Here is a 54,027-nt window from a genome sequence, read left to right on the forward strand (position 1 = left end):
GTTGAATTAGCATATTGAAAACTCCAGGAAGTTCTGTAATAAAGACACCTCCAGAACTTGGCTTTCATTTAGCAATTGGCAGACTCACTGGACCATGGAACACTTTTCCTGAGAAACAATGACCATCTGAAAAACCAGACCTGTCTGTATCACAGACACACTTTAGAAAATGCTGTGCCGGGCTATCCACAGACTGCCAAAAAACAAAAGCACAAACAAAAAACAGTGCTGGTGCAGCCTGTGCCCCTGTCCCAGAGAGAGCAGCACATGGCTTCTGTATTAGAGATGGAAACACGTTTGAACTACAGTCCCAGTGGACATCCAAGAAAATAAAGTGCACGGCCACCCCTTAGTCTGTGCTCTCAGATCAGATACATCTGCTGAATCTAGGACTCTTTAAAATCTGAAGAGCCATCATCGGGTTACTACAGCAATGAAGAGAGGGGTCTTAAGTGCCTCTTGATCTGCAGCTCTTCCAAAGAGGGTGGAATTTTCCTGCAGCAGGAAATTAGTGTTGACCTTGAGTTCTTCAAGGCCATGGCAGGGCCTGACTCTCAATCATCGTGGAGTAAAAGGCAGATATTTTAAATGATAACGACTGCTTAGGAAACCAAGTGTCCACGAAGGGACAATATCAGGAGCGCCAGACCCTGCCCAGGAAGGCTCACTCACGCACAGGAGCTGGACTGGAGCAGAGGGAGCAGGGCTCAGTGCTGGGCAAGGCCGAAGCCAGGTGGAGGGAGAAGAACTAGAACAAACAAGCACCTCCTGGTGTCTCCTCAGAGATCAGAACCCACTGATGGGCTGTAGGATGCCAGGGAAGCCCAGCTGTGTCCTGGCCGCAGGTGGCTTGTGTCTCTGTCCAATGACTTCACCTGCAGCGATGGCTGGAGAAAAAGTGGACCCTGCAGAAACTGAAAGGACCACAACACAGATAGGAGGAAACTCCTAAAAGGTCAGGTGTCCAAGGAGGAGTGGTAAGTAGACAAGGGTTCACACCCAGCCCAGGGAAAAGCGGTTGGAAAAGGATCTGTAAACAAAGCCCTGTAAATAAAGATGCCATCCATGACCTTTGGAGAAAGAAGCCTTGCTGCTGCCGAGCAGTGGCGATGGGAGGGACACGGAGAGGCACAGTCAGGACAGGGCAGAGAGGAGACAGACGTGGCTGACGTCAGCCACTCCATCCATGGAGGGAAAAGAAGAAGAGTGTGGGAGCCAGAGGGCAGCAGGTTCAAGTTCCAATTGTTTTCATGTTAGGGCTCTCCAGCTAAATAATTAGGCTCCTACCAGGTTTCTTGCAGGCCCTGCTGTCCTATTCAAATGCAGGGTGGGGTGTCTTAAACAGTGACCTTACAGTTTATTATGAATAATAACTAACAACAGTAATAATATTTAAGTAATTTAAATTTGTAGTTGCCTGAATGCATTCTATGAAGAAGAAAATTAATGCAAGGAATTAATAATGCAGATTGGCCCAGAGCATACCTGGGTATTCCATTCAGTTGATTCAACAAATACTTCTTGTTGAAATATTTGCCAGGAACTATTCTAAGGCACCCAGGATACATCAGTGAACAAAAATAGACAGAGTTACCTCCATGGAGCTTACATTCTAGTGGGTTCCAAGAGGAAAGAGCTGTCCCATGTCCTGTAAGGATGATAAAGGATTGTCTGCAGAGGTGTGGGGGAGGGTGACCATGAGAAGAGGTACAGTGGAAACCACTGCCTCAGGCCAGAAGGGACAGGGGGGACTGCATATGGACCCCAGGAAGAGGCTCAGAGCAGCAGCAGCCTCTGGTTGAGGGGTCCAATATGCAGGAGGGGGACAGCCAGAGCACTGAGGCCTCTGACCTCACTCTCCTTGCCCCTGCCTGGAAGCCAGGGGCAAGAGAGCCTGTTGGTCAGTTCATACAGGTCAACCTCCTGTGGCAGAGAGGACAGTGGAGAAGGGCAGAGAAGGGCACACAGAAGCCATCCGGCACGTGGTTCAATCCATCTTCTGTGCAGCTTAAACTCTGGGGCCTTCAAAGTCTAGGAAGCATGGGGAGGAGAGAAGAGGCCGGCTGTGTGTGGAAGGGAGAGAGAAGCTGGAGGGATGTTCCCACAAACCAGCTCTGCTCTCTGCCACAAACACGATCTTGCAGAAACCCTCCTACACTAGTTGAAGGGTTCTCTCCTGTTCCTTCTCCTCGAAAGTACCCTGATCTAGAGGTCACAGCATATGGGTTTTAGTGAGTTTTTTCAGCTTAGTAGCTGGATTCCATAGCTGGGGCTGCCATAACAAATTCCTACAAAGTGGGTGGCTTAAAATAACAGAAATTTATGGTCTCACACTTCTGGAGGCCAGAAGTTTAGCATCAGTTTCAACGGGCTGAAATCAGTGTGTCTGCAGGGCCAAGCTCCCTCCAAAGGCTATAGAGGGGGACCCTTCCTGCTTCTTCCAGCTTCTCGCAGGTCATGGCATTCCTTGGCTTGTGGCAGTAAAACTGCCTCTATCTTCCTGTGGTCTTCTTCCCTGTATTTTTCTCTGTGTATCTCAAATCTCCCTCTCCTTTCTCTTATAAGGACATCAGTCATTAGATTTAGAGCCCGCCCCAAATACAGGATGGTCTCATCCTCAAAATCCGTAATTTAATTATATCTGCAAAGACCCTATTTCCAAATAAGGCCACATTCATGGGTACTAGGAGTTAGAACTTTGACTTATTTTGGGGGGGTTCACAATTCAACCCAGTACACTTGCCCTGGGCCATTGCCTAATTCTTCTGAGCCTCAACTTTCTCACCTGTAAAATGTGAAACCTACTTGAAGGGCTGCTGTGGAGGTCTAAACGCTACAACATGGATGAACCTTGAGGACGTTATGCAGAGTAAAAGAAGCCAGTCACAAAAGGACAAAAACTGTGTGATTCCACTTACAGGAGGCTGGCAGGTTAGCTCAGCTGGTTAGAGCACCACCTTATAACACCAACGCCAGGGGTTCGGATCCCCATACTGGCCAACCGCAAAAAAAATAAAATCACTGTGTCACTTATATGAGGTATCCAAAGTAGTCAAATTCATAGAAATAGAAAGTAGTTTGTCCTGAGCAAGGGGAAGCATGTGCTGTGGTTACTACCCCCTGCTCTCCTACAGTGGCCCACCACCTTCTTGCCCACTTTGGCAACACACAGGACACAGTTGCTCCTGGGCATTTTTCTCACTTTGCATGAAAGCATCTGGCATCAAATCACTATACACATCGACTTATGCTTTCTTTCATCAGAAAAAGGCCCCTTCAAATCCTTGCTGTATTTGTTGTCTTTGAGAAACATCTGTTAATTCGGGCACCCCCAGGCACCAACTGCTTTAGTATTCTCCCTATGTTGTACCCCCTGAGAAGTCTCTTGAGGTAAAGGTGTCTGTGCTTCCAGAGCTTGAGGTACAAAGAGCAAGACAGTCACTGCACCTGTATGAAATGACAAGGAGCAGAGATGGAATTTGCATGAAGCCAAAGCCGGGAGTGAATTTGTTTGAACTCTTACCCCTTGGAGTGTAAAAACCTGGGGAGTCACGGCAACCCAGACCAAAGGACACCCACACATTCACACACACCAGCACCCACACCATGCTGCAGATGCCAGCCACGCCCGAGGGAAAGGAAGCCCAGCCAGCCAGGAGGGACAACCTGGAATAAGGCTCAGGCACCCCTTGCCTGTCCTTCACCTTCTGGACCTCCCTCGCCCTCATCTGGAACTTTTGTAAAAGTCCCAGAATACATTACATGTCTGCTATTGCATGTGGTGGACAAAGAATGTATGGACATCTTTGAAAGACTTGAAGATCTTGGAAAAAGTCCCTTCTGGGTTTTGAGGGGGGCAGTTTAGCAGGGAGGGGCTTTGGGAGGTAAATAGGCTGACACAGTGTGGACACAACAGCCACCTCTGTGCCAGCACCTGAACAGCGTGGTGCAGACCTTTTCCTCTGACATGACAGCCTGTGCAATCTGGGATGCCTCCTCGGGAATCTCAAACTCAGGGCCTGCTAAGGCCAGCCTCAGCACAACACTGAGCTCCAGTCCACAAGCAGGAAATGTCAACTGAAGGATAAAAGCCAGGCAGAAACCTGGGCTCCCTTCCTGGTCCCCCATGCTTTAAAATTCACCCAAAATCAAAGGGGCGATTACTTTGCACCACAAACATGTCCTAGACTAAGAAGGACCGCTGAGGATGGGCGGAGTGGAGGCCACATTTGGCCCCGAATAAATAGCTGTCCTTTCATGAATAGAGCTGGCATGGTAGGACGTGAGAGGGTGATGGTCCAGCTGGCACTGGGGAATGGAGAGGGACGTCTGTACCACCCAGCAAGCCGTCTGCGGGCGTCTGGCCGGACAGAGGGGCTGTCTTTGTGTCAGGCCTCCCCGCCGGGCCCCAGTCCCCTGTCCGTGTCAGGACAGGCTGACCAAGAGCCAGAGACCAGTGGGAGCCCAAAGGAAAAGACTATTCACGACCTTGACCCACCCAAACTCACAGTGGAAACGCACTCTCTGCATTTCAACACAAAGGATGAATCAAGTCTGCCTGCATCTGAGAGGGAGAGAAATAAAGGGGCAGGAAAGAAAGGGCAAAAAAGAGAAAATATATTTAAAATAGCTTTTTTTTTTTCCCCTTTCCAACTGGTTTAGAAGGGGAGTGGTCGAAACCAACAACTGGTGACTGGAGAGAAAACTGATGCTAATGGATGTAGCCCAGATTAAGAAAGGAGAATCACTGGCCAGTTAGTTCAATTGGTTGGAGCACGGTGTTATAACACCAAGGGCAAGGGTTCGGATTCCTGTACCAGCCAGCTGCCAAAAAAAAAAAAAAAGAAAGAAAAGAAAGAAAGAGGAATTGCTGACACCTGAGCCAGAAAAGGACCCGGCTGGGAGCCAGAAGGAGCATCTGGTGCAGAAGAAACAATCTGGAGGTCCCATCAGGGTGCAGCAAGGCCAGGGGAAGCCTGGTAGAGGCGCGGGGCACAGCTGAGCTGACCCGGGGGCCCAGCGGGGTTTGGGGTGGGAAGCAGCCAGCCGAGAACAAGGACAGGCAGGGTCCACCCACAGAACCCAGGCTGCCTGCACCCCACCCCGCAGAGACAGAGCAAATTGCCCAGTGGAGGTGGGCAAGATACAGGAGGAAGGAGCCCACTGCAGGAGGGCTGGGCTGTCACTGAGAAGCCTGTGACAGATACCAGATTGGCAGATTCTCCCTCTGTTTAAGGAAAACCACCCCATGGCACCTGGCGTTCACAGTATAAAGCTAAGATGCGTCTCCTCATCTCCTTGTTTGGGGATGTTGCTTGCTGAGAAGGGGACTTTTCAGTTTGGTGACCTAAAAGGTGCAGACACTGCAGGGAGGACCCCGAGGATCTGAGTCTTTCAGAGGAATGCCTCTTTTCCCTGCCTGGGATTGGAGGGCATTTTGCAGAAACTGAGGCTTGTTCTCTTGGTGAGGAATGTGTGTGTGTGTTGGGGAAGTGGGATGTCAGCTGTTGTTGCTTTGTTTTGCAAGTTGTTTATTCTTACTAAGAGAAGGATCCTCAGCTCCTGCTACAGGAAGAGGCCGTGAAAGCCACCAGGCTCACCATGCCTGCTAAGCAGGTGCCACCATGTTATGCACAAGTGAAAGACTTACAATGGACCAGTTTGGACCACTGAATCCTGCTGGAGGCCCTGGCAGGACTGCTGGACATGAGTAAAAGGTAGACATTCCCACCTCCTATCATCCTGGAAGAGATCCACTCTGGGATTTGGAAATAAGGACAGAGAGGGGGAATGGGAGAGAGGAGACAGCTTCCTCCCTCTGGTCCCTGTAGGTGAGAAAGTTGGGCCTGGTCTTGGAAGTCTGACCAGTTCAAGGGGAAGTTGGTCCCACTCCCTAATGGGCAGGGAGTCATTCGGTGTAGGCCTGTGAGCACCAGTGTAGTTCATTTACTTAACAAATATTTACGCAGCACTGCCCTGTGCTAGTCACTCACTATCCTGGTGTTATTCTCTGTGTCATGCTTTCTTAAAGTCTTGCTGAAAGTTACGACCTGACCTGAGCTGTCGCTTTGGCTGGGTGCGGGGGGGTTGGGTGTTGGGTGGGAGGGGAGCAGGGAAGAGGCTGTGCCCACACTTGGAGAAAGCCCTGGAATTTCTTGTTCCAGAAACTGCAGGAGGCACTCCCACGGGGAGGGGAGGGAGCTGTGGTTGGGTGGCCAGGGCACACCTCTGAGTTCTGGAGCAAAGCCCAGCATCAGGGAGAGCAACAGCCAGGGATGGAGAGTGGGGTGGGGGGATTTGGCATCCTTGGAGTCCCAGAAATGCTCAGGAGGAGACCCGAGGAAAGCATTTCTTAGAGTAAAACAAGAGAAACACAGCAGTGTAAGTCACCAGTTGGTGATGTTTGGGGCATACCCGTTGCAGTAACGAGAGGTCTCGTCATTCTAGAAGGACCAAGAGAGGGCGTGAGCAGTACCTTCACACATAATTTAACAAAAACAACTTGTTACGCTCTGACAAAAGTTCAAAAAATCTCATTCTATCAGGATCAATCCCAAATACATCTACAACTCTTGAGCTCTGTAAGATGGGCAGGCCTCTGTACGGGCAGGTGGCCCACAGCATCATCTGCACTGGGCCCCTCTTTACCAGGCAGCCCCTGTGAGCATGCTGGTGTGATGAAAAGGCAATGTGGATCCTTGTAAAGTAGCAGATGGCTGAGCTGCCACCGGCTTGTAAGGACACCTGAGCACCGGGGGCACATCCAGCAGGGGCTCTATTTTCTTCTGGAGTATGAGTTTTATGGTCACAAACCTCAAGTGTGCAGATGCATGTTTTCTATATGTTCCTATGACACCATCGTTTCCATCTTGATAGCAGAAATTAATCTTGTCACTTCCAGGCAACCTGAGTCACGTCAGTGACTTCCCAGTTGATCTGTCAGTCAGATCAGGGTTTGCCTGCCCCTGCTTCTCTTCCAGAGGGGAGGATCTTCACTGGGGGAGCTGGCGGGGGGCACCTTCTGTCCCCCCGGCTCTGCAGAGATTCTGCTTGTTCTGGCAGAGATGACTTCTCCAAGGCTTGCTGTCTCCTTGGACTTTTCCCAGAAACCAAGAACAAATCCCTTCTGTCTCAGATCCTCCCAAACCTATTTTAAATGTCTTTTTATCATGTTCAACATCTTGGATTTTTTTAAATTGTGGTAAAATACACATAACATAAAATGTACCACCTTAACTATTTTTAATACAGTTCAGTGGCATTCAACACATTCACACTGTTGTGCGACCACTGCCACCGTCCATCCACAGAACTCTTTGTGTCTTGCAAAACTGAAACTCTGTCCCCATTCAAAAACAGCTCCTTGTTCCTCCCTCCCCCAGCCCCTGGCCACCACCTTTCTACTTTCTGTTTCTATGAATTTGACTCCTCTAGGTGCAGCAATAAGAATGAAAATCGATAAGTGGAATCATACAGTATCTGTCCCTTTGTGCCTGGCTTATTTCACTTGGCACAGTGTCCTCATGGCTCACCCGTGTTGTAGCACATGGCACAATTTCCTTCCTTGTTAAGGCCGAATGATATTGCCCTGTATGGAGAGACCACACTTTGTTTATCCATTCTTTGTCCATGGACACTTGGGTTGCTTCCACCTTTTGGCTATTGTGAATAATGCTGCTATGAACATTGGGGTACCAGTATCTCTTTGAGTCCCTGCTTTCGATTCTCTGGGGTATATAACCAGAAGTAGAATTGCTGGATCACACAGTAATTGTATGTTTAATTTTTTGAGCTCACTGTCTTCTGCAGCAGCTGCACCATTTTACATTCCCACCAAAAGTGCACGAGCGTTTCCATTTCTCTACATCCTCACCAACACGTGTAATTTTGGGGGTTTTTGACGGTAGCCATCCCAGTGGGTGGTTTCTCATTGTGGTCCTATCTTGAATGTTTAAAAATGTACTCCTGGTCTCCTCACAACTGTACCAGAGAAAAAGCCCTTTGTAGGGTAAGCACGGTAGAAACTCTATTCTCTGCTATCTAGATGTTATTTTTATCTCTTTTCTATGGAACACATAATTCTCACATCATTGATTCTTCCAAAGCTGTTGTTTATTTAATAGTGCTTCCTGATGTCGGGCAGCAACAAGATCAGCTGGGATGAGATGGTGGTCCTTTTAGCCCTTTGGTGGCCAAGAAGGGCCTGAGGGGACAGTCACCCTGGGTTGGTGACCAATGGTATTACTCCACGTGTTTTTTGCTGTTGTTGTTTTTTGGCAGCTGGCCAGTAAGGGGATCTAAACCCTTGACCTTGGTGTTATCAACACTACACTCTAACCATCTGAGACAACCGGCCAGCCCCATGTGTTCTGCAAATATGATGTTATGTTCTACACGTGCCACGAAATAGAAAAGGCTGGGAAGCTCAGCCTTGTGGTCTAAACTTTGCTGGTTGATTTCTTTAGCCTTTGTCTCTTAGCACTCAAAGTTTGACTTTTCAACTCTAAAATCCTTTCCCTTTCAAAAAGCTCAACTGTTGGAAATGAGATGGGCCTGGGCTCTTAAGTCATGGACTCTGCTATAAGTTTAAATGTTATTTTGAAACTCAACTGATGGCTTTGATCTCTCTGGGTTATTCTGTGATGTCCCTTTGCTGTAGCAGATGAATGTCCCCAAGGCAGCGAAGGACAAAAGAGTCAACAAGGCGGGGAGTGAGGCAACAGTGCGACTCTCAATGGCCACCTCCTCATCTTCTCCAGCCACACAGGAAAGGTGGCCTCGCCCTCCCATGTGTGCTGAGAAGGTGTGTCTTCTGACACTCTCAGGCCCCACCTTTCCAAGCCCAGATGCTGCCTTGTTGGGTGCAGTAGCTGAAAGATGAGGGACTGGTTTCCCAAGAGAAGAAAATAAAATGAAAGAGAAGCCTTCCGTGTACCACCAGGAGATCAGAAAAGAGAACTAAGTCTCTCTGTGGCAGGGCAGTGCATAGCAGGAAGGGAACTGATCTTAGGAAGCTCTAATCCTGATTCACTCCCAGACAGACAGTGTGTGCCATTTGAAGTCAGTGGCTCACCCTTTCTGTGTCCTGGTTTCCTCTTCTGCAGAACAGGCTCTGACCGTACTAGAGCAGGTGTTGCAGAAATGCATGAATAACCAGGGCCTCCCACAGAGCACAGATGCCCTAGAAGGAAAAGTCAGGAGCAGTGGTGAGCACTTATCACTGGCAAGTGGGAGAGACGTGTGCCAACACCAGGTTCCAGCTGGTGTGCACACGTGCTTCAAGAAGGGTTGTCCTTGTAGGATAGCATCTGACAAAAGGAAGAGGCGGGCAGAGTGTAGTAAGTTTCTGTCATTCATAAAAAGTCTCCCTCCGCCTACTGCAAAATTCCCTGGGATTCTGTTAGGAAGAAAATGAATCCCTCTGCTTTCTTTAGGCTGACTCAGAATTCTAAAATGTAGTATCTGGAAAGGCCCTCACACATTTTCTGTTTTAATGGTCTTCAAAGTTGGTTTGCATTAAATCAGTAGAACCCTTTCTTCAAACAAATTTTGGATAGAACCAAATATATATAAAACAGACAGGAGTGGAACTGTTGAGGTTGACATTGAAGTTGGGGACTGTGCACTTGGGCCCCTCAGCACAACCTCTCTGCAAATCACAGTCCTAAGCCTTCTCTGCAGGAGCCCTAGGGTTTCCCATCACACTGTTTGAAAATGTCCCAATTAGCTTAACTCTCTCATTTGATAGGTCAGTAGGCAAGTCTGGACAGGTTAGATTACTAAACTGGATGTCTTCATTCCAGGCTCAGTTCATTCTCCTTTAAGCCATGCCTAGAATGTCGGAAGCCATTGATGATGGTGTTGATGGTGGCAGTGATTGGGGGAGTCATAGCCACAGGCAGGGAGAAGACAGACAGAATGCAAAAGATGGATATGAGCAACATTTTTGAAAAAAAAAAAGTCAAGCATATCTGACTGAAGAAGGTGGTTTCTTCATGTACAAAAGAGTGCAAATGAGAGGAAAGAGACCTCTTTCCTACGAGTCGGGAGAGAAAAGATGATGCTGTGTTCTGTTTTGGGCCCTTGGGCAAGAAGACCACATCTCTTATGTTACAAAGGGACTTAAATTACTGAGATCACCCAATACTGAAATAGACATTTCGTAAAATGCTGTCTTTTAAATCAATGGTAATCTAACCTCAACATTGTAATGTTTGCATCTTTTTCTGGAGTTTTTGCTAATCAATCTGTGAAATGCCTGGAATAGTTAATCAAAATAACAAAGTTGTAGTGATTCTGAGATTTCCCTGTTCCTCCCTCTGCCATATCCTTCTCTGCCACGGTGATGGTTAATTTTACAAGTCAACTTGACTGGGCCATTGGGTGCCCAGATTAAACATTATTTCTAGGTATGTCTGAGAGTATTTCTGGAAGAAACGAGGATTTGAATCAGTGGGATGAACAAAGTGGATCACCCTCTCCAATGTGGCTGGGCATCGTCCAATCCCTTGAGGGGCTGAATAGAACAAAAGGTGGACGAAGGAAGAATTCATTCCTTTTTCCTGCTTCAAGGCTTGAGCTGGGACACCTCACCTCATCTTCTCCTGCACTTGGACTGGGATTTAGACCACTGGCTCCCCTGGTTCTCAAACCTTCACACTCAAACTGAATGACACCACCAGTTGTCCTGGGTCTCCAGCTTGCAAACAACAGTTCATGGACTTGTCAGCTCCCAAACCGCATGAACCAATTCATGATAACTCAACTTATATTTTTTAAAATATATTTTTATACATAAATATCCTATTGGTTCTGTTTCTCTGGAGAACCCTGAGTAATACAGCTACATTTCCTTTAGTAGTTGTTGGGAATGCTGAAGAATTCTTTAAAATATCTGAAAAATGATTCATCCTGCAAGGCTGTATGTACATGTACAGTGTAAGGCATCCGGCAGGTAATTTTAATCTTGGTGGAGCAAGTTCATCCACATTAGTAGGTGATTCCTAAGCCTGATCCAAGGTCACACCCTTTATCTTAAAAACACCTGAGAACAGGAGGGACAATGTTTCTGGAGACAATTTAGCAACAAGTACCAAAGCCATCAAATATGTTCTTATCCTTCGACCTAACAACTCCATTTCCAGGAACCCCTCCCTGAGAAATATCAGAGTGTGCAGAGAGATTTATGCAAAAGGTTGTGACATTCATTATGGTATGATTTATAATATTAAAAATTAGGAACAACTTAGATGTCTTTCAAGAGAGATTGGTTAAATAAATTATGTTAAAGCAATATTGTAAGATAACATGATGCTATTGAGGTCATTTATTGGAAAATATTTACTGTTATGTAAGTGCTTATAATTCATTAGGGGGGAAATCAGGTTACAAAACATCACACTATATTATTCCAAGTTTATATTACATGTTATAAAATGTATACATTTAGAAAATATGTGTAACAGAGATAAACTATTTCTCAAGATCTAGTTATAATTGGTTTGATCCCTCCTCACCAGTTCCATGGGTTGTGGAAGTTCAAGGCTCTTCCTGAGATTACTATGATTGCCACGTGTGAGGACGAAGGAAAAGGTTTGTTATCATGACTGCACCATGTTGAGCAAGCTGTGAAACTCCATCCCATCTTTAATTTATACAAATATATAGACACATTTATACAAATGTATAGACACAGTAAGAGAGAGAGCGAGGGAGGGAGACCCACTGGCACAAAGCATTTGTGGGTGGAGGGTGGAGAAAGGGAAGGAGTTTACATTTCAGCCTGTAAACCACCTTAAATTGTGCCTTAGACGTTGGTTCACTACATGCCTTTCAGTTCTGCCAATTTCTTCAGCTTATTCAAGTTCGGTTCATTCAACATGCAATTCACTTCATTCAAATAAGTAAACATGTAAATTTAAAAATCCAAAGTTCTTACAGCAGCACGGGAAAGCAAAGAGGTATCAGGGAAGTGATGGTCTGACACACGTAAATCCAGGCATGTCAAAGTGCCCCAGGTAGCAGTGTATGTGGCTATTGTTGTACAGTCATCCCTGTGTTCATTGCATTTAGTGCTTTGTACTTTTAGACCAATAGTAAGGAAAAAAAAGTCAATTTAGCTCAAGTGAAAGAGCTGTCACATCCCATTTTCCATATAACGTCCCACCACTAAGAATGGCAGGGGCTGGCCTGTAGGCTCAGCTGGTTAGCACAGTGTTATAAGTGTCAAGGGTTCAGATCCCCATACCAGCTAGCTGCAATAATAATAATAATAGTAATAATAATAATAATGGCAGGATTACATTCAAGAATAGAAATAAAACTCTGGTCCAAACCAACTAATGAAAGAGATTTGCCACCAACACACTTGAAAGAAGGGAATGGCGTTGCTTTTTATTACAAGTGAGATAAGTCTTCAAAACACCACATATACTTTAAGAAAGCAAAAATCAGGGGATCTGATGGGGGAATTGAAATCCTATTGTCTCTTCCCAACTTATGTTCCATCATTTTCTCATCTAAATAGCAATTTCTCCGCAAAAGAGGAAAAACCTTGAAAGGCAGCCCCTCCCCACACACAGCCCCCAGCCTTCTTCATCTGCAGGTCCAGGGTGTCAATGTTATGTCCACGGCTGGGATCACAGCACCCTTCGTTCAGAGAAAGCAGGTGTTGTGTGTGTCTTGCTTTTTCTATGTGAACAAACGCTGTCTTTGGATTTGATTTACTAACTCTTTTATTTTGCCCATTAAATCATCCTTTACATTTCTTTCCTGTCATCCACAGCTGGTCAATATGACCAGTGAGACAGAATTCAAAAGGGACCCCATCATCTTTGAAATAGCTTAGAAACTAATCTATCTAGGAGACAGCACGCAGCTTTGCTTGGTTAGGCCACCCCCATGTGTCTCTAGAGGGAACTACCATTTAAATTCTTTGCAACATCATAGTTACTTGCATTGAGCACTTGCTACGTCTGAAGGCTCATGGTGGCAGATAAAAAAGTGACCAGGGCATAGATCTTGCCTTCAAGAAACTTGCAGTTTAACAGGGAAGAGCAGACATGCAGAAAGAAACTCTAAAGAGACAGAAAGCAACAAATGTGTTTAATTGCTACAGTAAAGTGCTCTGAAGGCCAGAAAGGCAAAATTAATTCCAGCTGGGGGGCATGTGAAAGGCTTCATGAGTGTGGAGTTGGATGTGAGCCTTGAAGACTCGGCATGATTTAGGACCAATCATTTATTAATTCATTCATTCACTCGTGAAATATTTTAAGCAACAATAAAGTCATGTCATCAAGGCAGAAAAGTACAGGACCTATGGAAGAAACAGTAAGGACTTTTGTGTTTCTGAAGCATGGATTTGTGAAGGGTAATAATGAGAATCAAGATTTGGAAGCTAAACCAGGTCCTTGTGTGCCAAACCAAAAAATGTGGACTGCTCTGGCTTATTTATTTATTTTTGGGGGGCGGCTGGCAGGTACGGGGATCCGAACCATGACCTTGATGTTATAAGGCTGTGCTCTAACCAGCTGAGCTAACTGGCCAGCTTCTTCTGTGGTTGATGTAGTGGGAGCTAAAGAAGGTGTTTGAGCAGAGAAGTGATGCTCATTTATTCTTTTATTTATTCAACAGTCTCATTAAGAAATATTAGCATGCTATCTGTGCCATGTGGCAGATGTTGGGTGCACAGAGGTGAGAAAAACATACATTGGCTGTGTTCTCGCAGAACTTACAGCAGTCAGGAGAGAGACAGACAATAAAGAAATATACATACAAATAAATACCTGATTTAAAATCATGATTAGGCAGATGAGGAAAAGGAACAGGATCCTCTTAGAGAATAATGAGGGGCTGGGAACTTAATGGAGTTCGGGGATCAGAGAAGTCCTCTCTAAGGAAATGACATTAGAACTGAGACCTGAAGGATACATAGGTGATGGCCAAGTGAAGATCTGGGACACAAAACTTGCATGCTCACATAAAGAACCTCAAGAAGAAAGGAGTTTATGGAGCTCAAGAGACTGGAAATCGAACTCATAGAAGCACAGAGTAGAAGGTTGGCTGCCAAGGGCTCAGGCTCAGAAACTGGGGAGATGTTGGTCAAAGGGTACAAAGCTTCAGTTATGCAGGATGAATACATTCTGGAGACTATAGCTCACAATATTGTACTGTATACTTGGAATTTGCTAAGAGAGTAGATCTTACATGTTCTCGTAACACAAAACCTGGTAAGTATGAGAGGTGACGGGTATGTTTATTAGCTGGATTGTGGTAATCATTTCACAATGCATACAGACATCAAAATATCACATCGCACACCTTGAGTATATACAATTATTTGTCAGTTATACCTCAGTAAAGCTGGGGGTGGGGGGAGAGACTGGAGGAAAGCTGGTGTGAGAGGAGGTGCACAGAGCGGGTGCACAGAAGGAAACAGGCGTGTCCACGTTGGCCTTGTGAGCCGTGGCAATGAGCCTGGGTTTAAGTGCCCTGGCGAGCTGGGGGACGACTCGATCCCATCTACAACTGGGAAGCATCACCCTGGACACAGTGTGGGGAGTGCACTGGGAGCATGGCAGCTCTGGGATGCCAGCTATGAGGCTTCGGCTGCCAGGTGAGACCATGGTGACTGCGACTAGGTAGTTGTCCATGGGGTGGAGAGAAACGCTCCCTGAAGGTTCATTTGGCCAAGGTAGGGTTTAGAGGGGAGAGGCTAGAGGCAGAGAGGCCAGGCTACGTGGCTAGTGTGATTATCTCAGCGAGCTACTGGAGCAAGGCATGAGAGAGAAGAATACGCAGTGTGTCACTTGGAAAAACCCTTGCCCAGAATCCCAGGAGGGAGAGGCCCCTGCCAAGGTGGAAAGCAAAGGTGAGAAAGCTGGGCAAGGAGACATGAGAGCTTCAAGCCAGCTGGTTATCACCGAGGGGAGGCCCCTGCCTGAATAAAGGGCAGAGGTGTGGTGGAGCAGGGGCAGAGGATGGGTCTGGTTTGGGAGCTCTCAAGTTTGGGGAGCAAGGACGATCCCCAGGTAGAGATATCCAGGAAGGACTGAGAAGCGAGGCCAGAGCAGGGGTTCATGAAATGGTCCTCCACCTCTCACTGAGCTGAGTCTCACTTGGGGAACGGAAGGGGAAAAGCATCATAAAGGTACCCAGAGCTCGAGGCAGCTCCGACTACAGCAGGAACACAGAAATGCAAATGAAAGTCCCCTAAAATACTCATAACTTCCACCTATTCTGATGCTGTGTTAAATTATTTTATATAATCTTAACAATAGCAGCTAACCATTTAGTAAGTTTTGGGGTTTTTAAAAATTTATTTATTGAACCAAAATTGATTATTTATACATCTTTTGGGGGTTGAACATTGAGATATGTTGATCAAATCAATATTACTAGCATATATATTGTTACAAATCGTAATTATTCTTTATACCCCTTGTCCAATCTCTCCTCATTCCCCTCTCCCTCCCCCTCCCCACTCTAATTACCCTAGATTTCTTCTCTCCTTCTGAAAGAATAATGGTTACTCTGTTGATTTGTTGCCTAGATGATCTGTCCAATGCTGAGAGATGTGATCAGGTCCCCCAATACTATCATAGAGCAGATGCTTCTTCTGTCACTCTGGAATGGGCTTTGTGGAGAGAGACAGCCTCTTCTTTTCTTTATCTCTGCTGGTGACTCTCCTTGTGTCAGTGCACTCCAGTGGTTGGCGGACCATCTCATGGTGGTTGTGGCGTCTAGCCACTTTCGTGGCAGCCATGGTTATTGTGGTGGCTGTGGTGGGCCACCCACATGGAGGTGATGTTTTTGGCATGCTCCTTGGCGCTGGCGTGGTGTGCCTAGTTGTGCGAGGGGGATCCACTCCCCTTCTCCATTCCTTGGGTCCCCAGGGCCCCGAGGTGTTGAGGCAGTGTGCCTGGCTGTGGCAGGTGGGTCTGGTCCCCTTCTCCATTCCTTGGGTTCCCAGGCAGGCCCCAAGGCACTGGCATGTTGTGCCTGGTTGTAGGAGTGGGGTCCAGTCCCTGGCTCTAAGCCTCTGGTTCCCAGGCAGGCCCCAAGACCGTGGTGGTGTGCCTGGGCCAGAACTAATTTTTTGTCCTTTGCTTACTTCTATAATGGGGGAACTTCCTGTGGGAACCAGTACTTGAGCTGTGTGGTTGTTTAAATTGCTACTTTGCTGCTGTTTCCCTAGGGAAGGCTTTTTGTGCAGCTCAGGGTTTAATGGTTGACCTTATAGGTACTTCTGGCTCTCCAGAGACCCGGTGAATCAGTGTTCTGTAGAACCTCTGATCTGGGCCTGAGTTTTTTCATCAAACTGCACCCCATGCAATTCTGCATTCCTAACCAGTCTCCTCTGAGTGCTCCTGTGCTGACTGGGGGGTGGATCAGCTGTCCTTGCTGTGTCCCAGTGTTCTCCCAGTGGGCCCATCTCCCCCACCGCCCGTGCTCCAAACATTTCTCATGGGACAGGCCCTGCCCTGGTCCCTTGCAATGACTCACTGGCCTCTGAATGGTTCCCTTTTTTCAGTTGTTCTGGCTCCTTGCTCCTGCATGGGTCCACGGGAACCCTATTAGTGGTCTTGCTGTCCTGGGGGCCACCAAGGCCCTCTTCTCTCCTGCAACCTCCAACTAACTCCATCTGAAGGGCACAGCTGCAGCTTTTGCAGCTCCCGCTCCATACGCTCGTAGCTCCAGCCTTAAAGTGGCCATGGCACAAAATGCTCTGAGCAGGTTTTTCTTTCTCTCATCGTGGTTTCTCCCACCTTCATGAACTCCATAGGTCTCTCCTCCTCTTCCCCTGAGCTCCAGCGGCCCCATCTTGGCTGATGTTACATTTTTATAGTTGTTAATTGGTTGATTTGTGGGAGAGAGTGATGCTGGGGACCGTCTATTCTGCCATCTTGACTGGAACTCTAGTGAGTTTCTTTAATGTGATGAGCTCCTATTCCATATTGATACACATATGTGTGTTACATGTGGATCATTTAATATAACAATAGCAAACATTTCTATAGGGCTTGCCCTATGCCAGGCCCTGTTCTAAGCTCTTTACATTTATAAACTTACTCATAATGTAGATAGTGTTATTACAACTGTATTAGTCTGCTTTCTGTTGCTTATAACGGAATACCTGAAACTGGGTAATTTATAAGAAAAGTTTGTTTCTTACCATTTTGAGGGCTGTGAAAGTCCAAGGTCCAGGGAACATACCTGGTGAAGGCCTTCTTCTTAGTGGTGACTCCCTACAGCAATGCAGGGTGTCACATGTCAAGAATCCCAAGAGGCTCGCTGGTTAGTTCATTTGGTTAGAGCACAGCCTTATAAAATCAAGGTCACAGGTTCAGATCCCCGTACTGGCCAGCCATAAAATTTTTTTAAAACTTAAATTAAAAAGAGAGAGAGAATTAAAGAGCAAGCAAGCTTAGAGTCCTGCAGTGTTATAAATTCAAGGGCTCCAATCCCCTTACTAGCCAGCCATCAAAAAAAAAAAAAAAAAAAGAGCAAGCAAGCTAACTTTCTTATGAAAGTTTTAAGTTCACTTTCCTTATGAAGCCATCAGAACCACACCTATGATAACTTATCATTCCATGAATGGATTAATCCATCCACCAGGGCACAGTCCTCACAATCCAATCACCTTGCAAGGGCCCCCACCTTTCAAATACCATAATTGGATTTCCCACCCTCTTAACACTGTCACAATGAGGGTGAAGTTTCTAATACATGAATTTTGGAGGGACACATCCAACCCCATAGCAGCCACCAAATGGGAAAGAAACTGAGACAGGGAGGTTAAGTACACTGCTCAAGGTCACACAGCAAGTACGTGGTGAAGCCAGGATCCGAGCCCAGGCTCAACAACAGTATTCTACCCCACTTTCACATCACGTAACAACCACAACAACTTTGGGCATAAAAATAAGTTGTTCAGGCCAAAATACTTAGAGTCATCCTTGACGCCTCTCCTTCTCTCCCACCCAGACCCCATCCATCAGCAAGTCCTGTCCACACCACCTTCAAAATATATGCAGAATGTACTGCTACATCCACCTCCACCACTACCTCCCTGTCCCAGACCATCACCTCTCATGTGAATCAGCACCATGTCCTCCCAGCTCGTCTCTCGGCTCAAATACTTTTTGAATGGATGGACGTATTATTTCTCCAATTTGACAGATCAGAAAATAGGCTGAGAGGTAACCTGCTAAGAGCATCAACCTAGTAATCTAGTAATTCCCAAGACAGGACCTACCTCATCCCTTCCTCCCACTGACTAAGCAGGATGTCATCCCTCTCTTTGCAGTCCCACAAAATCCCCCTCCCCTCACCTCTCTCCACCACCACCACCTCAGCTCCTCTGCTGAGGCTCTCCAGAATGGTGAGGAAGATATCACCCTGCACAGTGGGACGTCCCATTTGGCTGAAGGTCAACCTGCTCAATGCCAGAATGTTAGCTGCTTTTCCTTTCTTCTTGAAGAACTGAAACATAACTACCCATCTCTTTGAGTTGCAAGATTATTGTGAGACTGGGTGCCTGCAGCTAAGATGCCAAAGCAAGAGGTATGGAAGATAGGAGCGAGCGGGTTCCAGCCTCTGTGTGGCTTCAGAACTTAGCTCGATCTTTTGTTTCTTGACCCTTCCTCGTCAAGGGACCAGGAGTGGTGATTAGCGGCCTGGCTTTGGAGGCTCCACATGGCTGTCCTGTAACATCAGTTAATGAATCAAACTTTTAACGTTCCTCTCCTCAGTGATTTCTTGCCCTCCAGAAGGTCTCTATCACTGCCACTGTTAGGATCCTTTAACTTCTCAAGCTTGTTCAAAATTTTATCTATAACCACGATGCCACAGAACACACGCCTCTTTGTCAATTTAACTCTTCCATTTCCCTTACCTGAAGTTTCTGAGTGTGTTTTGTTTAAGACATATGAGCAAACTCAAGAATCTGTGCTAAGTGGGGATGAAAGGAAGTTAATTTCATCCCTGCGCGCACACACACCCCTCCCCATTTAGTTTCTAAATTAATTTTCACCCAATTCCAGACATGGGCCCTGGTGAAAAAAAATTTGTTTGCAAAAGATGTTTGGGTAATGACTAGTGGATTATAAATAAAATATAAAATAATAAACCCGGGACATTGAAAAGCATCTGCAGCTGTATGAAACCATGAAAGTCCGAAACCTTTCTGGTTTATAGGTGCTTGACCCTCCTATGGCTTTTTGGGGTGGGGGGACAGATGTGCGGAGGAGGATGAGGGTGGGAAGGTGGAATTCGAGAAGCTGCCAGATGCCAGAGGGATATCCCCTGAAGGTAAGCTCCTACATCTTCCCCATTGCACCTCTGAACCATGTCATTGCCTGTCTTAGAAGGGCCTGAAATCAATAATAAAAAAAAAGTTCAAAAACTACTCCATACAAAGCTGAGACTCTGCCCTTCACTTTTCTGTCTCTGCACCCTGAGGAGGTCTAAATCTTCCTTCATTCCTACATCAAGCCTGAGACGCCAGGCTCCCTAGAACTGTCTTTTTATTCTGCATTATTTCTGCAACATTCTGCCAAGCATCTGTGGGTCTTTAAAGGCAATATGAAAAGGTAGCAAAGACACATCTGTACGGCAAAGACATGTGGCACAGGGAGGGAGAACATAAATCAAAGCCAGAGAGAAGCCTGCTAGCAACCTGGAAATCAAATTGTGTCAGGGAGAAGGCCCGTGTGGAAAATAGATTAGAAGGGCACTGAACAAGAGAGAAGAAAGACAAGCAGCTCCTACAAAAATTAATGAGAGGCAGAGGAGGCCTGGAGAAGCAGCCTGAATTTGAAAAGAGTCTTACGCTGCTTAAGGATGGACCAGCATTATATCGACTCCTGCCTGGATAACGTGGCCGTCCATCTCCACTTTCCTCTGTGTGTTCACCATTCTCGAACCAGGGCTACAGGCTCTGAAGCAAATTAGGGGAGGAATGAGACGTGAAACGAATGGAAGAGTAGCTAGGAATTCAGATGAGGACAAATCCTGCATCCCCAGCACCTGCCTTCCTCTGACCTCTGGCCCTGTCCCGACTCTGTAACTACTGCACTTAGTGTGAACCAGGCTGGCCAACCCTCTCTGAACTGGGCTAATGCTACCGACCTACATGTTACCCCGAATGCTAAAGGAGATGGCCTAAGTAAAGTGCTAAATACAGGCACTGGTACAGAGTGGAGGGCTGCCTAAAGAGCAACTGTCAGGGGGCTGGCTGGTTAACTCAGCTGGTTAGAGTGTGGTGTTACAACTCCAAGGTCAAGGGTTCCAATCCCCGTACCAGCCAACCACCAAAAAAAAAAAAAAAAAAAAAGCAACTGTCATTATTGTTCAATAAATTTAGAAGCAGGTGGAAGTTGTCTCTGAAACCTCCCATTTTCATCTGTGACCTTCAGGCTCTGAGTGCCCTCCTAGTTCCTTCCTTTTCTCAAAACCCTGTACACATGGTCCCTGATTTACAATGGCTCACCTTATGACTTTTTGACTTTATGATGGTGCAAAAGCGATGTGTTCAGTAGCAACCATACTTTGAGTGCCCATACGACCATTCTGTGTGTGTGTGTGTTCCACTTTCAGAGCATTGCACTGGGCCCTGAGGAACTCCATGAGGCACTCAGGCCCGTCTACCCAGACATTCCCTGCCACTTGGAGTCCCATGACTTCCCTGGGGTTCTACCAAGGAAAAGGAGCATGACTGCCTCTGTCCTGGCTGGGGCTTTCCATCATGTCCACATCTCCAGGAGGCTTTGGCCCGGCCCTTTTCCCAAATTCCCACAACATCTACCCTCTTCTTCCTTTTTGTACAAGTCCTACCTGCCCCACTCCTGCCCCCTGGGGAATCTTAATCTTGCCTCAGGTTGGAAGCCTTGTTCTGACATATTAAATGATCCCCCCAAACTATTATGCCTCTTTTGTGTTCTTTCCACCTCTCAAGAGCTGAGCTTTTAGAACTCAAGAGCCAGGAGTTGCCCCCTCTTGATTTCTGAGTCCTGCTGGATTTTCTCATCCTTCCAGGAGATGAATGAGGAATAATGTCCCTGCTTCCTGAATGGAGCGAGAACAAGGAAATGGAGTGGAGGGTGGTAAGGGTGGTAGTGGTTTCAGTTGACAGTCCGAAATATTTTCCTGTACATTAGTGTTTTGTCCAATTAAGAGGCCAAGAATTAAAGGGGGCCTCACTCAAAAAAGTCCAGTGGGTGACTATGCTAAGCCATTGTGCAACTTAGTGATGCCTTTCGAGTGTGCCCTTTGTTCGATTGTTATCCTTGCACAACTCTCCGTGGGGAAGGGTGCGGGGTCTTGGGGATGGGGTCTCCCCTTCAGACCATGTATTCCATGTATCCCACAGATTCCAGACTTTGGGAACTTACATCAGGAAGTATTAACTAACAAATAGCACTAAGGATATCCTCACCATACTTAAACTTTCAACTGCAGGATATGCCCTGCCTCATGCCAGCCACTTGCATCCTGGAAAGGCCCTCCTTTTCAGTCCTGGGTGCATCGGAAAAGCCCAAGAGGCTTTTCTTTTCTTTTTTGTGACCGGTAAGGGGAGGTAACCCTTGGCTTGGTGTCGCCCGCACCGCGCTCAGCCAGTGAGCACACCGGCCATCCCTATATAGGATCCGAACCCGCGGCCTCGGCGCTACCAGCACCGCTGTGTTCCCAGTGCCGCACTCTCCCGAGCGAGCCACGGGGTTGGTCCCAAGAGGCTTTTCATGAGAGGACACAAAGCATTTCAAAGTCAGCGTCTGAGTGGGCTACCCCTCCCACAGTGTGATCTGTGATCGCTCGCGCAGGCTGGGCGGGTTTCTCGTGGCAGTGGGCGTACGCGGGGTGGGCGAAGCAATTGGTAACAAAGTGGCGTCGTCGCACACGCCACTCACCACCGATGACACTAATTTTTCTAATCTAGGCAAACCACCACATTTCTGGATGGTGCAAAAAGAAACAACCAGCCCACTCCTGCCTTGCCTTAAACTTCCGCAGGCCTTAGTAAGCCAAACAAACCACGGAACCGGTCTGCGGGTTTTAAGTAGGCGTCCTTCAGCCTTGAGTCCCAGGGGTCACGGGCGGGGCAGGGAACCGAGGGAGCGGGGCGGGGCGTCCGGGGGGCGGGGCGGTAGGGGAAGTGGGACGGACGGGGAAGGGGGCGTCCAGGGGGCGAGCCCTCCGGGGGCGGGGCGGTCGGGGAAGGGGAGGGCCAGGGGGCGGGGCGTCTAGCGAGCCCTCCGGGGACGGAGCGGTGGGGGAGGGGGAAGGCAAGGGGCGGGGCGTCTAGGGGAGGGGCGTCAGCCCGCGGGCGGCCGGAGGCGGGGCGGGCTCCGGCCTGGGAGGAGAGTCCCCGCGAAGCCCGGGCCTGACCTGGCGGAGCCGCGCGGACCCAGTGGAGGCGTCCCGGTCCAGCCCGCACCAGCGCCCTCGGAGCGCCCGGAGCCTGCGGCCCGTAGGGCGTCGGGATCGGGCGGCGTCCGGCCCGCTCCGCGCCGTCTCGGGCTACCATGGCCGTCGTCGCCGGTTTGCGGGCCTTGGGGACGAAGCGGCCCCGCTGGCTCTGGCGCGACCCGTGGGCCCCGCTCCCCGCCGGCTTCTGCACCCGGGGGCAGGCCGGGGCCGGGCTGCCGGAGTCGGAGCCGCGGCCCACCAGCGTGCGGCAGCGGGACGGCATCAGGTCAGCCCGCGGACCGGGCCGGGCGGGGCGGCCGGGGCGGAACCCGGGGCGTCGGGCAGCAGAGGCCGGCCACGCGCCCGGCCGCCGCCCGGCCCCCGGTGAGTCCGCCGAGGGCTGGGTTAGCGGTCAGGTCGGTCCTCGCCGTCACTGCTCAATCTGGCTGCTTCATCTCTTTGGGGAAGTCGTCTCCACATACCGGGTTCACAGATGTCCCTCGCCGGGACGAGGTAGCAGCGGGAGGACTGTGGGTGGGACTGCCTTGCACGGCCCAGCACTCCCCCTGAACCCTCAGAGCAAGCGACCCGAGTAGTTATTGGACTTTGGACCGCCTGTAGGCAACCCTGCAGGTACGCCCACCGCTGATGTGGCCTTCGAGGTCTCTGTGTCCCTGGCTCCAAGGTAGGCTTGGCCGAGCTGCTCCTTGGCCCTCACCCAAAAGTGCAGGGGTGGGGACAGGTCAGTAAATAAGCTAAAAGACACCGTCCTGAGCTCTGCCCTTTTGCGCAACAAGCCTAAAACCCTTAAAAACACACCTGTGCACCAACTGGAACCCGGATGATGCAATAATAAAGATTGGAGAGCTCCTGGTCCCAGCTTGGCCTGACCCTAATGTTTGCCTGGCCAGGACAGAGGTACAAAAGGAGGCCTGTATAGTGTGTTTCAGCATTTGAGTTACAGATCAAGCTAACTGCTGAACAGAATGTTTCTTCTCCTACCCCGACAAGTGTACCTTCCTGAGACCTGGAAGGCCTTGTTTGAATGTACAGTCCTCAGACTCCTAGGTGTTCCCCAAAAGGAGTAGAGAGCCAGCCCAAGGCCTGCAGCTTTTTCCTTTTCTTCCCCCCTCCTCTCATCCCCCCTCACCACTCCACCCTGACTTCCTTCTATTCTGCAAGGTGCTTGGCATACGGGTCTGCAGACACCCCACCCAGCATGGCAGCCAGAAGAAGGCCAGTTGAGTTTTCCAGAATTAAACATAAATCAGAAAAGATGATTGGAATGATCTATCATAAATGCTAGGAATCACTTGGCAGCAGTAGGAAACCCCCCACCCAAACAGTAAAGCAGTACCATGGTAGCCACTAAGCAGGTGAGCTTGGGCAAGCTGTTCCTCCCAGCAGTAATGCTGTCATTTCACGAGGGCCAGCTTTGAATCAAGGACTGTGCTAGACACTTTGCAATCATAGTTCTCCATTCTTACAGTGGCCTGCAAGATAAGTAAATACTATCCCTGCTTTACAGTGAGGAAACACGTTCACAGAGTCAACAGCCTGCTCAAGGCCACACAGCCAGCAGGCAGGACCGCCAGGAGTCAGAGACAGGTCCTTCTGCCTCCTCATTTCCACTCCGCTGTGCCATCTTGCACGGCTCACCACTTGGGTTTAAAAGAGACGGCAAAGAAACTGGATGTGATGTCAGACCACCACAGTCAGCAGAGTTGGCTGTGAAAAATGGAAATGCTACCTTTTGTCATTAATTCAGTCAACAGATATTTACTGAGTGTCTCCTCTGTGTGTGAACATGACAGTCCCTCACTTCACAGGCCTTCTTGTGGTTTGCAATGATGATCTTCAGACAGCTCATCGGGACATTTATAGGGACGATCTCTTGCATTTACTCTATGTTTTTATCACATGACCTGGTGGCAACCTCATTCCTTCCTCTCAGATAGGTGGTGGTGGTTGGTGAAGCTCTCGGTGCAAGGCGCTGTGTGTTTTGAGCCAAGATAGCCACTGGGGGAGTTCAGACTGGTGACATTCTTAGGTACTATCAACAGGGTTTGATGAGCGGTTGATTATGAAAGAAATAGAAATCTAGAATGATGTTCGGTTTCTGGCACGGGCAACTGAGTGGCAGCACTGAGATATGGGAAAGAGGAGAGGAACTAGTTTGGGAGTGGGGGAATGTGCCCAAGGAACACCTAGGTGGAGAAACCCAGTAGATATGTGAATGAACACACAGACTGGCCCTCAGGACAGAGGTAGCAGTTGACATCAAGGCCATTGGTGAAGTTCCCTGGGAAGACTATGGAGCACAAAGAGGGCAAAGGACAGAATCCTGAGAATCACTGGCATTTTGGGCTTAGCAGAAAGCTAGGAACCCATGAAAGAAGTCAAGAAGGACTGGCCAGAGTACAAGTAAGCCAGGAGAAAGGGAATATGGTTCCAGAAGGAGGGCATGATCAAGATGCAAGTGGATTTGGTTCTGGCGATTAGGAGATTACCTGTGAAAACAGTCTCAGTAGAGCAGTAGGAACAGAAGCCTGGTACACTGGGTTGAGCAGTTTAGGACACTCTGACAGTGCATGTGACGTGTGAGCAGAAGGGTTAATGGGACACCTATGAGCAGGTACTGCTGTGAGGCAAGGGTGTCTGGGGCTGGAATCTTTTTACACAATTTTGCCAAAGGCCTTAGAATTTAATTTAAGCATATGTCACTGATGGGATGGCAGCCTTTTGTATTTGCTACAGCAAACACACTCATTATTTTATTGAAAGGTTTATTTTTATTTATTTTTTGTTTGTTTGTTTGTTTGTTTGACTGGTAAGGGGATCGCAACCCTCGGCACAGTGTGGTCTGCACCACGCTCAGCCAGTGAGTACACCGGCCATCCCTATATAGGATCCGAACCCGCAGCCTCGGCGCTACCAGCGCTGCACTCTCCCAAGTGAGCCACGGGGCCGGCCCGAAAGGTTTATAAGCCATTCTCTCACCATCACCAGCAACCCCCAAATATAGGTTTCAAAGTCTATCAGCATATTAGCTGTAAGTAATTTTTGTACTTATGTGAGAACATGTTTATGAGAAACAAAACAAGGAACATCACAGCCACCAGAAGACTGCAGCAAAATGGAAATGGTATTCCAAAAAATGGTTATTCTTACTGCATTGGAATATGTTCAGTCATCAAAGTTGTTTTCCAGAAAACAATGGCACAGCATGCTATTTATGGAGGATGCAAGTTGACTACATAGCAGTGGGAATATCAGATTCGTAAAAGAATGAGAAAGGCAGAAATCATGTGGGTAGAGACTGATAGGAAACAGATATAAAATATGTAACAATAATCTGGCATTTGACTTGTCCATTTCTTATAACAGCAAAAGTAAGACATTTCCGTATAGTGGCAGTAAGGTGCCAATACAGGCTATTGTATTCAGTGTGTGGAGTATCTTAAAATGGTGAACAGTCCCTTTGAATACCAGCTTTTTGGTGCGACAGTATGTCCAGCAGAACCCTCTACCTGTATGGTTTTGTCCTTTTTTCTTTATATATCATCTCTTTCTCAGACAGTGTGAATTATTTTGCAGAATTACAGGACACCACTATAAAACATGAAAAAATGCTGTTGTGTATGTGTAATTGCAGCTGTATCTCAGCTCCCTTTTCTTTGGAGTGGGTAGGAGGAGATCTGGGGGTGGATTTTCATTCTCTGCTCCATTTCTAACCTTATTCCAAAGAACAACAGGAAGAAATAAGTTACAGGTAGCCACCATTTGTAAGCTTCCTCTGGTTCCTGTCGCTGTCATACAAACCTTACATTCTCTCTGAATGGGTGGTGATGATTTTGGAACTGCTATGACTCACCCCTTCCGTGGAGGTGGCAGTCATGTTTCTGACAGCAAATGAGGAGCAAAAGAGAAACAAATCAAGGGAAGAGGGAGGAAAAACCAGCCGGCACTTCAGATCATCTTTTTCTTGTTTTGACTTAGCTGTAACTCTAGAGAGTTGACAGACCCTCAAAATTGGCCCTAAGCACCAGCAGTTGTCTGCTCTTGTGTTTTTAAAATAGCTCCCAAATTAGAAAGGAATTGCAGGGGTCCTTACTTATTTTGACTGGTGTGTGACCCAATGATTATAAAATGTTCTTCGCAGGAACATTGTCTTGAGCAATCCGAAGAAGAGGAATGCGCTGTCACTTGCAATGCTGAAATCGCTCCAAAGTGACATTCTCCATGAAGCTGAAAGCAAAGATCTGAAAGTCATTATAATCTCAGGTATTTAGCCAATATCTGTCCTTAGTGTTCTGCAATGCCCAGAAGAGATTTCTTGAAATTCTTTGGTTAATTGGGACATTTGCTTACTTAACTGGAGAATCGTTTTGAAGCTCCTTTACAGGAACCTTAATTATGGAAAACTCCTGTGTAGTTAGGGACTTGGTCCTAACACTGTTACCTGCAGAAATTATAGCAAAGATTATTTTTCAGTGAAAATATGTCTTTTCCTTTTTATCAAATTCTAAACATTGCCACACTTGGCTGTGCTGATCTTCGCATCGAAATCAGAATTGATTTCTTCATGGACTTTATAGAATGGGTTTAGTCATTAATCCTTTTGGTGGATTGCGTAGTCAGCTAAGATCTGGCCTTTAGGGAGTTTGATTGGTTTGTCTTTTTTGTTCTCACCAAGCTTCTAAACGGATATCTGCAGTGTATTGTTTAATGGTGCCAGAGAACATGACTTTTTTTGCCCATTTCTGTCCTTGCTTTTTTTCCCAATAAGAATTTTTACAGAATTATCTTTTCTTGGGATGATAGTGGTGGTGTAAATATTAGCAATGTCAGCATTTTCAGGCATCCACAGAAAAATATAACAAATGGTGTTCTGTGATGCTTTGTTTTGTAAATTAAGAGTCATTGTTTCAGGTGGCACGTACTCAGAATGTTATCTTCTTATCAAGGGTTAAACATAAATTTTCAACTGTTTTATATGGTGAAGGGAAAAGAAACTAGAACTCAGAGTTCAGCATCCACCTGGATATATAGCAAAGGCAGCTAACTTCTTAACTACACCATTTCCTCACTTGCAAAAAGATGGTAATATTGCCTATCAAAATAACCGCAATGAAAGAGAGACATAAGAGTGTTATCACATCCTCGGTGGAATGACATTTTATTGTTGTTGTGATGACAATGACAATAAAGAGCTTGAACCAAGTTCTCTTCACACTCTGTCCTTCCCAATTCTACCCCTCTGGATGGCTGTCACCTGTAGACTAAATGACATGGACACTGCCCAAGGCATGGTGGCTTCCAGTGGACCTATATGAGTCAATTCTCTGAGGCCAGACCAAGTCCAAAACAAAAGTGTGAGACCAGAGGGACAGCTCTGTAAAAAGTACCTTGACCTTGGTTACTTAGCCTTAACCTTGTATGATTGCATGTTTTCATGGGTTTCCACCACAGACCTTTAGGAGACAGAGGCCTGACCTTGCATGTTCATCACAAAATTCTGGCCATAACTTTTCAAGTGAATGGGAATTATTCTCATCAAAATTGGGTCATTCTTTCTCCCGGTGTCCAAAGCATGGCTGCAGTTGTTTGCTAAAGTTGCTCAGTAGACAAATAAGCAAACTGCCCACCTCCGGCTGTTTACATCTTTTTCTTTTTTTTTCTCAATTGGAAATATTTGCAGCTGAGGGGCCAGTGTTTTCTTCTGGGCATGATTTAAAGGAACTGACAGAGGAGCAAGGACGTGATTATCATGCTGAAATATTTCAAACCTGTTCTGAGGTAAGCCAGGATGATGGTCAGCAGTGCAAACCTGAAAACAATCATAATATGAAATATTATATATTAAATCAGAATTAGCATTCTAATTTACAGACAAGATCTTATCTATGAGACTTAACCACTGCAAACCTACTGAAAAATGTGGCCATTGGTGAATCCTTCATCCATGCAATTATTTGGTTTAGACTTTTGAGGCCATAATTTGCTATTGATTCTGTTATGTGCCAAAGAAAAGAAAATATACGATGGCTCTCATAGTTGTCATCTCCAGCATTGTGGGGGCATGTCTTGGGGTACAAGTTTTGAGTAAGGGGTAAAAGGTGGGAACATACATCTTTAGAGAAAAAGAACCTAAGATTATGATAATTTTTAAAATTATTCAACTAAAACAACTCTGTTAATGAGAAAGAGGGAGCACTCATTACGGAATAACAATAATGGTTTTCAAACCCTTTTTTCAAACCAACCTTTATAATCACCACCTCCAAGTAGGAAAATGAACTTCTCTATTTTTACTTTTCTGCATTTTTAACCATATTAAGGAGGAAAATTGTCCATAGCCACAGAGGAAGAAGAGTTACAAAAAGTTCTGGATGATTTATGAACACATCAAATCAACTCTTGGGTAATAAAAAATTGAATATAGAATCCAGCTTCAAGTAACATGGGTCATTTAATGAATATTTACTGAGCACCTATTAGAAGCATAATACTTGCAAGGTATTGAGGGAAATATAAGAAAAAAAAATGTTTCCTGCCAGACTGAAACTGGAAATCTGGTTGGGAAACAAGACATATAAAACAGTTTTATAACCTGACCCCGAGATTACTTACTCTGATTTTTCATTCATTCCTTGATTTACTCATTCACTTATTTGGTTATTAACGATTCAAAAAATTTTGAATCCCTGCTATGCAGACAAGACAGGTGAGCCACAGGACAGTGAATGGGGAGGTGATGGAGGTGCCCTCCTGATGGTCATTTGTGTTCCTTGCCCTTCTAGAAAGCCGTAAAGGGATCAGGTTATATTTTTCTCATTTCATGGAAAGCCAGGAAGAGCGAGTTCCTTGAAGCTTCACGGGGAGTTGGAAACAAGCTAGAGATGAGACCTATGTCTTTTGTTTCCTGTATTAATGATGTTTATGTAACATTCTGCTCTTGCATTTGCCAAGGCTTGGTGCTTTATACGTTTTTTCTACTAATACCCAGTATGTTTTGCTAAAATAGAAAAGCATCAAAGAGAATCAATAGAGCCCTCCTATCCTCCCTAAAGTGTCTGCTTTTATCACTGTGCTGTGGAAACTTCATGAACTCAGACCTGAACAGGTTACCAAAGGGCCACAGGGGAGCCAGGGCTTCTTCAGAGGATAAAGGCCAGATTTCTTAGAAGCTTCCAACCCGCAGATAATGCCTCTGGCTCACTGATAAAGACTCAGTGCATAAACAGGACCTAGTTCTGATGTAGTAAAATAGGAATGAAACTGTATTGATTTCTTTAATACTATTCTAAGAAAATCAAATTGTCTTGGATAAATATGAGCACCATGAACTTGTGCAAGATCTCAATTTCCAAGTGTAATCAACAGGCAGATTGGAACAGAATGAGCTAGATATTTCATTGTTCAGTTCATGCATGAGAAAATTTGATTTTAGAAAGGAAAATAGAAGTATCTGAATTAGCTCAGCGTCTAAAAACTATAGCAGATTTGCTACAGACCACAAGTACTACATGATAGTTAATTATTTACAAACCAACAGGAGGGCAAATTAAGAATGAGAAGAAGAACTTGGTTATGGAAGACGGAAGTTGACCTGCGTTGCTGACTTGGTGGCTTACACCAGAGGCTTGTCCCTTGTCTCTCTCTCATATGCTGTTGAAGTCTGGAGATGGAAACCCTAGTCCAGGAGAAGATCCTTCTCTTTCTTCTTACACCCCACCAATGAAATGACAATGGGACAAGTTTTCTCGCTTTTGGAAATAAATAGGAACCCTCAGCCATGCTGTTTAATGAGTCAAGGGCAGAGTTAAACTTAGGTCACATTTTGGAGTAGGCAGAACCCAAAACAGTACTTAGTTCAGGGAAGTCAAATAGGAAATATAATCAGTTCTTGAATATCAAGGGTTTGATTATCCTAGCTTGTTTATTATCTAAGTTCACTTTGTCTTTTCTGAACTGCTGTCTAACTTTATTTAAAATATTTTTTATTTATGAAAGTAATAAGTACTTATTATAGGACGTTTTGAAAATCTAGAAAAATGAAAAGAAGAAAAATAATTAATACCATACCATAATCACACCACCCGGAGAGAACCAGAATAAATATTTTGCTATATTTCTTTTTAATCATTTTTCCATGTGTACCTATTTTTTGTCTAAATAATCATATATAAGTGATTAGAGTATAACGATTATAGCATTGAATGCTTACTGTGTACCAGGTAATATTTTAAGTACTCTAGACATATTAATTTATGCAATTGTCATGTTCTGTAAGGTTGGTGCTATTATTATGCCCATTTTACAGATGTGAAAGCTGAGGGGTTAAGTGACTTGTCCAGGTTTAGTCAGCAAGCTATTGACAGACTGGGTGTAAAACCCCAGCAGCCTAGCTCCAGACCACTACATAAGCTCCAGACCACCATGCTGGTATTTCTCTTGGAAAATTTTATTTTAATGAAAATACAGCATTCTATTAAATGGATGTAATTTAGTTTACATTGCCATCTACTTATTTTTGTATATTTGTATTATTTATAATTTTTTACTATTATAAAATAATGATTTGATATGAGCATCTATGACCATAGAGCTTTTTATCTATTTCAGATTCTTTCTTTTATAAAAAAATTATTTATAAATATTATTTTTTAAAATTCTAAGATGTTGCAAGGCAGTTGGGAGGGGAAAGGGGGTGGAAAATAGGGTGGGAGGAGGAGGGAGGGGGCGGTGTTAGAAGTCGAATTCCTAGGAATAAGCATTTTTAATGTTGTCTGATATATACTGTGTTACCTGAGTATTTTCTTTTGGGTCTTATGAAATCCTAGCCCTTCATAGATGGCAGAGAGGACATGTAGACTGTTCAACTTTAATCCCAGTCAGTTGACTTCTCATAAGCAACTTCAGTTCAGTGAGCGACAGGACAACACATGGAACTAAATTTTTTCTTCCTTTGCAGCAAGACTTTAGGAGTTCTTGTGAGCTCTTCCCCTTGTTATTGCAGCTTCCTGGGAATGAGCTCTATCACTAACCCATCCCCCACTTCACTTTAGAGTGCATGAATCCCCTAAATCCATGAACAGTTTTGTGTACAGGTATATATACAGGCACTCTTCTGGGGAGAGGGTCGTTAGAATTCATCAGATTCTCAAAAGGTGAGCCCCTACAAAAAAGTCAAAAACCACTACTATGAAGTATGATTCCATAGTCTTAAATAAGTAATTGATCATTTTAGAATAAAGCTAACAAGTATCAAAGTTTAATGAATATAAAAAGCAAGTTTCTTGGGCAAAATCTTCAAATCAGTGAAGATCACTTTTCTCTGAATTGCTGCCTTGGGGAGAGAAACTCAGATTTAGTTTCTATTCTCCCTCCTTTTCTGCCAAGGTTCAAAGAGCAACAGTTTAGAAATTGAAGTTACCATAGCAACACAATCTGTTTAAAGTGTCATGAAAAAACAAGCTGCAAAAGTGAGTTAAAGTTCTGGAGATTTATTGGGAGGGAAGGTCACATGAGCACATTTTTGTCTCTTTCCTCTGTGCCAATGGCCCTGTTTGTTTGTTTTGATGACAGCAGGGTCTCCCATTTTAATAGAATTAAGAGAGAATCATAGTGGTAATTTGAGAAGTAATTACTAAAGAAATTGCCTTCAAGTCCCTTTTCCACCTTAATTTTTCAAGGAACTACCAAATACCACTTTCAGACTTTTAACACGAGAGCTGCACGCAGGTCCGGTAAGAACAGAACTTTAAGAACAAACTGTTTCCCAGAGATAAAAATCCACAGTATTCTTCACTGGGGGTTCTGGGTAACCAGTAGGAAGGGATTGTGACCTCACAGAGCTGGGCTTGGAGCCGAGGTCAAGATCCCGTAGCCACCACTTACCCATCATGTGGCCTTAGGCAAGTGACTTCTCCCCTGCTATGGTCTGAATGTTTGCTCCCTCCATAGCTGCTGTGGAAGCTTGATCCCCAGTGCAGCAGTGTTGAGAGGAAGAGTCTTTGGGAGATGATTGGATCACAGATTAATGGGTTATCACAGGAGAGGCCCTGGTAGCTTTAAAAGGAGAGCAAGTGAGCAGGTTGGTCTGCTTTTGCTCAGCCCTGGCCATGTGATACCCTAATACCACCTTGGGACTCTTCTGAGAGTCCCCACTGAGAAGGCCCTCACCAGAAGCATCCCCTGGACTTTGGGACTTCCCAGTCTCCAGAACTGTAAGAAATAAATTTTGTTTCTTTATATATTACCCAGTTTCAGGAATTCTGTTATAAACAACAGAAAACTGAATAATCCACTCCCTCTGAGCTTAGTGTCCTTGTTGCAAAATAGGGTTCCTTCCTCATGGGGTTCTCAGGAAAACAAAACTATACAGTCTGGTTCAGAGTAGATATTTGATACAGGTTAGTGCTTTTGGTATCTTCTTTCACCCTTTTTCCCCCCATAAAATCTGCCGAATTAATGCATACGAAAGTGCTCTGAGAACAGTCAACTCATAAAGTCATATAAAATAATAGGTATGAATGTGGTACCTCACTGTGGATGGAAGTGACATGCTGTGTTTGCTCCTGCAGGTCATGATGCTGATCCGGAACCATCCCGTACCGGTCATTGCCATGGTCAATGGCTTGGCCACAGCTGCCGGTTGTCAGCTGGTTGCCAGCTGCGACATTGCTGTGGCGAGTGACAAGTCCTCTTTTGCCACTCCTGGGGTGAACATCGGCCTCTTCTGTTCCACCCCTGGGGTTGCCTTGGGGAGAGCAGTGCCTAGAAAGGTAATTTAGCTTCCTTCAGACCCTTCTCTAGGTTTCCTCCTCCAGTGCATGTGAAGTTTCAAAACTAGCTATTAAAAGTACTGTTTATATCAAGACATTCTGCCCAAAGCATGTCTGTTTGTATGTCGGGGAGTAGGAGGACCAAACAGCTGTCTCTTCCTTTACAGCTTCTTACACTGGGCCTCAATTTGTGAAGTCACCGCGTTTCGATCTTGCATGCCCCTTGGTGTGACTAGTTAGGTTTGTTTTGTTTTCATGAAGGCACATGTTTTTGTAATTATATTTGAAATGCAATTGAGACCCAGTTTTGTTGCCCTGAGTGGTTGCCCATGAGACCTAATAGTGTGCTGACGTCATGCCAGTATCAAGAGGCTAGGATAGTAGTGTCACTGGCCTAGACTGTCCACGATCCATCTTGTTCCTGAAAAGATTTAAAGTAGCTGATTTACTGAGTGCACTGGGTTTGCATCAGTTGCATTTCAGCCCCACGAATCTTTTGTGCATGGTATGTTGAAGCTGCCCAAGAAAGAGCCGTGTTACAAAGTTGTTCTGTCGTTGCTCACTACGGTGAAGTCCATTTTCATCACAAAGCTTCTTTCCTTCCTACAACACCATAAAATAATATTTACTGAACATCCCTTAAGTGTAATCCAGCAGCGTCCTTGTTCTAGAAAAAGTGCATCTTTGTTCTCAACAGGAAATCTGTAAAAAGCAGGCAGTCATGTACCACAGCAAGTAGGGAGCCTAAATTGCTTTCTAGAATGTATTATCTATTTTAGCATCAACTATGAAAATTAGCAGTTGCTCCCATGCCTGAGGCACACAAGAAATGAGACCCAAGGGAAATCAAGCAGTAGGGCCAGGAAGGTTAGGGAAGTACTCCTTTCTTTTATGGTGCTTCTGTATTAGTTTTTATAGAAATGTGTACTCATGGGGAAAATCTGAAGACAGATACCTGTGATCACACACATGCTCTCCACACTGCAAAAGGTGACAGCCTGCTACAACATCTTCAGACTAGGGATATTTTTGATTCTGTCAAGATAGAAATTTACCTTAAATGTATAGATATCCCTTCCATAAAAATTTCTTAAGTTCCTACTTTTTTTTCTTTCTTTTTTTTTTGTGGCTGGTCAGTATGGGGATCTGGACCCTTGACCTTGGTGTTATAACTCCACGCTCTAATCACCTGAGCTAACCAGCCAGGCCTTAAGCCTCTACTTCATATTAGCACATTAAATTAAAATGTATTACAAATTTATTGCCAGAGGTTGTTAATAAACAACTTTTTTTTTTTTTTTTTTTTTTGTGACCGGTAAGGGGATCGCAACCCTTGGTGTGGTGTCACCCACACCGTGCTCAGCCCGTGAGCGCACCGGCCATCCCTGTATAGGATCCGAACCCGTGGCCTCAGCACTCCCAGTGCCGCACTCTCCCGAGTGAGCCACGGGGTCGGCCCTTAATAAACTACTTCTAAAAAAATCAAATCAAGTCACAAGGCCTTTGCACAATAAAAGGCAGTTGTTTTGGCTAGCCCGTCTGGTACCTGTCCACCCTCCTCAGCACTTGACATGCTGGAAAGTTCCGTGGTAATGCATATGAAAGAAACCTTAAATCAGCTCTACCATCGGGATAAGAATTCATTCTTAAACAAACAAACTTTTGAAATCAAGGCCTGTTGATTCCTAGAAACTTAACATCATATCATCTTTATCAAGTTTTAAATTAGTTTTAAGAAGAGAGGGGAAAATGTGACAAAACAGGCCTTAAGTTCCAAGGAATCTCAATTCTCAGAACCACATTGCATAATTGGCCAGTGTGACAGATGAAGGGGCAGGGACATTGTAAGAACTGAAGTAGCTTTTACCTCCCAAAGACAGATTTGGCAGGAAGCAGACTTTCTCAGAAGATGGTTCAAAGACTGTCCCAGATTGTTGTTCTCAGATTCCGGGACTCTGTTCCTCGTGTTCTGACCCTGAAGGCCTCTGAATCATTCCATTAGAGACTTCAGAATTTTTTCCTAATCAGCTATCTGAAAGTGGTTCAGAGTTCTGTCAACAGATGTCCTTACACCTTGGTCATTAATTCCAGGCTACTTGGAGGCATGGATCAGAAATATGGTTTGGGGTCAATGCTGATGAGCAGAAAATGTAGTACTGATCAAGGGACTCTCAAAAGAGGGAAAGTCTGTCTGAACTTAAGGCCTTTGCCAGGTTTCTGGATCTGCAGATCTGACCTGTGTGGCCTGTTTTAGGAGGAAAAATTAGGATTCAAAAAATCTAAACCTGACCAAAAACACCTGATTGTAGTGATACCCACACATCCATGCACAGGCCCATGAGTATGTGTGGTTGACGGGCATGTGTCCCCACATCCCTGCATGTATCCACAGGGAAGCAGCAGGTGCTTTCGCAAGCTGGCCTGGACAGAAATTCCAGCCCTTTTCACACAGGCTAAGACACCATGTGTGGGTCACCAGTGCCCTCTGCTGATCACCATGGGGACCTGCTCGGCTGTGCACAGAGACCCAGGGCTGTGATTTGTCCACCAGGGGCAGGTAGAAAGGATGAAGCAGAGCCCTTGTGTTCAAGCCAGATTGTGCTTGGGCCTGAATCATTTTTCCCATGTGTAAAGTGTTCCTCTCCTCTCACATGGGTTAAATAATGCATCTTCATCACCCCCTATAAACAGCCTGCCTGGTGCAGCTGCTCCCTTCCCCAGTGAGAGCTGGCCTTGCTTAGCAAAGCAGAGCCAGTGCCTCAAGCAGTTGGCGTCCCTGGGGAGCATGTGAAAAATCAGAATCCCTTCTTCCCCAACCAGGCATTTCTCCACAGGAGGAACACTTGGCTTCCACCTATTGACCCATTTTAGTTCTGAGTGTCTGTGGAATCTGATTTCCTAATAGTCTGATTAGAACAGACCAGGATTTCCAAGCTGCAAAGAGTGTTGTTAAAACCTTGATGCTCAGACTGGTGCACAGACCCAAAAGAGCCGGGGGCAATGCTGGGTCTCAGGCCTGCCCTGACGCACCACATCTTAGCAGCCGTAGAGTTTGGGACATGCAGCCCTAGAGAACGGGTAGTTCAACACCCCAATTTGCAAGAGGGCCTGGGAGAGTTCAACGACTTATCTCTTTTTCTCAGCCAATTTAATTAGGCCTGTGATCCCCCATCCAGCATGCTTCCCGCTGATTCCTGCCGCATCAGCCCCTGTGCTCAGATGCCTCCGCCTGCGTGGTGAGTGTGAGCATGCATCGGGCCACACCTGTTGGGCTCTGCTCAGTGCCTTACCCTGTCTCCGGCACTCAGCTCCTGGCTGCAGCTCCCCACCCGCTGCCCATGCTTCCTGGGAGACAGACTCCATGTGCTATGGGCTGAATGTCTGTGTCTTGCCCCCAAACTCATATGTTAAGATCCTCACCCCCAGCAGGATGGTATTAGGACAGGGAGCCTTTGGAGGGATTTTGAATGGGATTAGTGCCCTTATAAAAGAGACCCCAGAGAGCTGCCTTGCCCCCTTTTCCCCATGTGAGGACAGTGAGAAGACAGCTGTCTATAAACGATGAAGCAGGCCTCACCAGACACTGAATCTGCTGGTGCCTTGATCTTGGACTTGAGCCTCCAGAACTGTGAAAGATAAATATCTGTTGTTCATAAGCCACTCAGTTTATGGTACTTTGTTGTAAAAGCCCCAATGGACTAAGAACTTATGCTCATCCAAAAGGACAGGGATGGGGAGAGTATCCCCAGGAGGCTGCAGCTCACAGTTCTTGTCACGTGTGTGACTTGGGGGATCCCAAAGCCCCCTCTACTCTAAATGATCAGCCCCTCTCAGGTGTGTGATACCTAAAAGCCAATGTTAGGGATTCATAGATATTTACTGTTGCAGAAGGTATATTAATAATGACCACTGCATTTATGAGGTGCCCACACCAATTATCTCTAATCTTCACAATACTGCAGGAGGACGGAGGTACTTATTCCTGTTTTCCAGATGAGGAAACAGACTCTGATGGGGTTAAATCATTTGTTTAATGTTTCGTAGTTAGTAAGTGGCAGACCTGGGGTTGGAATTCGGGTACATCGGACTCCAAACCCTGCCTCTGGGTCAAGCTGTGGCCTCAAGTGCTTTTTTTGTTACTTTTAATACAAATACCCCTGGGGAGAGGAAAAATTAGATCACCAACTTCTCAGGGTGACCAAAGAGGTGCCAGCCTGAAAAGCAACACAAACTGATGGGTAGGAGGGGGAGAAGGTGTGTTTCCTTCTCTTTCTGGGGAGCACACTACACAGAAACTTGAATAAAGGTTGTGCTATCAGCTATAATATCAACAGGCTTTTTTTCTTAGGGAATACCACTCTCTTACCTAATCTATCTGGACAAAATCGATATGCTGAAATCAATACGCTACTAAATGGTATCACACACCCCCCCCAGGCAGATAAGGAAATTGAGGCCCAGAGGGGGGATAAATGTGGCAAGGGTGACTCGGTCCAGACCTCTGGCCCTTGTCCTTGCTCCAGGCAAGTCTTCCTCTGTGAGCAGTGTTAACCCCATTAAAACCTTCTTGGTCTTTGGGGCTGAAGCAAGAGGAGCCAGGATTGTAGAAGCAGCCATGCCCTTGCAGAGAGCGTCCTCCAGCCAGTCCAAGTTTCGTCCCCAGACTGACACAGGAGGCTGTCACACCACAGTGTCTGCACTGACCTAGTTCAGCGATTTGCTTTAATTACCAAAACAGCCCCAAGCCCTTTTCTCCTTCCTTCGCATGCGTGCATTCAGACACATCCATTAGTCCACGAGAAGGAAGCCCTCAGCCAGCCACCTCACTACCTGCCTGGGCTCCTCGCCTTTTCTCTTGATCTCTTTGCTCTTGAAAGCTGACATTCCTGGGACACACCCCGGGAGGTGCTGTGTCTTTATTGTGCTGCATGGGTTTGAGAAGAGACTGCAGGAGTCAGAGCCGGAGTGACCCAGCAGAGGCCACCAGAATCAGATTCCGAAGCCCAGCAGGGAACATCTTCCTTCACCAGAGACCTGGTGCATGACAGGGACCAAGCCCTCCTGGTTCCTCATTATCCACCTTCACAACAGAGTCTGTCACTTTATATGAAGTGGGAAAAAGGATGGGTGAAGGATGTAAATAAAACCTCCCACTTTTTAACAGTTGGACTTTTTTTTAACTATAAGTGAATCTGTGTAAGTGATAATAAAAGAAGTTTGCACCAAAAGTAGCAATAATGAATCCAGGAGCAGAAGGGACTTAGATTATGTGATCCCTTCACCTTGCCTTTGGCAAAGCTGCAGATAGAGTGTTCCAGAAAGATGAGTGTCTTTCATCTTTTAAAATAATTCCATGCAAGGTGATTTCTGAACTTAGCCATCCTTACAGCCACTAGGCTGTGGGCAATAGGAGAGGCAGGGGTGGAGTCTGGCCACTCTTTTATTTCTGAGTGTACTGAACACAGCACCCAGAATTTTTAGTAGGGGCTCTGTCGATAATTGTCTGAATCTCTTGTTCTGACTGTATGTCTCTCTGAGTATCTGCCTGGATGTCTGGCTGTCCGTCTTTCTTTGGTTGACTGATGGACTGAAAGAGAAAATATCTTTGCTGTCCCATTAAAATCCTTCATGTTTTAGCTCACGTTTATTTCCTTTTTGTTTACTTTTAGAGATCCTACAATAACATTTGAATCTTTCGTGTAGAGGGAATTTAAGAGATCTCTTACACCTTGCCCCTGCCTATGAGCAGAACCTCTCTCCCTTGCAGATAAGGGTCTTCCCTACTAATGCACCTCCAAGGGCTAAAATTCCACATTCTTCAGGGTGATTCAGTTCAGGGGTTATAAGCTTTTTTTTTTTTTTTTTTTTAAGCAGATTTTTGGAGTTGCTTCAGAATTAACATATAACGTAAATCCATAGTATTCCTGTGTCTTAGCTCAGGCTTCCATAACAAATACCATACACTGGGTGGCTTAAACAACAGAAATTTGTTTTCTCACAGTTCTGGAGGCCAGAAGTCCAAGATAAAGGTGCCAGCTGATTCAGTTCCGGGTGAGCGCTCTTTTCTTGGCTTGCAGAAGTCTACCTGCTGGCTACGTCCTCACACGGTGGAGAGAGAGTGGGCTCTGGTGGCTCTTCTTATAAGGACACTTATTGTATCAGGCCTCCACCATTATGATCTCTTTTAACCTTTGTTACCTCCTCATAGACCCTATCTCCAAATACAGTCACATTGGGGATTAGGGCTTCAACATATGGATTGGGGGGGGGACACAATTCAGTCCATAGCACAGTGCTTGACAAATAATAGGTTCTCTATATAAACATTTGTTGAATGAATTAAGCAGAGAACAGTACACTGTCGTTTGAGTGCCTTCTGATGGAGGCTGGTCACCTTCCTTCATAAATGCAGACTTATACCACATCCCTAAGCAAAGCCATCATAATTATTTCCCCTGATTTATGTCTTGCTCAAATGGACCATTTTTTCTAGCATTTCCATTACACTCAATGTGACAGTGTGCCCTACAGTCACTAGCTAGCTGTTCTTCACAGCCTCTCTGGGAGACAGTCATTTGTAACCATGGGTCCAGTTGGGGAAGTGATAGATGAGAAGCAGATTGCTCAGGGGTCCTTCAGGGACCAATGCTTAGCAGGCCTGGGACTAGACCCTCACCCAAGGTCCTGCCCCATGCTCCAGTATGTGGATGCTTGTGATACAGGGCACAGGACCAGCTGCCTGCCCCCTTTCAAAAGAAAGCCACTCAAAAGTCAAATGTTGGTGAAAGTGGAAGTTAGCTTTTTTTCAGGTGATCTGAGAAGAGATGTCAGGCTAACCCATCTCTCTGGTAAACCTGAAGGAGAATGGCCAGACTAAAGCCATCTCTAAGACTCAGATTTACTGAGCAGATTTTTAAGAGGGGAATAAGGGAATGGAACGTGGGAAATGAAAAGTAGGAGGGAGGGGGACATGAAAGGGGCCAGGTGCAAGTTTTCGCCAAGGCTCCATCTGGTTTCTGCTGCTGTCCTTGCTGTTATCCCAGGGTCTGGGTAGTACATGCAAGTCAGCAGCTCCAGCCTGGCTGGTGAACAACTTTGCATTCATTTAAGTAATGTCGTCTAGCCCCATAAGCAAGGTTCAAAATATCAAATAACCATGGGAAAAGAGGGAACTCAGAGAAATGCATGCCAAAGAAAAAACCACGTCCTTTTAAAATCTTTTACAGCCCATGTGGTTTTAGGTCCCATCATGGCTTCAGTTCTGTTCACTGCAGCACTTGGATTCCAAAGGACATTCCCCAAAAACAACATCTCGGGGCATTTGCAATCCTGTGCAGCTACAATATCTGAATCAGACGGGCTTTGCCAATGTGTAAAGCAGCCTGAGAAAAGGAGAACAGAGACAGCAAGGCTTGGGGGACAAAAAGGAACATGAGAGAGAAAGGAGAAGCTGAGGAAGGAATCTATCAGAAGATGCATCTGATAAGGAGATTGTACCCATGGACATGTCCAGAGCCCAAACTGCAAGCCCCACTGCATGGGTGTGAAGAATGCCCATCTGCTGCGCCAGCCAGAAAGGAACACCTACTGCTTTGGGTTTGATTATTTCCTCCTCCAGCTCTGATACTATTCTTAACTGCTCTTTGCAAGTCATTAAAATCTTGATCATTCCAGTGGTAAAGGAATCAATAAGCTTGACATGGGTGGTGGGTTTTTTTTTAACGTTGCATTGGTTTTTCAGGCTTGGCCACTTTCTGATGTATGGTCCACATGGATTCCCTGAGAGCCGCCTGTGCTCATGGAGGAAAAGGGGAAGCTCAGAGGTGCACAATGCTGTTTCCACTTTGGCTTCTGCACTGGGTCCCAGCTGATACCTGGTTCAGGGCAGAGACAGAGCAGAATGCTGTCCTGGCTCCCTCGCTGTGACTTGCTGCGTGTCTTCAGTACAGTGGTCTTTAGCAGCAGTTAGCAGCAGGACCCATGTGCAACCAGGGACTTCAGATATGCTTTGGCATGATGGTGTTATTCCAGGTCAACTAAAAAATGGTCTGCTCTAAAGCAATCCACAGGTGTCACATTCCTGCTTCCTGCAGCACAGGATCATTCCATCTCCAAAACAGGAGAAGTTGAGATTTAGTCCATGTCCTTAACTTTACAGAGGAGAAAATGAGGCCAACATCATCTGTCCCTGACTGCCAGTCTCTGCACCCGCAGTGGCAAGAGAGCCCTCAGACCATCCTACAATGCACACAGATCAGCCCCATGCAGCAAAAAACTATCTGGTCACCAAGGTGGAGAAACCCTGCTCTAAATGCTAATGACTCCCAAATTTATATCTAAAGCTAGTCTGGTTATTTCTTACTGCATAACAAGCCACCCACAACTTAGTAGCTCAAAACAATAATAATTGGTTTAGCTTATGAATTTGCAGTATGGGCAGGGCACAGCAAGGAAGGCTTATCTCTCCTGCACAGTGTCTGCGGCTCCAGTCAGGAAGACTTGAAGACTGGGAGTGACATTGGGGGACTTGTCTGAAGGCGGCTTACTCAAATGACTGGGTGGACCCTCAGCTGGGGGTGTCAGCTGGCCCACTCAGCCTGCCTCCCAGTGTGGCCTGGGCTTCCTCACAGCATGGTGACCAGGTTCCAACACTGAGCATCCCCAGAGAAAGGGCCAAGTGGAAGCCGTGTCACCTTTTTGACCCAGCCTCAAAGAAACTGTAGTGTCACTTGTGCTGTACTGTATTTGCCTTCATTCTTTCATTTATTCATTAAATCATTCATCAATAAATATTAGTAGGTTGCTTACTATGTGCAAGGCAGTCTTGTGCTGGAGATACTAAAAAGAACAGAATGAAAAAAAATATATTCCTGCCCTACTGGCATTTACAGGCTAGCAAAAGAGATATACAATAAACAAATAAACATATAAACTTGTATATGGTATGTTAGATGGTGAAAAGTTGAAAGGATAAAAATACAGCTGGAAAGGGGATAGAGCTGGAGTTTGTTTGACAATTTTTACAGGGCGGTCATGGAGGACCTCACTGATTAGGTGACATGAGCAGAAGCCTTAAGGAGATGAGGACAGAAGCCATGAGGACACTGGGGAGGGGGTAGAGGACCCTGAGGTGACAGCATGCTTGGTGTGTTAAGGAACAGCAAATATGCCACCAGGGCTGCAAGAGCATGAACGGGCCAGAGGGAGAGGGGAGGGCCCCTGCCGGCGTGGGTGTGTGCACCGAGACCCCACTTTGCGGTTGTAAATTTCAGCTTAGGGAATTCTAGGATCACCGCACAATATGTGGCACGCTGTGGAACAGAGAGAGAGGAAGTGATGCTTCTCCTCCTGCAGGGCACCTCTCCTTGTCACATCTCACCTATTTGTGAGTTAAAACCATGCTGAGCTCCACATCTAGTCCCTGGAAGTCATTTTCTTTAAACGCCCTCTTCTCTGGGAGACTGGAGGCTGCTCTTTCGAATCAGACTTTGGTGATGGTGCCTATGAAAGTGCCTCCTTGTGGAAGTGGCCCCACATTGGTTCATGGGAGGTACAGGGCCTCACAGCTGCAGCATTCACAATAGCATCCTGTCACATGTGTCTGCTGGCCTGTGTTGGCCCTCGAAAGAGATAGATAGAATCCCCTGCCTCGGCGAGGCCTGGTGATCAGATCCAGGGAGGAGCGAGAGAACACTAGGAAGTCCCGTTCCCCTCCTGGGATACATGTATTGTCTTTGCTCTTGGGAAGATCTGATCTCATCCCTGGCAGGAGTTAGGGTATGGAAGACGTCAGGGGTGATGGATGCCATGTTATTTGAAAAGGTAGATCATTGGGCTGAGGTTGTGGTTAAGTGAGGACAGCGATCGTCTGGGCAGGGTGAAACTGTGGATGTGGGGTACCAAGAGAGACTTAATGATCTCCTGTGTTTCCTCCCGTAGGTTGCCTTAGAGATGCTTTTTACTGGGGAGCCCATTTCTGCCCAGGAGGCCTTGCTGCATGGGCTGCTTAGCAAAGTCGTGCCGGAAGAGCAGCTGGAGGAAGAGACCATGAGAATAGCGAGAAAGATCGCCTCCCTGAGCCGTCCTGTGGTGGCTTTGGGTAAGGCCACCTTCTACAAGCAGCTGCCCCAGGACCTTAGAACAGCATACTACCTCACCTCCCAGACCATGGTGGACAACCTGGCCCTGCCAGATGGGCAGGAGGGGATCAAGGCCTTCATCCAGAAGAGGAAACCCATCTGGTCACATTGAGCCATCATTCATGGAGAAATGGAGGAGGAGGGGGTCCAGCAGGCGGCACTCAGGAAGCCCCCCACCCCTCACCTTTTGCTCCCCACCCACCACTGCTGCCTCTGATTGTAACAGAAGACAGCCTGCATTTATAATATTAGCACTGATTGAACAACATGTGGTCCATGTTAAAAGCCGTGATTCCATATGGAAAGGATGAAATGGAGAGTAAATAAAATGATCATTACAGTGCAAGGTTGGTGAGCGCCTGTGATGGGCCAGCTGTGGTAGGAAGCCTGGTATTTTACATATTCCTTCACTGCACCTTACACAAGGGCCATCCTGACATAGGAGACGGTGACCAGCAACTGAGGCATGAAAGAAGGATGCCAACCTCTTATCAGAAATGTCCTCTAAGATGGAGTTAATTCTGGATGCTCAAGAGAAGTGAAACATTTAAAATCTCCACGAGATGTTCTCTACCCTGAAAATCCTCTTGATCCTATTGAGAAATAGTCATGGCTATCCTTTGAAGTAATCTTATGTGATTTAAATATGTTGAGTATTTATAGAGATGGTTCTTTTATTTTCCCAAACAAACCGCAAACTGTCTGAGAAAGGAAAAAAAAATTACTCACCTCTCTGTACGCCACCACTGATGGACATATAGCAGGTGACTCATATTCTGAAATGAACATCCTTGCTGTCCAAGTTACTGTGAAGCCAGGACTATGGGCTAAACCCAAGGATAAATCACTGGGAGGAGGTGGCGTGGAGCAGAGCACACATACTACCCACTCAGAATCACGTCCTGCAGACACACTTCCAGCTCTGCTCAGCCTCCAGTGAAGAATCCAGACTAACATCAGGCATTCGGGTTCACCAACTAAGCAAGTGTTTAGATTAGGACCTAAACATTACTTTCTGGCGTCTGGTCTAATGTGGCCCAAGAAATGTTCCAAATCTCTTGTCATCAAGCTTGCCCATAAGGCTGATCCTTTTCTTTTTATTATTCTTAAGCCCATTCGTTTCACCCAGGAGTAGAATGTGGCCATAAATGTGATTAGTACCACGGCTGGAGGTAAAGAACCAGGTGGGTCTAACCTGAGGTTTTCATTCTGATCGCTGTGCAAGCACCTCACAGTATGGATGTCCCCGAGTGTTTTCACAGGTTTCTGTTGAAATTGGCAATTTTTTTCTTTCCCATTTTAAAAGTAGAAAAGAGTGTATTCTTGAAAAGGAAGAGTTTGTTACTAAGAGTGCCACTCATGAGCAGAAAAATCATTAGAGCTACCATTTCCTGGGCACATAGTACGTGCCGGATACCCTTTGTACATTCTCATGTGATCCTCACAAGAACCTAGTGGAGTAGGTACTATGATGATCTCTATCTCACAGATGAGTAGTTGATCCTCGACTTTGTCCAAGGTCAAATACCTGAGACTGTAGAGGAGGATCCAGATGTGGTCTGCCTGATAAAGCCATAGGTAATGGTTCCCCTGGCCACGCTACCTGTGGTGAGACCCTGGGCTGCTGTGAGGCTCACCGGGGACCAGCAAGCCTAAAGACACATCTGTGCCACTCCATAGCAGTGTTCCAAAGCAAGGGAATGCACCAAGTCCTCTTTGCTACAGAGCGTTGCCAGTGTGCAAGGGACACCAGATTTGGTTATTGGCAGATCACTACTGGAGTTTTTACTCCTAAGTTAATAAACAGCTGGCTGAAATTTCTAAACTAGACTGTGAAGAACTGGCTGTCCCAGTCAGCTCAAAACTAATGCAGGTCAGTGGTTTGAACTACTGTATGTCCCTCTTTGGGTGGCCTGCTGTGGAAGTTAGCACCTTGCAGTTGCTGGATCACCATGTAGAGGAAAGGATGTTAGAAACTCTTGGCTTTGGAGAAAATAACAAAGCCTTCTCACACATTTGACAAATGAAAATCCAAAGGTAACTTTCCCATTCCTGCATGGAATGAGCATGCACTAAACCCTCCAGGCATGGAATCCTCAGGCTTCTGGGCCGACTTCCCAGCCTATGAGCTGATGTGCACTCAGGGACCAGCTATAAATTCTAATAGCCGCCTGTGCAGAAAATCATCCAGAAAGAAAATCTGCTACCCACCCTCCGATGTCATATAATTTATCCCAAGGCAAATATAAATTCTGGGTTTATTTGTATCTCTGCTTCCTTGTTTTCTGATAACCACACATGATGATTGCTTTTGGAAAGCCTAGAATATTCATCTTTCTCTCTGTACCATTAACTTCCAGGGAAGCTGAGCTGAGCTCAGTCCAGCAGGTCATACCCCAGCAGGTTCAGGAGCTATAAAGTAATAGAAATGGGTGTTTGCTTCTGCCCATGCTGATGAGAGATCTTTCGAAGGCTGGCTTGACCCCTGGGGAATATAAACAAATGCAGTGAGTGACACAACACCAGCTCCCTGAATGATTTTATGCCCTGACTTTGGGGAAGTCACCATGCAAGAGCACATGATGATTTAGTGAGCCTAAAACCGTGCCAGGCAACTCTAGGAAGTAGGTCTTCTTATCCTCCGTATTACATATGAGGCTCAGACAATTTAAGGCATTTACCCAAACCGAGCCAGTGTGTGCATCTGGATCTATATGATCATGAAATCTGTGTTCCTGGCTACAACACTGTTCTCCTCCCAACATACAGTAAAGATTACTCTCCATCCCGCAGAGACAGACTAGCAATGTGCTCAAAAGAGACAAGCCATAAATCTTACAGAGAAGGGGATATGGATTTCCTTGCCAAAAGAGATTTAGGGAAAATCACTGACTTGACTTCCAAGAACATCGAGTGCTAGTCCCAGTTGTATGAACGTGTGTAGGCAATGTGGCCTCTGTAAGCCCTCAGTTTCTCTTTCTATACAAATGACACCACTGGACTCTCCGGTCCTTCAGGTCTGACATTCTGGATTCTACAATACTGGGATTTGGAAGTATTCCATAAAACTTGAAACAGGTAGTTTTTGTTCAGATGAGATGTTCTTCTACACATGGAGATGACGGGCATTTTACCCTGAGAAGTGGAAAATATTAAAAACACCTGATTACATTTGAGAGCAAGAAATCCGTTTACAGAAGCTCCCAGATTTGGGGCCACCCCTAAACGTTTGTAAGATGTCATCAGCTAGGTAGACCCTACATGAGGCCAACCTCTATCCACTCAGCAGTTGCTCCGAATGGGGTCTGGGTGCCCCCAGAGCCCTTCCATTATTCACCAGCTCTTTCCTCTCTCTGTCCTCGGAAAACCCATTTCACCAAGAGTAGTGTTTCCAGAGCATAGTCCCTGGATTACCTACATCTGAATGTTTGGTTCCTGGGCTCCACACCAGACCTACTGAATCAGAAATTCTGATTTCTGGTACCCAAAAAATATGCATTTAAAAAAAAATTTCCAAGTGATTCTTCTGCATGCTAAAGTTTGTGATCACCTGCATTAGAGTGGAAGTAATGTATTAAATCTTCCTAATCATATTTTCATTTTAACAGTTGGAGCAATACAGCTTTGATGATGAAATGGTGGGCAGTTGCATTTGGTTTGGAGAGGATGCGGAGAGACTTGAGCACATCCAGGATGCTCTTAAAATCTTACTACTTAGGCTGGTTTTGTGACCTTCACAGGCTCTATGTGCTCCTGCCTTTGGAAGCTCCATGTCCCATTACACATCAGAGTTAGAATACACCCATATCCCACACTAACATAATTCTTATACTTAGGGGAAAGCATTGAGTAATTTGATTTTTAAATAATTTTTAAAATATTTGATTAATTAAAGATTGTTATTTCTTGGCAATCAAGTATACAAGAGTTAAATTCAACATTATTGAAATTGACATGTTACATTTTATAGACATTTAATAAAATATTAAATTTCAGTCTTGCAGGGGTTTTTCTTTCAAATTTGGGGGCCCAAAATTTATTTTTCAGGTCCCAAACAGAGGCCCATGAAAAGATGGGATGGTCTGGCCCACTCTAGCTCCCCAGTTTAGGGAGATGGCTGATCCCTAGGGAAATGGGGAGAAAGGGAAACTGAGGGTTAAAGCCAGTGGTATGAGGTCCATGTTCCCAGCTTGGCAGTCTTCTGATGTCCTCATTGATTTTACAGTGATGTTACTATTTCCTTCAGATCTCCTTGTCCTGCCCAAGAGTGTTTAAGTGCAGACCCTAAAAGACAATTTGCAAGTATTTTTTATACATTTAAAAAACATTTCTTTTTTGTGTTGGATGTTTTCAATATCTTCTTACCCAGTTCTGTATTGAAGTAGTAATCCTCAGTTTTAGAAATTTCTAGGAATTTAGAAAAAGAACAAATGTATTGGTCAAGGTGGAATGTGATTTAGATCTTATCAGTTCTTAAGTTTACATAGTAATTTCTCTGTGCCTGGCACTGTTTTAAGCATTTTACAGATATTAAGACATTAATCCTCACAAAAGCTCTATGATGTAGGCTTTATTGACCCCATTTTACAGATGAGAAACTAAATCACAAAGATAGAAAATGACTTGTCCATCATCACACAGCTAGTAAGGGGCAGGGCTCGGTTTTGAAACCTAAGCAGTCTGGTTTTAGAGCAGGAGTTTGTGATTATTGCCCCAGGCTCTATGCTCCCCCTGTTACTAGCTTTCGGGTGGCCACTAGATCACATTATTTTGTAGGTACTGTCTTGTGCAAGAAGCACACTGAATTATTATTTTTAATTCACAGTCTAGTGTCTCATCCCCTGGCCCCCCAACAAGAGTGTTCAGTCCTCCATGATCAATCCCTGTTCATGCTTTAGTTCTCAGAGCCTAGACACCGCCTGACACAGAGCAGACCTTCAGTAATATATCTGCTGTGTTCAGTTAAACATGGCCAGGGTGTGGCTGCCCCCTACAGGCTGCATGATACACGTAAGTTTTAAAAATTCTCAGACCACATTTTCTAAATTAGTTTTAGAAAGTTAAACAGCTGAATTAAATTGATGTTTTCTTTCTGGGTCCAGGGAAGTTTTTAAGTTTCTCCTTGTAAATTTAGGTTGACATTCAGCAGTTGCTGCTCCACTTGGATGGAATCAGACTTAAGGCTTTTGTTTGTTTGTTTGTTTGTTAGATCACATTTTCTTTATTTAAAGCATAGCCAATGCATATTTTGGACTCCAGGTGCTTACAGTTCCAGTGATAAAACATTCTTCATGTAAAGAGATACACAAAATATATGGTTGGTTGGGAAGGAGTCAGGACACTTGTTCTTGGTAGGTTCATGTGGTTAATATGTGTATGTGAACCTTAAACCAAAATAATCTCAACTGTTACTGTTGCCAAAGTTACTGTTCTGATCATTGGATTATTATCTCTTAAGATAATCAGTCAATCTGTCCAGTTTTTAACCAGTGAAGTTTTTCTCAAGGCACTTTATGGCCCATTAGCAGCAACTCCTCCCCACTCCTAAAACTCTTCCCTACACCAAAGGTACCATCTCTAACCATTCAATAGCATCTTGCACTCATGCATTTATTCAACATTCATTAGTGCCTGCTAGGTTTGCTGTTCCAATCACAAGGTCAATAGGACTTGGACCCCGCCATCACGACAACTAAGACTTACCTATAGTTTCATACATTGTTTTTATTTAAGTAATACCATTCTCCTTTGACAGAAGAGGACACTGAGGAAGTTAGGTACTGTAACTTATCCCATGTCACACAGCTTGTATTACTGGCCTTTTAGCTCAGGATTAGAGGATTATAATGATGCCACGTTCCTTTTCGCAGACACTGCTGGCTTGTCTGTTGGCCCAATAGCCGTTTCCTATTCACATGCGCATATGCACTCATGCATGCACACGCACACATGCTTAGCACATGTCTTCCTCGTTAACGAGCCCAAGTTCATTCTGGGGCCAAGTGACCAGGTGCTCTAGAGGAAACTAGCGCTTCTCCAGCCTAAGAGGGTAGATCTATTTATGTCCAGAATTTTTTTTTTTTTTTTTTTTTTTTTTGGCGGCTGGCCAGTATAGGGATTCGAACCTTGACCTTAGGGCTCTGAACCCTTGACCCTGGTGTTATAACACCACACTCTAATGAAGTGAGCCAACCAGCAGCCTTCCCAGATTTTTATTCTCAAAAATGTTAAACATTAGAAAAGTTGAAAAAAATAATACAATGATCAGCCATAACTACAATCTAGATTCAATAACATTTGTTAGCATTTTTTCTTATTTACTTTAATCTTTGTGTGTATGTAGATAGGTGGGGTTTTTTACTAAACTATTCGAAAATATGTTGCAGATATCATGGTATTTTAATCCTAAATACTTCAGCGTGCATCTTCTACATACAGTCGGCCCGCTATATCCCTGGGTTCTGCATCCATGAATTCAACCTACTGCAAGTGGCAAATATTCTTTAAAAAAATTGTGTCTGTACTGAACATGTACAGACTTTTTTTTCTTTTCATTATTCCCTAAACAGTACAGTATAAGAACTATTCACATAGCATTTACATTGCATTAGGTACTGTAAGTAATCTAGAGATGATTTGAAGTACACGGGAGGATGTATGTAGGTTATATGCAAATAATAGCCATTTTATATCAGGGATTTGAGGATCCATTGATTTTGGTATCTGAGGGATGACTGTATAAGAATGGTCTTTCACATAGCTGTAATACTCCTAGTACAGAAAATTTTAAATAATTCCTTAATATTAATTATCCAGTTCATGTTCAAATTTCTCCATTTGTTCCTAAATTACATTTTATGCTATTCTTTGAACCAAGGTTCAGTCAAGGTTCATACATTGCATTTGGTTGTTAGGGCTTTTAAAAATATATTTTAGGGCTGGCTGGGTGGCTCAGTTGGTAAGAGCCTGGTATTGTAACACCAAGGTCAAGTGTTAGGATCCCTGTACTGGCCAGCTGCCGAAAAAAGAAAAAATAATCCCTTAATTTTTAAAAATCCAGAACAGTCCAATTCACTTTTTTTATAATGACATTGACTTTTTGAAGTTACCTGGCTAGTTGTCTTGTAGAATGTACTTTTCGGTTTGTCTAATTATTCATTCATAGTAACACTTAACTATTTTCTCTATGTATTTATTTTTAGAAGTAAATCTCAGTTTGTTTAAGCCAAATTTGGCAATTCTATTTCCTTTGCCAGTGACTAGATTAAGAATGAGCATGTGATATAATTCTGAAAAGACTAAAGGGGTCTTCTTGAAGAAAGAACTCAAGGAAGTTCTATTAGTTGTCTATTATTGTGTAACAACTTTACCACAAACTTGGCAGCTTAAAATAACACACATTTTTTATCTTAGTTTCTGGGGGCTAGGAGTCCAGCAACCTCTCAGCTGGGTTCTCTGCTCAAGGGTCCCACAGAGATGGAATCAAAGTGTCATCCAGGGCTGCAGTCTCATCTGAGGCTTGACCAGGGAAGGGTTCGCTTCCAGTCTCCCAGAGCTGTGGGCAGCATTCAGCTCCTTGCAGGCTGAGGGTCTCAGTTTCTTGCTGGCTGGTCACCAGAAGCCACACCCAGTTCCTTGATACATGGCTCTCTCCAGTGGTAGCTCATGACATGAAGTGCATCATCAAAGCCATCATAGGAGAGAGTCTCCCAGCAAGAAGGCTGTGACAATTCTATGCAAAGTGAGCTCATGATTGGAATCGTGTATGTCCTGTCGTCTTTGCCACACTCTGGGTTAGAAGTAAGTTACAGGTCTCGCCACTCTAGAGGAGGGCATCACACAAGGGATGAACACCAGGAGCTGGGGATCATGAGGTCTCCCTAGAGCCTGTCCTCCATGGGAGTAATGGGTTCTCTCTTGAGCTTTGGCTGCAGACATCTCGCACCCATGAGAGGACAAGCCAGAGGGCAAAAGCCTCCCCAGTGAAGATGACAGAGTGGAAGGATGGAAAGAAGCCAGGTCTTTGATAATGGGACTGAGCCACCTTATCTTTGTACTTCTAATTATGTGACAGGATACATCTTTATTGTTTAAACCATTTTGAATTGAGTCTTCTGTATTTTCAACCTAAAGCATTCTCTATTATATCCTCTTAGTGTAGATGAGAAAATCATAAATAACTAATGAACCCAAGGTAGAATGCTAACAGATGCAAGGAGAGACACAGTGCTTCTGTGTCCAGAGGAGGAGCAGTTCACTTCCAGCTGGAGAATCAGAAGAGGCTTCAGGACGAAGGCCATTTGAAGAATAGATAAGTCTGGACCAGGCGAGACAGGAGAAAGGACAGACAAGGGGAGAAGGCAGAGGAAGACAGAAAAGTGTCAGATATGTGATAGGCAGTAGTGGAGGTCAAAGGGGAAAACTGGGTTGGGTCCAGAGTTCTAAGACAAAAACCAAGGAGTTAAACTATCTGCTAAGCAAGGAGGAGTCATGTAAGAATTTTGAGTGAGAGTTGGGATCAAGAGAGGAGGATCCCTACTTCTGAGAGGAGAGATACTTTCCCTCATCTAGCAGACAAGAGGCTATGGCACCATCATTTGGAAAGAAAAAGGAAGTGTGTTAAAAATATTTATCTGGCAATCTAGATGAAATAGTTGCTTTCTTAGGGAAATAAATTCTAAATTTGGTTGGTACAAGAAGAATTAGTAAACATAAGTAGACTAATATCACTAAAGAAATTGTGTCAAACTGATGCAAAGTACATCAGGACTGTCTTGTCTTAAAAGTAAGTTCTAGGAGCTGGCCCATTAGCTCAATTGGTTAGAGCACGGTGCTGATAACATCAAGGTTCAGAATTCTATCCCTGCACTGGCCAGCCACCAGAAAATAAAAAAGTAAGTTCTGAAAAATCTTCAAGGAACAGACATGCAAGAACACATGATAAACTAGAATCTCATGTGAAGTTAGTTAGATGCAGAGTTTGTCTAATGAATGAAAGGGTAGCTCATATTTATAAACCCAGGGGATGTAATTCACTGCATTATGTTGGTGTTATTTCTGGGGATGGGAGTGGGATGTGGATGGGGCAAAAGGGTTTTCACTTTTTATTATATGTAATCTGGGTGATGGGATTACCCTGAGTGATGGAATTACTAGTGCTTTTAAAAAAATAATAGCTTTATTGAGATATAATTCACACACCGTACAATGTATCCATTTAGGGTGTACAACTGAATGGTTTTTAGTTTAGTCATGGAGTTGTGTAATATGTCGTAATCAAATTTAGAGCATTTCTATCACCCCCAAAAGAAACTCTGTGCCCATTAGCATCACTCCCCATTTCCTCTCAATCCCCTCAGCCCCTGGCAGCCACTGATCTGCTTTCTGTCTGTATGAATTTGCCTATTCTGGACATCCCCTGTAAATGAGATCATGCGATATGTGTCCTTTTGTGTCCGGCTTCTTTCACTCAGCATAATGCTTTCAAGGGTCATCCATTGTAGAACACATGTTAGCACTTCATTCCTTTTTATTGCCAAATAATATTCCATTACATGGATATTCCAGATTTTATCATTAATCAGTTGATGGGTATTAGGATTGTTTCCACTTTCTAGCTTTTATGAATAATGCTGCTATGAACGGTTGTGCATAGTTTTTTGTGTGGACCTACGTTTTAATTTCTTTCGGTTATATACCTAGGCGTGAAATTGCTGGGTCATGTAGTAACTCTGTGTTTAACATTTTGAGGAACTACCAGATTGTTTTCCAAAGCAGCTGCACCAGTACTTTTTAGTTTCTTTATACTGCTCAAATGTTTACATTTTTCTAAAATAAAATATATACTATTTCTACAACCAATCTCTTTTTTAAAAGTATTTTTTGGTGGTGTCAAAGCTCCAGAATGGTTAAGGAAGGTAAAGACCAAAAAGAATCTTGGATTAGACAACTACAGTTATGCACCACACAACGTTTTAGTCAACAACAGACCACCACAAGATAGTAATAGTGTATTTTTACTGTAGCATTTCTACATTTAGATGTGTTAGGTACACAAATGCTTACCATTGTATTGCAATGGCCTACAGTATTCAGTACAGTAACATGCTGTATAGTTTGTAGCCTAGGAGCAATAGGCTGGACCATAGAGCCTAGGTGTGCAGTAGGCTGTACCATCTAGGTTTATGTAAGTGCCCTCTGTGATGATCGCACAATGACAAAATCACCTAAAGACACATTTCTCAGAATGTATTCTTGTTGTTAAGCAATGCACAACAGTAATCTAAAAATCCCAGGTTGATGCTGAGAAATGAGTATCATCTGTAACACACTTATATCTCCCAGGCCAGTGTTTCTGAGAGTCAATTCTGCTGCACACGGTGACTTTAGTGGGTACAGGAGGAATATTTTTTTAAATTATTTTCTAATTATTTTGATGCAACTAGAAAAAACAAGTAACACATCAAACCCATGATTCCACAGCTATAATTTCTTGCAATGGTGCTTTTAAAAGTGGGTCAGTTTAAAGAAAAAAAATGTTATAAATAATAATGCAAGTGTTAGATATGACCAAACTATCATGAAGCTGGTGCGCAAATGCTAAGTTTGAGAAACATTGCCCTGGGATAACATTTTAATAAAGGAATCTTGAAGCTCACAAAGTCTTTAAGACCCAAAGGAATAACCCCCTC

The 54,027-nt window shown here is 45.0% G+C and overlaps 1 protein-coding gene across 1 annotated transcript; it reads left to right on the plus strand.

Moving 5' to 3' along the window:
• The first annotated feature begins 22,341 nt into the window (after nt 1-22,341).
• On the plus strand, nt 22,342-47,159 carry ECHDC3 (enoyl-CoA hydratase domain containing 3). Its single transcript, XM_063099993.1, has 5 exons — nt 22,342-22,693; nt 26,570-26,691; nt 28,109-28,206; nt 32,997-33,197; nt 43,137-47,159. Exons 1-5 carry the CDS (start codon nt 22,524-22,526, stop codon nt 43,446-43,448), a joined length of 903 nt encoding a protein of 300 aa, XP_062956063.1. The 5' UTR covers nt 22,342-22,523; the 3' UTR covers nt 43,449-47,159.
• Nucleotides 47,160-54,027: the final 6,868 nt, after the last annotated feature.

The sequence above is a fragment of the Cynocephalus volans genome, chromosome 6, assembly GCF_027409185.1.
Source record: "Cynocephalus volans isolate mCynVol1 chromosome 6, mCynVol1.pri, whole genome shotgun sequence".
Classification (NCBI taxonomy): Eukaryota; Metazoa; Chordata; class Mammalia; order Dermoptera; family Cynocephalidae; genus Cynocephalus; species Cynocephalus volans.

What these genes read in the sequence shown, in the direction of transcription:
- ECHDC3 (XM_063099993.1), top strand. Translation starts at nt 22,524, where the DNA reads ATGGCCGTCGTCGCCGGTTTGCGGGCCTTGGGGACGAAGCGGCCCCGC. An exon ending in TATTTCAAACCTGTTCTGAG is followed by an intron (nt 28,207 to 32,996) that starts GTAAGCCAGGAT and finishes TTGCTCCTGCAG; the next exon opens with GTCATGATGCTGATCCGGAA. An exon ending in GGAGAGCAGTGCCTAGAAAG is followed by an intron (nt 33,198 to 43,136) that starts GTAATTTAGCTT and finishes TTCCTCCCGTAG; the next exon opens with GTTGCCTTAGAGATGCTTTT.